The sequence below is a fragment of the Anopheles merus genome, chromosome X (genome assembly GCF_017562075.2).
Source record: "Anopheles merus strain MAF chromosome X, AmerM5.1, whole genome shotgun sequence".
NCBI lineage: Eukaryota > Metazoa > Arthropoda > Insecta > Diptera > Culicidae > Anopheles > Anopheles merus.
The window spans coordinates 11,116,263-11,180,778 of NC_054081.1; the positions used below are offsets into that span (position 1 = coordinate 11,116,263).

The window sequence follows — 64,516 nt, forward strand, 5'->3', positions numbered from 1 at the left end:
TACTTATCGAGCAGATGTGGTAAAACAAGTTGGAGCAAATCCCAAGTGCCACAAATCCACTAAACGATGACTAAACGGATTCTAAACGACTCAAGCTCTCAACAAATCAATAATTTCAGGCGTATCGAGTACTTATCGAGCAGATGTGGTAAAACAATTTGGAGCAAATCCCAAGTGCCACAAATCCACTAAACGATGACTAAACGGATTCTAAACGACTCAAGCTCTCAACAAATCAATAATTTCAGGCGTATCGAGTACTTATCGAGCAGATGTGGTAAAACAATTTGGAGCAAATCCCAAGTGCCACAAATCCACTAAACGACGACTAAACGGATTCTAAACGACTCAAGCTCTCAACAAATCAATAATTTCAGGCGTATCGAGTACTTATCGAGCAGATGTGGTAAAACAATTTGGAGCAAATCCCAAGTGCCACAAATCCACTAAACGATGACTAAACGGTTTCTAAACGACTCAAGCTCTCAACAAATCAATAATTTCAGGCGTATCGAGTACTTATCGAGCAGATGTGGTAAAACAATTTGGAGCAAATCCCAAATGCCACAAATCCACTAAACGACGACTAAACGGATTCTAAACGACTCAAGCTCTCAACAAATCAATAATTTCAGGCGTATCGAGTACTTATCGAGCAGATGTGGTAAACAATTTGGAGCAAATCCAAGTGCCACAAATCCACTAAACAACGACTAAACGGATTCTAAACGACTCAAGCTCTCAACAAATCAATTATCTCAGGCATATCGAGTACTTATCGAGCAGATGTGGAGCAAATCCCAAGTGCCACAAATCCACCAAAACAACGACTTAACGGATTCTAAACGACTCAAGCTCTCAACAAATCAATAATTTCAGGCGTATCGAGTACTTATCGAGCAGATGTGGTAAAACAAGTTGGAGCAAATCCCAAGTGCCACAAATCCACTAAATGACGACTAAACGGATTCTAAACGACTCAAGCTCTCATCAAATCAATAATTTCAGGCGTATCGAGTACTTATCGAGCAGATGTGGTAAAACAATTTGGAGGAAATCCCAAGAGCCACAAATCCACTAAACGACGACTTAACGGATTCTAAACCACTCAAGCTCTCAACCTAAACGGATATAAAAAAGACTTCGTTTAGCAGACGGCAAACGACTCATGCATTCTAAAAATAGCAAAAAGCTGGTGGCACCTTCTGTTGGTGTGATAACCTACCAGTGGAGGTTCCTCGCATTCTCATTTCCTCTGTACTGTTGTATGGTTTCGCATTGAAGTTATGCATCGCTAGAACTACAACGGCGATGCGATTGTTTCAATCCTAAACTCAAATGTAAACCATTTGTACAGAAGCAAGTGAGATTTGATTAATGGTCAATGGTGTTGATACCCATGTATCTGACCACACGACCATTCATATAGAGTTTTGCTCAGAAAGTTAGAAGGCTATATAGGTGATGATTAGATAAAGCTTTTTATATTTGAACTACAAGCTGCTATAATAAAACCAGCGCTTTCAGGCATTTCGAGTGCTAGTCGGGCAGATATGGAAAAATAGTTACGATCAACTATCACTTTTGATGGCACTTGGGGCGAGCTCGCAAACTGCTCAAATTTGTTTAGCGGGCAGACACACCATCTTTCGGTATTCACCTTGTGCAATATCGAGTGAATTGAGCCCATTGCCTGTAAACACAATCGTTCGAAAAAGATCACAAAGGTGGCCTGGCGGCATTCGGAAACGCATGCTATTGTTCGTATCATATTCGCAGTAAGTTTCGTGGTCAACGTATCGCAAAATAAAGCGGTCAGTATTGCACGGGTTAATACTCGTAATTGTTGAGTTTGTATTTAGTTATAGTTATATACAGTGCCTCAATCAGAAAACCGGATAAAATTTGTTTGAGTTCAATAAAGTTTTGTTCCAGTATTCCAATTGAGACGCTGTATGGAAATCTGATCCAAATTCTCAATATTTCAAAACCAAGAGTGAAATATTTTTACCGAGAATTCGTTCTTTGGACTGTACGCGTCCCTTTTATTGTGTTCTAAGAATATTCGTCCGCATCAATCAATCTATTGTTTGGTCCATACGCTGAAGCTGTATTTTTTTTCTTCAGAATTTAACCCCGCAGCGTTTCGCAACGGAAGTGATCAGCCACTGGGAAGCATATTGAAAATCGGAGACAACGCGGAACAATATCCCAGGTAAGGTAATGGTAGGTAATGGCGATTATGTTGACTAATTCGCAAGAATCGCGATTGCCCTTTTTTATTCTGGCAGTAAAAAGATTTGTTTTAAATGAAAAAAAAAATTGAATGAAATGAACGAAAAACTAAAATGAAATTTTTCACGATAAATTAATTGGACGTCTAGAAGCAGTTTAATATTTTTTTTTAATCTGCTCCTATGTAGTCCTATGTAGTCATGCCAATATGTAGTTTTATAAGAATGGATCCTTCAGTGTTGGATAAGGATCCGTCAAGTATCGAGTAAAAAGCCTTTTTATCGTTGTGATTCATACTATCTAAACCCAGCTCTTTTGCTATATATAAACTCAAGGCGTTGAAACAGACTCCCGAATCTATTAAAAATCTACCATTTTCTTATTTACATTTTGCGACAAAATTTTAACCATTAACCTACCGTCTAGTGATGCGCGTTGCGTTCCGAACCTGCCAGGTGCGATCCGTTCCAGCATGCAAGCATCCGGACCGCGATCCTTACGCACGACATTCTACTCTCTTTGTATTGATGAGCCGGTTTGCCGGTTCAATTTAAACCTGTGTTTCTCTCAGCGTTCTTTTCGATCCAGTTCCAGTTTCTCTCAGCGTTCTTTTCGATCCAGTCTGGAACGCACGATCATCTGCTCTCTTTCGTACGATGGGCCGATTTGGTACATACAAAGGAAGCAGGTAAAATCTGAACCTGTTTCTCTCAGCGTTCTTTTCGTTCCGGTAAAGAACGGCGTTCTCTTTTGCTTCTTTCTAGTATGGACACACACACTCACACATTCTGTCTATGTGAGTGATAACAGCACAAGCCATACTCTCTCAGTCAAAGAGATAACGGTACAACACCTGAGCCATGAAGCCAGAAAAGGATAGAGATTTGTGATTGGTGGGAAGTTAATCACCAAAATTTAAAGAGACATTCCTGCACTAGCGGTGAGCGCAATGAATGAAATGTTTCTCTTCTGCCATATGGATGTTATCAGTATAGGTGCGTTATTTTGACTGGATTGTGGTAGTCAATGAATTGCTATGTGTCTGGTGCTAAGCTGCTTCGTTGCGCATGCATCTCCAATGAACTCGTTTGAATTTTTACCTTAGATCTTCTTTGTGCAACTAAATATTGAGGGTGCATGACATGTTTATCCTTCCGCAATAATTTATTTAACGCCGTTTATCGCCCCGTGAAACAGAAACAGAAACAACTTAACAGTCTATGTATTTTAAATAAACCAATGTTATTCGATGCTATAATCTTCTATTAAGAAATATTAATTCAATCAGTGTAGTTTAATCCATACGAAATTTAAAAAGCCGATTAAACTTGTAAGCTTTATGATTTTGCATCAAACTTTCATACGCGTTGCAACAAATTTCTGATTTACTTCTTTATTTAGAAGTATAAAAAGGGAATAATGAATAATTTTAGTAAAAACAAACAAAATTCCTTAAGCTTTTAATGAAAAAGAAACTGTATAGCGGGCTACTTAAGTTAAGCGGGTATATTTTAGTAGAAGAATAGTTTTACACATTCAGTAAACTATTATTAAGCTTTGTTTCAATTGGAACTGTGTGATTACTGCACAAAAAATATAATACAAAATATTCAAAGAATACTTTGAAGTTAACCATATATAAAGTGAGCAACTGAAAAAAGCGTAACCATGGTAGGTCATCTTGAACCTGCGTTCCACGTTCCGTTCTTTTTCTCCAGATTGGCAGGTTCGTTCCGTTCCTCGATTTTCGGAACTATTCTCATCACTACTACCGTCCCTAGTGCATTAAATACTAAGCGATTCACATCAATCTATTGAAGTACTGTGTAGTATTTGCTTCGTTTCCTTTAACGTTTCTGTTTGTAAACCAACAGAAAACATGTTATTTCGTGTTAAGGGAACATTTTGGTGTTATTATAATCAACTAGTGCTCCTTGCATTAGTTATTTGTATGCATTTTTTATGCAAAATAGTTTTGTGACGTTGGTGGACAGTAGCTATTTTAATAATGGTGTTGTGCTGCTTGTTGTGGGTAATGATTTCTATTTTCATAATAGTGTTTTCGTGTATGTTGTGTATAATTATTTCTGTACTGTGCATCATGTCTGTTTCAGTATGGAACAAAAGTTAATAAATTAGTTATAGGGTAAGTGTACCAATTGTGGCTATAGCCCCAATTATGGCTAAAACGAAGAATATTTTCGCTGTAAAACAATCTTTTTGCATCCTTAAACCACGAATGGATCTTATACATCAAAATGAATATTTTAAAATATTTGTGCTTCATTAGTTCCATGCTGGTCACTTTCGTTTGTTAAATATCATCCTTTTAAAATATGTTGCCAAGATGTTTGGTACATCTTACTATTTTTCTAAGAGCAGCACTGTAGGCTTTTAGCGATTTTCATGCGCCTAGCCATAAAATTATCTTAAATAACTAATATTTTGCACTAAAATGATGATTTTGACGACTTCACATCAAAATTTGCCATCATTACATCGAAAAATATGCCTTATTTTCGTAAGTCCATAATTGCTACAACTTATCTTCGGTGCATCAAGCATCGCAGTATACCATGAACGCTTTGTTTATTTGTTTGTTTGGTCGTAGTGCGTAGTTTACAATTGGGTTTCTCGTTCTTATTTTCGCAATCTAAAGTGTTAATATGCTTTTGTAGCGGTCTAAGAGAACATAGATGATGAAGTGGGTAGTGGGAGGAAAAAAAATATCAGGCTAGCATTAGATTCCTTAACTATTTTTGTGACAGCAACAAATATTTAGATTCTTTTTAAAAATTATTGTTGAGGTTTTTCTGTCGCTTTTGTTCGAAAGGATCAGTGTTGAGCCGTTATACCCTGAATTGATAAGGTTCTCATTTAAAAACAATTTTTAAAAATATTTTTACATACTTTGGATTGCATTTTCAAAACAGTTCGAGCTCAAATAAACAATGTTGAGTTGCTTTTGAGCATTTTTCAACATTAAGTAAACATTTGACTGAAATACTGATGCATTGTATTCTGAACATTGTTCAATCACAATAGATGAATAGAAATTGAAACCAATGCATGAATTGTGATCACTATCTACATTTGTAATTATACACAACATTAGTCTACCAACACATTCATCACTCATAATTAATTTGCAACAAAAACATGGAAATTATTGATTCAAAAGAAGTGCTGAATCAGTTTGCTTATACTTACACCGTTTAGCGGTTGCGGCGATCAACTGTCAAGCACGCTGCAACAAGAACATAGAAGTAGACAAAGCGTTACATGCCTTACATTATTCCCAAGAAACGTTTCAATTTACGTTTCGGCCATTTAAGATAATAGTTACGTTTGGTGTGAGGGCGCTATAACATTGAATTAGGTTATTAAATACATTTATGTGTTATTTATGATTTAAATATCCCTGTTAAATAGGTCGACAAATAAATATGTTTATTACCTTTTTGTTAATTATGAATCTATAAAGTCATATTATTCCACACTACTTATAATTACAATTTATAGTCACATTTATTTACATTATTTTTATGATAATTTAATATTTTTGTTCTGTTTTTTTATAATTACACAATTCTAATACCCATCGAGTACAATTAAAACAAGCGTTCATCAAGAATGCTGCTTGGGTTTTGAGAACAGGCGTAACACGTAACGCTAACGTAACGCCGAGGGCTGATCTCCACTTTTATGTTTTCCACTAGTACCACTAGTATGTTTTCTTGTGTTGACGACGTTATGCATGCGTTTTTCTGTATCTTGAAACTGTAGTCGATAACGTACACCACCGCTTATGATCTTGGATATCCTATCCATTGCGGGGTTTGTTCCGTTTTGTTTTTATATTTCCAACATTGTTGAACTCACATCGATAGATAGGTGCATGCGAAAGGCGGCAAAGTTTGTAATTACCGCAACTTAACGATACCATTTGCTGATCGTAACCCAAACATCTGTGGTAGTGTTTGTGCTTCACATCCTGTTTTAGGAGATTTTTTTTTCTCCAGTACAATTTACAATTTTAGAAATGTACAATTAACCATATTAAATGATTGTTGGATGAACAATATTTTTTTCTGATTTCTCAAGATCATGACAGTTTAATTTTTACAGATTGATTTTATTCTAATTTTAAAACAAAAATCCTACTCCCCCCATTCGAACTTCCATCGTGAGGAGGAAACCCCCCTCATGATTGTAAACCGTTAGCCTAAATTAACGCACTGAGGCTGTAATCTTGTTTATATTTACAGATTTTTACCAACGTAAAATTCGTACAGGATCCTGCATTGGGTGTTTCGTGATGATGATGCAGAACGAGTCCACTCCGGTCATGACCTCGGATGCGGGATGCCAAACGACCGGCAGTCAATTTTATGTGGTAAATTTTAATGCTCCCGATGCTTCGGTTGAGAATGCCTTGCCAGATTCGGACTGTGCGATGGAACGCAGCTTGGCGATAAATGGTGACATGATAGCAGCGCATTTCCCCTACCTAATGGCGATTGAACCGTGGGTGGAAGGGTTCTTTGCAGATATTATAACTTATTGTACCGGTCATCCAGTACTCTACATCTGTCCCCTTGTGAATGAATTTGCCCAGCAGATGCGTTGGTTGCACCAGAAAGTGCAGGCCGTGGCAGCGTCCCAGATGCAGGCAGCAGGCGAGCAGGAGCAGGCGGGTATGCTCGTGGCGGGTGCACCATGCCTTGCTCCGTACAGTGAGGACGGCTTGTACTACCGGGCAATCATCGAGCAGGTGGACGATGTGCAAGATGCCGTGCGTGTGGTGCACGTGGACTATCTCAGTGAGGAAATTATACCGAAGAGGGATATCTGCGCGTGCCCGCTAGAATTGCGTATGGTACCATTGAATTATGCATGTGTGCGGCTGGCGGGCGTTCAGGCAAACGCCGAACTACCCAGTGTAGAGGTTTACGGACGGCTGCAAAAGCTTCTTGCAGAAGCATCGTTTTACGTGCGAGTTATTCAGCGCCCTGACGTGGAGCAGGGTAAGACGGGTTTGGTAGAGGTAGAGCTATACACAGCAATAGACTGCCAGACGCTCGTCTACCAAAAATTATTGGACGAAGAATATTTGGTTGCTGTTCCCAAGCAGTAAATAATTTCCAACACCCATGGACAACCAAGTCCATGGCTTTTCACTATTCCTTATTATTTTTTTTTTTCAAAAATATATAGGTCAAATATATATTTTTTATAGCTACACAGTTATGCTGCTGTAAGCAGTTCGATTAGTAATTCATCATTCGTATCTAATGTTTTTTCAAGCTAGACCGTTCAATTTACTTCCTCGCTTTGAGTTTAATCTGATGCCAGTTAGGTTTTTAATTCTTTATTACATTATTCTTTACACATGTTTTCGATGAAAGCGTTTTACTTTCTCAGTTTTTGCATTTATAACATTTAACCTCCCAGATGAGATATAAGTAAAAGAATTAGATGTTTTTGTATTTGAACTATGAGCAATTATAATAAAACCCAAGCAAAAAACAAAACAAAAATAACACCAGTGGTTGTCTCTCAGTTTATTTTAATCGCACTGTTTAAGAGAGGTGTAGCAAGGATAGCATTTTTGTGTGCGTGTGTTGTACCTGTATTGATATTGTCCGTTCGGTTACAAGGGTCATCTTAAAATAATCAACTTATGTTAAATATGTTTCTATTTTGTAGCATGCAATAATCCCAATTTCAACGTTTTGTATTTACCACTGTGTGTCCATCGCAACGACGTATGTTTAAGGTTCAGTGGCGAGGCTCCCAAGCTACTGTGTCATCACAAGAAAAAGAAGTGAAACGATGGAACAAGCACTAAATACTGCCTAACAATTTAATTTACTCTTGTCACACTCAAAATACCCATTAGATCGACTATTTTCATTCTCGTCCATCATGCCGGTACAAACTCCTCCGGCACTACCTCCCGGTACTGCGAGCAGTTTTGCAGGATGCGCTGTCAATGGTTCGGTGGCGCTTGTGCTGCCATCGCCGCCGCCCGTCGACTGCTTCGCGTGTCGGTTGTTGCTGAACAGTAGCTTCTTCACGTTGATGAACGGTGTCTCGAACAGAACCGTCAGCAGGAAGGATGAGAGAAACACGACCAGGTACTCGTTAGTGTTGAACTGCAATCGATAATGGCCGTCTGATTAGATCATCTGCAGCACCCGCGCGTGTGTCGTTGCTTCTACTTACGATAACGGCCGGCCAGAACTCGAAATACTGTGGCGACCGCGTTCTGCCAACGTTGTAGAAGAAGATGGGAAACTGCGTCAGGTAGATAGCGTACGATATTCTGGTGGTGATGCGGAACCCACGCCACGAGAAAAAGTCTATCACCCAGTCTGAAAAAATGATAGATATATTCTCTTATTCACGGTTTGACCTAAACCAAAGGCACACATCTCAGCGGCCACATACTTCGATAGCCCAGATGGGCGGTGAAGACGGTCCAGGCAAAAAAGAGACACCACGCTATCGGCGAGAACGCTGCGTAGCTCGCGGCATGCAGCGGGTTGTACACGTAGTGCATCGAGCCCATGGGTGCCGGTCCGAAGAACGCCACGGCAATGGATAGTGTGCTGATGTACCATCCGATTTTCATTTGTTTCTGTTTAGGAGGAGAGGCGCACATAGAAACAACAACAAAACATTTGATTTGATGAAAATAGTGACCGCACTGATAGTCGATTGCACTAGTGATCCGTGATAGGAGGCAAAAGTCTGGAGTCGACTCCGATCCTACTTCGATAATTTCGGAACCGACTCCGGAAGGTAGGTCCGCCCAGCATTATCCGGAGTCGTTCGGAATCGTCTGGAAACTGAACCGGAATTATCCGGAGTTGTTCGGAGTTGTCTGGAGTTGTCCAGAGTTGTTCGGAGTCATCCGGAATCGTCTGGAGTCGTCCGGAGTCACCCGAAGTTGCCCGGAGTCTCCAGACGATTTCGAATGACTCCGACTCCGGTCGACTTCGGAAGACTCCGGACGACTCCGACTCTAAACGAATCCGGGTCCTCCTTGATCGGAGTCAGAATCGTCCGGAGTCGTCTGGAGTCGTCCGGTGTCGTGTGGAGTCGTTCGGAGTCATTCGGAGTTGTAAAGAGCCGTTCAGAACCACCCGGAGAGCCGGTTTGGCAAAATCCGAACCACTAGTTCCGCCCGAAATTGAAGTTGTCCGGAGTCGTCCAGAGTCGTTAAGAGCCGTTCAGAACCACCCGGAGAGCCGGTTTGGCAAAATCTGAATCACTTGTTCCGCCTGGAATTGAAATTTTCGGAAGTCGTTCGGAGTCGTCTGGAGTCGTTCAGAGTTGCCCGGAGTTGCCCGGAGTCGGACTTTGGAAGATTCCAGATGACTTCGCCTCCAGACGACTTCGGACGACTCCAATTCTGAGCGGAACTAGTGGCTTAGAGAATCGTCGGAGAATGCCCGAGTTAGAATCGGACTAACAATAGCCGGAATCGGATCGGAGTCGTGGGTGCACTTCAACGAGCACATCACTCGATTGCATGGCGCTTACCTCGGTGAGTTGCATCGTTTTGTACTTAGAGCAAACGTAGCCTAGCATAACGCCCATGAGGTAGACGGTGACACGGTAGTACGGCAGTATGTACATGTAGTCGGCAGTTTCAAACAGTTGCTTCACGCTGCAACGAAATAAGAAGAAGAAGAAAAAACAACGCAAAAAAAAAGATGAGCTATCATCATAGGCTTCAGCGAGAATCGCCGACAACCGAAACCAAAACACCTACGACGTGCCGAAGTAGACGTAGTTGGCCAACCGCATACTGTAGGTGACGTAGAACCGGTGGACGGTGGTCAGTAGGGCGATCGCCGCCAGCCCCATCAGGCCGCGGCGGGGCCACTTCCACACGCAGTAAATGAACAGGGGCGCCACAAAGAACAGCTCCGTATCGATGCCGACGTGGTGCGTGTGCGTGAGGCACATGTTCTTGAAGCCGAAGTAGTTGTGTATGAACAGCATGTTGCGCCACCAGTACTGCTTGCAGATGTCGCCGTGGTTCGTCACCACCAGATTCCACAGCGGGCCGGTGCCGAGAAACGGCAGCACGAAGGTGCAGATCAGGATGAGCGCACCGAGCGGTGGGGCGATCCGCAGCAACCGGCCAATGTACTCCTGGTGCAGCCGAACCCGCTGGCCCTTCTGCAGCCGCTCAATGAAGGAGAACGTGGTCAGGAAGCCGCTGAACATGATGAACGGATCGGTGAAGATGGCTGCCGCCCGGCCGATCACGGTCCACGGTTGGCCAAGCACCTGAACCAGCAGAGGACACACAAACACACAATGTACTGATTAGAAGAAGAAGGAAAAACACAACATCTCGCCCTCTTTAGCGATGCGTTACGACTGTTATACCTCGCTCATTTCCGTCCGATTGATGTACGGGTTGAAGAACAGGGCCATGGACTTGTGCGCGATCAGCAGCAGCATCGCATTCAGGAAGCGTATCCCGTGCAGGCAAGCGATATCGTTCCGCTCCTCCTTGAAGCTCAGTATCGAACGGGTGTTTTTGATGAGCGAAAACACCGTGAACCATTCCGCTGCAAAACGTTTTCGCAAAGAGCGGGTCTAGTTTTAGCAAAGGGTGTGGTTTAAGATGAGAAGAACCCCCCACAATCAACAGCAGCAGCATCCCGTTCACGCTTGATACCTTTGGTCTGGAACTTCAGGTCGTACAGGGTGGAGGACAGCACCAGCAGCGCGTACAGCGCGAACGCGCACCACACCAGCAGCGTCCGATCGGTGAAGTACTCGTGCCAGATGTAGTGCTTGGTCTGGCACAGTGCCGGATGCACCTTTACCTCCGTCTGCAGGCCCGTGTCCGCTATGTATTGGTGCAGGAAGGCGCCGAGCGACTGTTGAACGTCAGCCGCGGTACAGCCGGCCGGTACGCACAGCGCCCAGTGGACGGTGGAAAACCGAGGCACGCGGTGACCGGGCTGTGTGTGTATAGACGAATTAAAAACGTGCTTCCCCGGTCAGTCAATCACTTTGTCAGGCGCCCTGCCCACACTACTTACATCATCCAAGTTGCTCTTCAGCATGCCGTGCGCCTGGACCAGCTCGAACAGATGCTTCAGGACGCGCGTGTTGGGCTTGATCGTCGGCTGCACCTCGGCCATGCAGTACCGTCCCCGGAGCGGTGCCGCCTGGGCCGACAAATCGCCCATGCTGCCGAAGGTTTGCTGGATGCTAAGACACTGGTCGAAATCACCGTACTGATTGATGTTCCCGTTCAGTATGCCGTGTCCCACCTTTGCACTAGCATCGTGCACTGGAATATGGCAGCGAGCAAAGCAAGCGGAGGTAAGTATTGGGGTGCGGTGTCCTGGCATTTGCAACACGGTTTTACTTACTTCTGAGCGCCCACAGCTCGGATGCAGCATACGCGCGGAAGAACAGGGCCGACTGACGTTTGCATTCGGCCGAGACGCGATCGCTGTAGGCAGGATCGAATGGCACATTGATGCTGAACACTTTCTTGTTCAGCGAGCTGATGTATCCTGCGAGCGGTTGAAATATTGTGGAGGAAAAATTGAGGTTCCTTTTATTTTTTATAAACGATTATAACTCAACGGGATGCATATTTCTATTGTACCGTTTTGTTTTAAAACAATTATCAAAAAATAATATTGTTGGGTCAACAGTTGGTTTGCTTCTTCAACCACTACAACACCACACGGTACGTTTGATCGGCGAAAATTGTTAAGGATTTATGCTTGGACGCTTAAGTATCTACAATCCAAAACTTTTGATGATGATAAGATTCACCTCTTACCCCAACTCTGGTTTGATAAGGACCGAATATACCTCAAATAGGTATTTACTCCATCGAATACAATGGAATTCCCTATCATATTTTACGTAGCTTGCCAAGGGCCTACTAATGGATCTGGCGCACCACTTCTCAGGACACAACTGCGACATACATATGACCAGTTTCACTAGTATCAACGTTTGGCTCCAGGGCAGGTGATCCTAATATATCTGGAATGGGCCACTTACAATCATCAATGATTGAATCCCGCTGTGATCTCACAGACCGTGTTCAGACAGTAAATTTTCCCCCAAAAGAATATGAATGTTCTCATGTACGCCCGCGTGTCTCAAACCTATGTTGTCTCTTATGTTTTTTTTTATAATTTCAATTCGAATCGTGATAACAACTGCAGTTACATGTTACATAGTGAACTAGGACATCTACACATTTTTCTCGCTATACAATTTGCTGAACATAGATGACGCACTTACGTTTGAAATCAGATAAGCTTCTCGCATTCTTAACATCTCCGAGTCATCTGTTGTATCTCTTTGAAGAACAAAGAGTTTCTGGCAATTTGAGTATGGAAATCGTGAACCCTCGGCTCACTAGCACTGCGTGTACAGTGCCGATGGACGTCGTACCTCCAAATTATGATCTCCCCCCGATACCCAGGTAACAGGCCTTTCTAGAGAATATCTAGCATTACAGTGGTCCGCGTACGTCGACCGCACTCCACAACTAACCTGATAATGCGGGTTTGCAACCTTTGAAGCCTTTTATCTTGACCCTCGTTGCCAAGAAACAGAATGGATGAGCAGAAATCAAACTTTGGCGAGATTAATAATTTGTAGACGGGAACTTTTCCCAAAAAAGTCGGGATCCTTCGTCAATCACTTCTTTGCAATGATCCAGTCAATGTAAGCGCGGAACTTCAACATGTCGCCTAAGATAACTCTCCGGTATTTAGCTTGTTAAACTCTTTTGATTCGTTCCGAATTTATTACGATAGATGGAGGTTCGTCTTTTCGTTACCTTCAACTAATATATTGTTAACAAAGTTCTTCATAGTGAATCTATGATTATTTACAGAACAGAAAACTTGGAAATAAAAACAAACCAAGCAAACCCGACCCTGAGCAGTTGCAGCGCCGGATAAGTAAGTAGGTAAGCTAGACAGCTCATTATTCATAATTATAGTGACGGTCGCCTGAACTCTAAAAATGCGTAATTATTATTCATTACTCCAAATATGTGCTAAATCTAAAGGGTTCCAGAATATTTCTTTAGATGTCATGTCAAAATATCATCTTCACATTCCGATGGAATACACTTCGTTTATGTTGGTGCAAAAAAATCATAAAATTATCGAAAAACACTCATAGAACACCTATCTGAGCTTTTAAATCAGGTTTCGGAACTAGTATTCTAAACATAGGTTATTTACAGGGTTTCTCATTGCTCTGGGACACTTTTGTGACTCTTCCTTACAGGAAATGAACTTAATGTGTTGCGAATTGGACCTGTAAAAAACCAACAGGAATTTATAAGGATCCTATCCAATGCGGTGCTACAGAGTCCAATTCCCAACGCTTGAAGTTCATTTCCCGTAAGAGTCATTAAAGTGTCCCACAGCTATGTGAACCACTGAAACCCCCAATAATAGGCACAATAATTACCAATGTAGCCTTTTTACAACTCTCTTAACTAATAACTATAACTGTTTAATTTCATCCGTACATCAGCCAATATTTGCTAGCTATGAGGCCATTTTGTTCAGGAAAAGATACTATCCGACTATCTCGCAATAGTTTCATTGACCCGGGCCAAAGCGGATCAAAATTCTCATCGGTTGAAATGTTTGTGTGTGATGTCTACGTATTAGTTTGCTTCGAGAATCGATTCCAGCTAGCGGTTCTCTACAAATACTTGTGTTCTGATACGATTTAAATTCTTGGTAAAATATCTAAAAGCCGATAAAACCCAATTTGACTTAACATAAATAAAAAAAGTTGGGGGATTAAAAACACATTTATTTCAATTAAAATGGTTTTTTATGTCCCCGTATTAATAAAATTCCCTATCGTTTTAGCTGTCTTGGAGACGTGTTTTGAAATCCTCTCCCTGATTTAGTATGGCGATTTGACGCCTACTCTAGCTTCAACCTACGGTCTCTATAATTTTTCCCTAAAACATATAACACAACTTTAAAAACGCAGTAGAGCTCATTTTTTCAGCTCCTTTCGCATAAGGTTTGAGCACAAAAATAAGTCTGATTCGTCAAAGCGTTCGAAAGCCGATAAATCAGTGCGCAACACTTCTACGCAAAATAGAATTTGTTCCATCCACGCACAATTCTAATGCCGAATGCTCTTGCAGCTTAAACGGAATGTAAACGATGCGCAGTATGAAGCGCTGCTACACGGCGACGGCAGTGGCCGATTTGGCCATCGTGCGCGCGCGCACAGAAACGGTTGCGCACATTCGATCGGTCCATCGCGCGGATTGCTTGCGCGCGGGCACAGCGCGACGGCAATCGTAACACGCGCATGGCATGCATTTTAATATCTTTATTGTCCTCGTGATCGTTTCGCTATCGCGACTATCGGATCAGAATGCGTGTGTGTGTGTACATGTATGCCCACACGTTTCGGGCATAGCATTGCACGGAAAATAAAGCGCTGGGCAACAGTGATAAAAAAGTAAAGAAAACGAAACAACAATAGCTGGAAGAGCTACAGATATCAAAACACACACACACACACACACACACACACACACACATACACTCGAAGGCATACAAATACTCACACACACACAATTATGTAAAACTCTGTACCCTCGGTAGTGTAATAGTCGCGATATAGTAGTAAGTACGCCTGCAGTTTTGTGCGTTACATCATCCGCCAAAAGTCGAACCGAATCCAAGGGTCGGCGCAACTTGCACAAAAAACCACCCCCCTCCCCCTCCCCCCCCACCGGCCTCTTCCGGTCTTCCGTCCGGGCGCGCTGCCAATCATTATGCTCCCGCCGGTACAGTGGGTGCAATTTTCGGCTTTAATATGTCCAGCGGCCATGGCAGCGATGGGTTACGGGTCTGCGTGTGAGGTACGGAGCGTCCATTAACTTTCTAGATTGCTAGTTAAATACATATACCCCCCCTCCCACTCTCCTTGGGTGCGCGTTGGGTAGGGGCAATGTCACGAACTTCGCAGCCCCCATGGGTTGAACTATGAGCGCAGAATTAGATACCGATCCGGAGACCGGAATCTCATCTCAGCTTCATTAAACGATGCATGTGTTCCGTACAGTTTGGCTTATTTTTTTCTTGCCGCAACCCCGCTACTTTAATTCGCTTTGCCCTCCAACCCGCGCCAGGGTCGAGATATCGGTCGAGATGTACGCACATGTACGCAACCCACCGGCCAAGTGTGGCCCCGTTCCAGGTGTTAGCGCGTTTTAATCGCAGTAGCCCGGCGGCGGCGGCAGCAGCTCGTTTACAGTGTCATGGTCTCGTTGGATGGCGTTAATAAGCCACTGTGCTGTACGAAATGTACAGTACGCGCGTACTTGATCTTTAGCGCCCGCGCACCTTTAGACGGAGACGGCCCCGCTGTGCGCTGGCCGTACCGAAGGTCAGTGCTGAAGGGTGCTGAAATTAGAAGCGTGGGAAGATTGGTACCAAGTAGGGGGACGGTTATGGGATGAGCGCTCGGGCCGGAGATGGCAGATTGGAAGGAAATTGGCGAAAGCAAATCCAAAGGCGCGTGGTGCTTTGCACTTTGTTCAGCATCGCGCATTGTATCTTGCGTCTGAACCCGTTTAGACGATCAGAATGGAAGAATGCTCATGGCAAAACACACATTGGCAGCGTTTGTAAGCCATCTACAAACGGGTACTGTGCCCAAGACCTCCGAGCGCAGTGGTGCGCAGACTGTTTAGCTCCCGGAGGACGTGTTTTGGGGAGAAAACCCCCTTGCGATGCTAACGCAAGTCACTGGAATTTTGCTGTTGTAGTGAGTCATTGGAAAACTTCAAACCAACACACGGACCATCAAAGCCTGAGCCAACAAAGCTGTTAGAAATGGGGAACATTTTGAATGGGAACGGTGTTAGCCGTTGCTTCTCCAATGCGGAACTCAGCTGCTGAGTGGCGGTGTTCGGAAGGTTTGCGAACGCATCTCCGAATTGCTCCGAGCTGTCAGAACTTGGAGCATGATGAGCAACATCGATATGCCTGCTTAGCTTTTCATAATTTTAGGAATACCTTCTTGACTTCTTGTTTGAAACAAACTGTTTCTGATGGGAATTGGACTATACGGTATCTTTTTTGGGAAAATCTAATAGGAATTATGACTGTCCTAACAGGGTACTCATTCTAATCATATAAAGTTCATTTCCCCAGCAGAAAGTGTCCCAAAATTATGAGAACCCCAGAAAATCTTTGCATGTATCATTACCTCCTTAATCAATATATGTAATAAGATAAATTCCAACATTGTGCTTCGATATGGTCCAAAGGATTTCTCATATATGTGGACCAAAGATATTACAATTGATAGATTGTGTTTTTAATTCTTTGATTTAACTTTGAATTAGCAGAATGTCTATTCTTTGAATTTCTCCGAACTGTCAGAACTTGGAGCATGATGAGCAACAGCGTATGCCTGCTTAGTTTCTCATCATTTTTGGGTTCCCTTAATTTTGGAACACCTTCTTGTCTTTTTCTTAGTTGAAATGAATTTTTTATGATAGGAATTGCACTCTACGATACGTAAAAATACAACAAAAATTTTAACTGTACCAACAGGAATTTAAAAAAGAATGCTAATTCCCATCTCATACATCTCATTTCAACATTGATGTTCTATATGGTCCGAAGGGTTCCAGAGATATGAACCAAAGAGTACACAGTTAACGGAATGTATTTTAAATCCTGTAATGTCTGCCTAAATGTTTTTGTGCAGGACAGGGTCCTCCAAACTTTTCAGCTCGCGTGCCGCATTGCTTCAAAAATAACTATGTTGAGGGCCATTTGACGCTACCTTTAAATGATGATTGAACGTTTAAATCCCGTTTTGATAACAAAATACTAACGTTACTTGTACAGCTTCGAGTTACCAAAGCTTGATTGTTGTCTAAGAAAAGTAAAAAATACAATTCTATTTGAAAAAGTCAAAATAACGTATTATTTATATTAACTCTGGCAAAGTCATCGTGGGCCGCATTATGAGCTCTTGAGGGCCGTAGTTTGGAGACCCCTGGTGCAGGAGTTTGGTCCTCGTGAATAAATGACAAAATAAAGCACAAGAAGTAAGGCAACAAGAAAAAAAAAAAACCAATCTCGTCCGCTTCTTGCTACAAATTCTATCCCCGGATCTCGGATTGGCTCGGTCGTTGCTGCGTCTGCTTTTAAAACCGGCCAAGTTTATCGTGCACTGGTAAAGGCCGAGTTACAACAACAAAAAAACGCACATGCGTGCCAGAAAAGCGGGGACACACCGAGTGTGAACGGTGGTGCACTTGAGCGTACCTCGAGCGCTCGGTCGGTCGGTCGGGGTGGGGTGCAGCATAGCTAAAGAGGTTAGCACATTTGCGCGCATGACGCACCGACTTCACTTTCAAAACTCAATCAAACGTTTTTTTTTTCGCTACAGAGGAAGAAGGAAGGAAGGGCGGAGAAAAACGCAACGCACGGTGCGCTATCATAATTCCAACCTCAACAGCGCCCGGGTGAAGCAATTCAACTCGGTGCAGTTTTTATGTCACTGTAGGGCGGGCGCGCCATTGCTTTCCCTCCACCCCTAGCAGGGGACGGCAGGAAAGCGAAACCCCCGTGTGGATGTTTGTTTCTTCTGCTTATTCTTCTGCTTGGAGCAGTTGGGGCTTTGTTATCATAACCGTTAAAAAGCGTGGCATTGTTTTGGTGCTGGCAACAAAAAAACAGCAATCGACAGCATAACCGCGCGGGCAAAAATGAAACCAAACGCGGGGTACCGTTTGTTTCTAGGCTCCAGTTACAGGTACTGCACAACACACGGTTTGCTTCCGGGGATGATGGTTCGCGAGTTTCCGGGCTGACCACGGGCAAAGTTTGAACGACGTTGATGGGGGAAGGCCTGGGACTGTTCCGGTTACGATTGATTGATGAGCGTAGTGAAAGTGAAAGAGTTCTCTCTAGCACGTGCGCACCACTCCGACCTGGTGTACTGGACGAGTCCTGGATGTTCTGGGATCATCACACACGCACATACACACACTTGATTGCTCACCTGTTTCGGTAGCGCTCAGCTCATCGCTGCCCGTTGGCGCAGTGTCCAGGCCGTCGCCGTCTGCCCCAAGCTCGAGCAAATAGTCCGCCATGTCGGTCAGGTTTGAGGGCGGCGGGAGCGCCGGAATCGTTTCGTTCGCCTGTACAATAAGACTGTCCCAGTCGAGCGGGAGGCGATCGTCGATCTTGGTCGGTTCTGCTGCCGGCTCCCGCAGCAGACAGCTACCGTCCGTCCAGGGCGGGTAGATGCTATCGAGCAGGGCGGACATCTTCAGCCGCTGGCTGACACTGCCCACACATTGTGCGTCGGTAGACGCAGCGCCCAGCAGCAGTAGTAGTAGTAGCATCACACATCGACCGACCACGGTGCTCACTTCCCGCGAGGATCTACCCGAACAGGACATGCTCCTCGGAACAGCTTAAACTGTCACACATACAACTCTCTCTCACACACACACGCGCGCACACATACACCTCTCACAAAGACACAACAGAATGCACACACTGTCCCTTTCGATGCTGCTAGTGAATTGTTCCACGAATATCGATCACAGCTCTACCCAGGATCGTTGTTGCCTGCCGGTGTCTATAGCATGCCAGGACCTCGCTCTGCTAGCCAACTAGAATGCCAACTAGCCCCAAAAGCGCCGCCCGGGTGTGCGAACGTTACTGGAGGAAGGTTAGTTTGCGACTGGCACCTCGCACATGGACACCATGTGACTACATAGTACTCTAGTGCACATGCTTCTTTTGTTGTTGTTGTTTTTGCACTACACTCGAACCAGGCGTTAGCGTTACCTTGCGGCTGCCCCCTTCCCCCCACCGAACCCGAACCCGAACCCGAAGCTCCGCCACCACATGGCGAATCATAGTCAGCTTCTCGTCTTTTTCACTCGCTCTTCTCTCGCTCTCTATTTCTTTCGTTTCAAGATTGGTGAAGGCTGTGTGAGCAGATACGGAAAGTAGCGATTGTAATTGCTTGTTGGAAGTTTCATTAGAAACAGGGTACACGTCCGACGTTACCTACACACCGGGTTAGGAGAAAAGATGCTCCCGTGAGTTACCTAGTATTAGGGAGATGAGATCATTGCTGAAATGACTTAAATGCTAGAACACATTGACATCTGCGCTTTGCAAATGTAAGCTTCTAATTAGAGTTTCTTCAAAGTTTGGGTGCGTTCTTAAGATCTCCACACCCTTGATAGTTCCCAATCCCAACTGGCCCAAGGGTCCCAAAGCGACACCCCTACCCCCATTAAGTGCAACTGACTGCTGCTGGCCGTTTGTTTGTACCTTCACTTAATACCTTTCACAGGTTCCAATGTTCTAAACCCAGTGAAGTGGCGCCATTTGCCGTGCAGAACTTTGCGAGACGTTTTGGGCCTTCGGCCGGGAAGGGCAGGCGCGCGCACAGGTGCGTAAGTAAACTATTTACAATTTTTTGGTACTGTCAATAAATTAACGAGAGTGTCGCCTTGGGGGTGGCTTATTTTTTTGTCTTCTTCTTTTCGCTAGCCACAACACGCCACATTAACAAAGGCGGGTATCGGGTCTGCAATCTATTGCTTAACAATCTGCTCACGTACCTGCGGGCATGCACAAGTGTGCTGGAGTGTTCATCAGCAATGTGCCTGTGTGTGTGTGTGCGAGTTTTAGGGAGTGTGAGTGTTTGCTAAACCCTTTCGGAATTAAATTGAACGTACAAACGGAGCGCGTCGTAGATCCCCGCATACAATTGTGGTAAACAAATCATCGCTCCTACTACTTATCCTCTTTATGCTTTAAAGTGTCTCGCTTCTGCCGTTCGATTAACGTCATTCGGGCAGCCTGTCCCCGCGGACCGGGGGGTTTGGTTTGCGAGATTGTAGCATTCTGGATAATTCGTATTCGCTCGGCATAGCGGCCAATGGTGCGGAGAAATATTCTTCCCCGTTGGCCGTAGTTCAGCACCCGAATACCCAAATACGTACGGGTCCCGAGCCAAAACCGAGCGCAACCGGCACAGCATTATTGGTTTGGCGTAGATCATATCGGAGCACTAACAGAGTTGGTGGGGAATTGTTTCTTTTCTTTATGTTTCGCAAGGTACATTTAGCTGCCGGAAACCTAGATGCGTAGATCGAATAGATACAATACTATGTAGGGCCGATGTTTGCCGCTAAACTTTACCCTAATTGTCTATCATTCAGCAGAGCCTGCGAAATGGAAACAGTCAACCTGAACTGAACCTATGGTGGAGCTGTCGTTATGTTGGCTCAAGAGCTAGCTATGAACTGAACTTGGTGACAAAAATCGCTGCATGAAGAGTGAATGCGGTGCAATCAGATCTAGACCGACTACGGTTGTTTCTCCAAACCACTTTAGTGGGCACTTGTGGGTATAAGGTGGGATAAAAGTATTCCAAATGTGTGTCTAAAAAAGGAAATATTGTTTTATGATTATGTAACAAAGATTACATCTAGTCAAACAATCCATACTTCTACTATCGGCACATCCGCTTCTTTGCAATAACGAACATTTGAGGTTTTACTTGGTATACCACGTAACCGGGACGACTTTCGGAATGGGATTCAAACTTACCCGGACTTGTGGAAGCCTTGTATGCAGTGCTTCAAAGTGTCATGAGCATCACGTGATGATCATCACCGAAAACGATGAGAATATCCGTGGTAGCTTGATGTTCATTGCTGATACTCAATGAAAGTGCGTCATGACATGCCGAATGCGACAAGCGAATAGTTGGGTCCAATGCGAGACTCTGACTGACAAGCTGAGCTTAATGCCTTCGCAAGTATAATCTTGACTTTTTCTAACTGTGAACAGTGCTGCCAAATGCCAATGTTTCAGTCGCCAACACTCATGACTGAAACGAAGTTCAAGTCAGGTCACATACACAACTATGATGATCAGAGGTGAGACTCAAACCGTTGGTGGACCAATCACATGCTTGGTGACATTTTTTGTAGCTCCCAACTCTTGTTCTCTCACTTTATCATGCCATTTCCCCCCTATGATAATCACGACCTTCTTGGTACATACTTGCCGAAATGGTCCCAAGCAACTAAATTAGCATGCTTTCACGCTTTGATGATCTGTTGATAAAGTCATGATGTTGATGTCATCATAAAGCATTTGAGCGAGAAAGCATGCTCATTTTGTTGCTTGGAACTACTCGCACGCACCGCATATCACCCATGAGTATCGTGATGATCACCGACAGAAAATGATTGAGTCTCACCGCTGATCATCACAGTAGAGGTCGTGACGCTGACATGATTTTGTTTCAGCCGGAATTTGTAATGACTTTGTCAGTGACATTTTTCACAGTCAGAACTGATCACAGTAAAAAAAGTCATGACAGACCAAGCGTTGGTTGCTAAAATGACACCAAGCATGTGTTGGTCACACCAACTGAGCATCGCATCTGATGATCGCAATAGAGTACATGACGTTGACATGGATTTTGATTCAGTCAGATTTTTTTAGGACATTTACTGTGACATTTTGCAGCACTGCTTGTATGTATAGGAGATTGTCAGGTCGCCGCTAAATATTACATTTTTTTTCCAGACCACCTGGTCTTTGTGAAAAAATATTCCCAAAACACATCCTTGGGATACTTGGCTATGATTAAAATTTCATTATATGATTGTACTTGGGTTCTTATCCTGCTACAAAGAATCCAAGTACACATTTTCATTAGCCATTCATTATCGTAAGATGCTTTTTTCTATTCAAAGCGTTATACTACTTTACAAAAATATCCCAATATCAATGATAAGTTCCAAAAAAAAAAAAAACATTATGCTCTTTAACTTATGAACTGTTTGATATATTTTCTTAAGCTGAACATTTAAGTTGAGAGCAGTTTAGGACCTTACGAAAACAATCTAAAAATTTGTTGAAAACTCTACACTCTGCAATGGTTTAAGGAAGACACAAATGTAGAGTTGTAAAGTCCATGTTCATGATGTGAGCTTTGGAAAGTTTGTGGCTCGCAGCACGGGCGGACGGAACGACGAAAATCCGTTCGCCGTGCCACTCATTCTCCCTCATTCTACTCGATTTTCGAGACGAATTTTACAAACAGGATAATTAAGGGGGAAACTGAACTGAGGCTACACGGTAAACGTTCGTTCCCATTTGTATGGTGCGGAATCAGCGATGTTTTGAGCTGCAGATTACTAGTGAAATTGGAGTTGAAGGAGAATATGACTTTGCAAAAAAAAACCTTGCAGTTTATCACGTTTAGCATGCCTCGTATTTTTCAAAATGAACAATGTCAATAATATTTTTTTAGATAGCAATGCTTCACTGACAATTTTTTTACTTTCATCCCGGCAGGCTGCTCACTGCGCATGTAGGAGAAGGAAAAAAACAGTACTTACTTCCGGCAGTGCATCGTTCGGCTGTGCCTCTGTGCCGCTCCTTTCTCAACTTCTCATCCAGTAACGCACTAGGTAGTCACACTAGGTAGTTCTTGGTGACAGGTGTACGCGTCGCCATATCTATATATATATATTTGATGCGCTAATTTTACACTTTTTTCCTTCCCGGTGTCTCGTTTTTGTTTTGTTTTGTTGCTTCATCTGTTTTGCTCTAGAAAGTTTGTATTGCTCTTGTGGTTCGCTAACGCGTATAGGTTGCTATCACACTGGCGGAACTACACTAGGATTCGGGGGAAACTGGTGGTGGGCGGGGGTGTAACTGCTGCACACGGCTGACACACTTCGTCTAACATGCTTCAACAATGTAAAATAGTAATATAGAGAGCGGGTGCTTGCTGTTGTGCCGCCATTCGTGATATATGTATGTATATTTATATGTGTAGTGTTAAAGCTTAAAGGGTCAACTTAAACGTAAGCGCAACGACTGATGCGACGTTGGGGTTCTTTCGATGCTTTCGATCGGCTGCACATGGCTTACATTGTGTGTCCGCTCTGTGGTATTTACAGCCGACCGAGGCGGCACGAACTCTGGCAGTACTCTTCTGCTACTTTCTACTTTCGTACATTGTATGTCTTTGTTATCACACTATCAGCGAATGTGTCCTGCTCGGACCGCGCGTACCAATCTTGCTAATATAAATATCTATAGATCTATAAATAACGATTTGTGCACAGGGAAAGCATCTCACAGTAGGAACCAAAACCCAGGGCGGACAACATTAACACAATAACGGTTTACAGCAATGCCACAGACAAAACACAGCAAACAGGCAAATCGACGGAACTGAAACACCTAGAAGCGAGACCCGCTCGTTACATCCTACCCGCAGGGGTTGTGGCATTTAAAGCTTACTTTTAACAGCACGCAATACCCATGTGTCGTGTTGGGGTCTATACATCTGTTGCTAATTATTGATTGAACTATGCTATGCTTGATACTCCATGTCCAGTGGATAACACTTCCTTCATCTATTGTTTCTCTCTCTCTCTCTCTCTCTCTCTCTCTCTGTTTCTGCTCTTCTCTGGTTTGACATTTGACAGCGAACCACATTGAATCCTCATCCTGGCTAGCGTTCGATCGTTGCGTTATAGTGGTTTGCGCCAAAGACTGTCCCATTTCCTAGACATCTGCTAGCCATCCGCGCTTGGCCTACTCCTGCCCCGCCCTGCTACCGCCAGCATCCGTCGACTGCTTCTGCAGCGAGCGGAACGGGAACGGTTTGGCGGCCGCCGCGCGCCCGGACGAGGACGGCTCGATGGCGGAGTACTGGCGCTGCAGCGGTTGCTGGTGGCCGGACGCACTGCACACCGAGTCGGAACGCTGCGACAGGCTGGTGCGGGGCGGTATGGCAGGCGGGGGGCCACGGTTCGACACCAGGACCGGTGCCTTGGTTGCCGGCGGACTGCTGGTCACGGAGCCGGCCGAGGCGACCTTCGGACGGGCCGGCACCGTGGGCGGTTTGACGCGGTCCAGGCTGGCCGGCTCGGGCTGCGGCGTGGGCGGTGTGCTCTTCGGAAGCGTTTGGGCCGGATGCGGCTGTGCTTGCATTGGGGCCGGCGGTGGAGCCGCAGCATGCGCTGCCGGTGGCTGGATCGTTGGTGCCGACTGCTTAGGGCTGATCGGTTTGCCGACGACCGTCTTGAGCTTGGGCGAGCTTTGCTGTGGAAGATGCGTCTGTTGAATTTTCTGCGACTGGTGCTGCTGCTGCTGCTGCTGTTGCGGCTGCGGCTGCGGCGGCTGTTGGTGTTGCGATTGCGACGGTTTGGAGGAGGGCGATAGCTGCATGGTCGGCACCGGTACGTGCTGTGGTCCCGCAGTCCCTTTCGCCGCTGCACCCTGCTGCTGCTTGGTCTGCTCCTGGCCCGCCGCAATGTACGAGAAAACACACAGCACGGCGTAGCATATCTGGTCGGCCTGCAATGAGCAGCGAGTGGAAAACCGAAATTATTAGTTCTTTCTTGGAGCTAACATAAACGTAAGCGGTGCACAAGCACAATACACAATTGGTCGCCTCGCTATTACATCACCAACAGATGAGTAGCGATTGACCTATCGGAGAAGTTGGCACTATTTTAGCACCGATGGTTTATGGCCCAATTGACCGGTCGAACCGGCTTACGGTGGGCAGGGTGTGACTGTGTTTTGCTGTTGCATTCAAACAGGTTCCACAATAGGAGCTGTCTTAAACAAACTAACTATTGCCTTTGTCGCATGGAACATCTTTAGATACATTTTTTTTTAAATTGTTATGCATCTGGTTACGCGTGCAGTGCGGGAAGAAGATTGCTATTTATTTCGATATTTAGTATCCTGTTTGTGCGATAATAACAGGTGGATGGCTTTAAAACCTTCCACCTGTAACAGTTCGAAATACTCTAATGTTTGGTGTTTGTTTGGATAAATGATCCAAATAAATGCACCAGTGGTGCAATTGGTAGTAATTCAGAAATTTTAACGAAATTTAAAGTACCAAGAAGATATGCATATTTTAACGTATAGCAATTGAAATATACTATATCGTTCCACGCACAACTATACCATACTATGAAAAAAGCATGAAACAATCCCTATTTTCTGACTGCTGCGTTGTACCCATAAAGATGGTATATTTCCTATAGTATATTAATTATTGTATTCCTATACTCTGTTGGTACCCAAATAATCTTAATAAATTATATGTTATTGGAATCGAACTGAGTTTTGAAGATGGTTTGATAAGAATAGCGAGGATTACTCTCATACTGTCCTATTTTGGCATATTCAGTTGTAATTCAGGTCTAATTGAACGACTCTAACAACTCTAGTGTACTCAGATGTGGAAGGGCGGGCTTGATTTGAAGTTTCTCACTCAGCTGGATATTTGCGAATGCCTTTGCCTTTGTTTGGTCAAGTATAGAAATGAAATGGATTTATTGAGAAAACAATACAATAGTGGTTAAACATGTTCTGAAAAAATCCGGAATGGAATGTTTTGTTTCGCTTTGTTTTTTTTTTGTTTTTTGTTTTTACTGTGCCCTATAGTAAATAACATCAATAATTGAGAAAATAGGGCAACAGTGCAATAAAGTTGAGCAAATGCTAAAAAAATCATTAAAGTTGTTGTAAATATGGTTTTGTTAGACATTTACATAATCCATAATGATATAAGTATCCTTAGGGAATCCAGGGAATTTCAGAAATTTTGCGGTCTCAACGTAACGGAATGGCTTTATGAAAGTCCAGCGAAAACTTAAACATACTAACATACACAACTTAATTGCTTCCAAATTATCGTGGCCAATGGCACAAACATCAGTTTACTACAAATACTATTGATACAACCACCTCTATAGGTACAGTTATACTAGTGGTGGGAGCTCGGAATCGAAACTAGTTCCGGAGCCGATTCCGATTCTGGAATCGATTCCGGAATCGATTTCGAATCAGAATCGAATCGAGTTCGATTCCCATTCCGATGGCAATTCCGGAGCCGATTTCGATTGCGAATCCGATTCCGAATCCGGAATCTATTCCAATTCCGTTTCCGGAGCCGATTACGATTCCGGAATCAATTTCGATTCCGGAATCAGATCCGATTCTGATTCTGGATTCAATTCCGATTCCGATTTCAGAATTAATTTCAATACCGATTCCGGAATCAATTCCGATTCCGGAATCAATTCTGATTCTGAAATCAATTCTGATCCCGAAATCAATTCCAATTCTGGAATCAATTACGATTCCGAAATCAATTCCAATTCTGGAATCAATTACGATTGCGTAGACGATTCCGATTCCGACTCCGGAGCCGATTCTGATGCTAATTTTCTGATTCCGGAGCCGATTCCAGTTCCGGAATCAATTCCTATTCCGAAGCCGATTCCGATTCCGGAGCAGATTCCGGAACTGATTCCGAAGCCGATACCGGAAACTGATTCCGGACCTATTATCCGGAATCGATGCTACAAAAATTCGGAGCTAGGCGGAATCGATTCCGACCAAAACTTCACTTTTCCCATTACTAATTTATACCTTTTTAATTAATACATTCAACTGACCCCCTTAAAGCGGAATGTGTCGAACTTACCATGGCGGATTTGTATTTTCGTTGAATAATTAGTCTTGTTTTGGGATCTGCAAACGAGATGGAGAGATATATGGGATATATGGAAGAATGTCAGAATGCAGAACAGAGAAAACCACAGTAATTGGCGGGCCGCAGGATACTTACTGTACTCCTCCAAAATGAACACGCCGCCTTTCTGTGTGAAGCACTTCCGTATATGATTAAGCCGGATGAAGAACTAACCATGTACAGTGGCGGAAATTTGGGAGCCATAACGAGGGACAGAATGGTCGGCGGATTCCGTCGAACGAGGCAAGAGAATAAAGAACGCATGTTAGTTGGCCATGCCTGTACTACTAGCTCTGGTACTTCTTGCGCGAGTTCTTGTTTCTGTGCGCGCGCGCGCATTTCTGTGTATGTGTGTGTTGGTGTATGTATATATAGTATGTATATATATGTGTGTGTGTGCTCTGTGTGCTGTGTGCACTATCTAACACTATTCAAAATTTCAATACAGTACGGTAGAGTCAGTCATCACTGGGTCAATAGGGTCGTTGCGATTGAAATGTTTCCGCCTTCACATGAATGCGATGGTGCACAGGTTTGATTTTAGGAAAGGTTGCCATACAAAAAAGCCGTACCATTCACACTGCGTTACATTTCAATCGCAAACCATTACGCGTCCTTTTAGTCGATGTAGATCGCTTTAAACGTGTGCGTGTATGTATATATGGTAAAGATGGTGTGTAATTCGCTTATGCAGGCATACAGGTTTGAACGTGGGAAAAAAAGAACGGCATCAACTAGCAAAGAAGGTCGCTCGGCGATGGTTTCTCCCGCCGTTTTGGTGGTACTGTACGATCTCTAAAGACTACTTGTTTGTTTGTTGTTGGAGAAATACAAAAAAAATAGTCTAATGATTGGCTCTGTTTATAATACGACACGGTTTGTTTTTGTTACCGAACAAAAAAATAAAATAAAATAAACAAAGCAAACTACTACTAAAACTGCTACCATCAGCATTCTATAGTTCTAGCTTCGAAGCAAAATAGTTAACCACGAGCACGAAAAAACATGGAAAAACTCAACATAGAAACTGAAAACAGAGAGAGAACAAAAATAAAACGTAACGCAACTTGCATCGTAACAAGATCGGAGAGGAAAAAAAAGAAACAACCCCGAATGACCTACGCAACTACCGGCAAAATGAGCGTTTTGTAGTACAATGGTTATGGAGCAGAGATGGTGTGGCCGCATAACTAGCTTATGCTACCCGTGTGCGTAATGGTACACAAAAAAAAACGAATAAAGCTACAAGGATGTACAACAAACCATATTGAGAAGAAAGAATAAACAATAGAACACAAAAGTGCATGAAACTAATGTACGAAACGTAACTTCCAATTGTTTTTTTTTTGTTTTTTTTGTTTGTTTGTTTGCTTGCGGTTGACTATGACACGCGTATTAGAGCGCGGCTAAGAGCAATGATGGTGGCAAAACTCTAGGTGGCTATGTATAACATCTATGTATATATATATATGCACGGTATCGAATATATTGATGAGCTAAAGAAGATGCGCATTAAAATTGGCCTACGAACATATAAAGATATCAATTAACACCACTTGATAAAACACATGTCCATTATGGCGAAATTGGGGGGAAAAGGTGGGGGGGGGGGCTGGTAGGGGGGAAGATTATCAAATACAAACAAATTTACTTGTGAGATGGTCTTCGAAAACGATCGGCACTAGAAACTAAACAGTAGTTTTGCTTCAGCTGTGTTGTTTTTGTTTTACTCGACATATACAAAAAAAAATAAAAAAGGAAAACAAAGTAATCAAAAGTCGAAACATACAGCATAAATTTCAAAACCAAATTGTTTCAAATGAAAACAGTAAAAACTTAAGCAGAAACGAAAAAAAAGAGAACCAAAAGGAATGCAAAACTTAAAAAAAACGGCATTGCTGTGAAAAGTTCAAATTGTAAAAAGGGAAAATGATAGCTGCATAGAGCTATGGTGTGACATCGATGAGCGATCTAAAAATGGTGGGTAAACAGAAAACGGGGTTCGGAAACATGATAAACACATTTGGTACAGCAAGTATATAAAAATCAAAATAAAATTAAAACACAACTAGCTTTTGATGTTACAATCGCAAACCCAATCAATGACACAGTTCGGTTAGCAGGGGAGCGCCCAAACACTCTAAAAATCAAGAGGTAAGAGTGGCAAGAAACGGAAGAAGCATGCAAAGGTGTACCAGTTGTGATACGATGTAACTGAGAAACGATTGAAAAAAAAAAGAATACACAAACCAAGAAAAATGGCTATATTTCAATCCAGGTTTTGTTTGCTAGGCTCACTAAGCGCGTTCAATCAAAATACACTAAGTAAGACAGGGAAATGGGTAATGAGGAATACGAAAGAGCGTACTAAGAAGAAGCTTACAGAGGAAATAATAGACGAGAGAGAACAGAAGGAAAAAACAAGAATAGCAAACATATTTGGCATTTTATCTTTTGCTTTCCAATGTTTTGAAAACAAACAAACAAACAAAAACATAAGTATACTAATGGCGAGAATTGGTAAATGTAACAATATAAAAAAAATAAATAAAAAAAATCGAAAACGTTACAATGAATGCGACGGCAACAATTGTCTAAGAGCTAACAACTAAAAAAGTAGTTACAAAATACTAAAACAGAGATAGCTGTTAGAAAATTGGGATGAATTTTTCACTTTTGCTGGTCTCGTGTAATGCGAGGCCCGGGTAACGAGTGCGAACAACTTAAACGCATTGGTTTATGTATGTCGCGCTCGTACTTCAATTTCTGTACTGCTGGTTCACTACCTTACTCTTTCTTTCTCTCTCTTTCATTTTTCCCTCAAAGTGTCTCTCGCTTTCTCTCTCCTTGCCTGTACGTGTTTTCTTTGTGGAATTGTTAATACTGGGGCGGGGGCGGTTTGTTTGTTTTTTTTTAGTTTATTATGATAAATGAACAGATGGCAATTGATGGCAATTTTGAGGAGCATATAAATGCGATACATAACATTACATCGATCGTTTGAAAAAAACGCGAGCAACATAAGATTCGTTTAAGGTAAAGCACAAAATGGCACAGCAACTCCCACTACTCGGCTAACTGGTTGGGGAAGGTGACTAAAAAAAAAAACAAAATAACCGACAACACAAAACTTGGCAAAACCAATCTAGATCCTGGGAAGGAGCTGGATAGCGGGGTTTGGGATGCACAGAACCGGTCAAGTTCTGGAAACTTGCCCTAGTAGCAATGGTTTGTGGTGGAGTAGCGCGCGTGTGTGTGTGTGTGTGCCATCCAGCAAGAGCAAGACGGGTGGTGACAGGCGTGTCGTGATGGAAAATCAAAACGCTGAGCTAATCTCGTGTTGCGGGAGAGAGCAAACAGGAGCAGGACAAATGTTGGGACTGAAACTTATCCATAATGAAGCAGTAACAGAAAAAGTATACAACGTACATATAAACAGCAACAATCCGATAATGGCCTACATTGTTGATGTTGTCGAGGTTTTTTTTTGGGGGGGTGGGGGGGGGGAGGGACAGGTAGTAATTTGTTTTAAACATAATTTTCCTGTTTGTTCTTTTTTTTTTTGGGGGGGGGGTAGGAGAGGGCTTTGCGTGTAAATTGTGAGTGAATAGTGTGGAGAAGTTTGGTTTTTTGTAGCAAATGTCTCGCTTATTACATAACAGTAAAGTAGAAAAAAGTAACTGTACCTCAAAATCCTTTCCAGCAAATGAGTATTGTTAATGTTTGAAAATGATCCAGATTTATGTTTTCGAGGTGTTTCATGTTTTTTTGGTCATTTTTTTTAAATATATATATACGATTGACATTTCAGTTCATTGGTACGGTGACACGGGCAAGTTATAAATGCAACGGTTTGGTTTTTGTTCATTTACAGTATCGAAATCGTCATGAGATGATATTCGACAGATCAAACGGGAGGAATAAAAGAGAAAGGTAAGAAAATAATGATTAGTGAAGTTCGTTAATTAATGGCTCCGTATTGTTTTGTTTATGTTGATGCAGTTTCAAATTAGTTTATACTCTACATTGGTTTGTCGAGGGGGAGTAGTATACATGAGCAGATGGGACTAGCTGAGAGGATGATCAAAACGATAAAACCCTCACTGGGGTGGGAACGGTTACTAAACAGCTGGCTAACAAGATTCATCGCTCTATCTACGGGTCCGTGGAATTGTTGTTTCTATTCTGATTAGTTTTTTTTTATTTCAAGCAAAATCGTTCTTCCAATAAGAGTAGGAGCGGGGCGAAAATGATATTCATGGAATGTAGTTGTTCAACGGAAAATACACGTTTTCAAGTAGGTTGACAGCGGTAAAAAGGTACATGTTGAATCGAAAGCAAATAGACCAAATCGAAACATTAACCGAAAATAAAAACAAACAAACAGACGAGCTAAAACAAAAACAAAACCAACAAAAAAAAAACCAGAGACGAACGGAAAGTAACGCAAACACAGTAGAGATCAGTGGACAGAAAATGAAACCGCGTACACCCAAGGACCATCTCAAAAGTCTTTTGAATTTGTATCGTTTTCCTCACTCAGCCGAAGCACCGAGTGCCTTAATTTGTTTGCTTATTTGTTGACGCGGAGTGGTGAAACAATTTTGAAACGATGGTGGTTAAACGTTAAACGAAAGAAAGAAAAGAAAACATTCAGTTTAGCGAAATAAATGGGGGACAGGTGGATGTTAGTGTACAAAGTCGCTCGTCAAAAGAGCATACACATACGAACAATTCTAGCGTCGATTGCGTCGAACAGTTGTTCGGTGAGATTGCTTGCGACTGCCACGATTGGTAAGAAATAAATAAAATGGTTTTAAATCTTTTTTCCTAGTTCTTTGAAAAACTTGCGCACAATATTCGCATGTTTAGGGAGAATAAATAAAAATGGGAAATTACTTTAGATGCAGTGAACAACATTAATAGAACAAAAGAACAAACAAAAATACAAAACCCTATCGATATCTCATTCCTAATACGTTTGTTTATTACTGAAGGCGCTAAAATACTAGCTAGCCAAAAAAGGGGGCAACATTTGTGTCCTTCCCTAGTATTCAAGTAGTAAAAAATATGTTGTGAAACCCATCGATACAGACGATCAATTATAAATAAACATACAAACAAAAATAATTCAATTTACGACGAAGTACGCATTACAATGCGTAAATGCATTAGCTAGTAAACGTTGGAACACAGAGAGTACGTTGCGTTTCGATGTACCATAATACAGGATTTTCCAGGAGTTCTCATAGCTGTGGGACACTTTGTTGCCTCCTTCTTACTTGAAATGAACTTAATGTAATGGGAATTCGACTCTAGAGCACCCTTGTTGGACAAATTCAATAGGCATGTTCAAGGAGTCTGTTCAAAAAGGGTGCCATGTAGTCCAATTTCCATCATATGAAGTTCATTTCCCGTAAGAAAGAGTCCAGGAAGTGTCCCACAATTATGAGAATTCATGGAAAACCCTGTATTGTACCCCTACTCCACTAGCAATGATTCGGTTAGGTTTTTGGATTATTTAAACATTCCGCACTCTTACTGTGCTCCCGAATACCTGGGTACCGGAAATTGATAATCAAATGATGAAAGCAAAGGCGTTGAATGGCATTGGCAGTAGAAAAAATGGTCTCTAACACGATTGGAAGAGATCGAATGGAAGAATGTAACGAAAAAACGAATACAATACATTTCATCAGTGTGCGTGCGCTTAGTAAAAATGGCTCAAAATGTACTAGCTGTCATAAACATATGCAGGTAAGCGACGATAGAAATGGTAATACGTAGAGAAAGTATATTTGAAAAAATAATACAACTATCTTTCGGTCACGCTCTCTATTTTTTGCTCTTTCTCATTCTTCCTGCTTTTCTTTCTATATCTCTTTATCTCTTTCGCTATTTTGTTCCTTAAATTAGTTCGATTTATGTTTCAATATCCTCCGACAGATAACAAACCATCCGAAACAATTAGCGTCTGATTAGTATTGAATTTGGGGGAAGTAACTACTACAGGTGGAATACAAATATATAGATACACACACACACTAATGGTGTGGAGAGCACGGCTAGCACTAGGGTATCAGGATTGCACCCTGAAGGTACAGGGCAATGTTTGGTAGATACGGAGATACAGCACATTGTGTGAAGGGCCTGCGTGGTAGTAGCCACTGTCGGTTCAACAATGGACGCACAATTGCAAGGATAACCTAGAGTAATGGATTAGAGACAGGAATACTCTATTGACCTTGCACACATTCGTATATCATTACTCTAGATTCGGTTTGGCTGCACAGTAACGGGGAGGATATCTCACAGCAGTAAGAGAGCTAGTTAGTGGAAAACGAACGAAAGACATGCGTAATAAGAGCTGGAATATATCAATGCTAAAGATATAGAAAGGAGAGGGAAACCAAAAGAAGGTCGGTTAAACATACAAAACGTTGACATCTACACGCAAGTTGTGCTTATATCGTTCGGGTTGTTTGGGCGGGCGGGGGGATAGATTCTGAATCGGTAATCAAACATTATACGTAACAGGTACACACGAGCAAGGGTTGAATAGGGGCCGCGTAGATATCCGGGGACAAAGCTCTTCATTGCTAGGCTTCCGAGCCGCCCACTGGAGAAGGTCCTTGATACGTTTGCAGTAACAGCTCATTCTGAGCAGTACCTTCGCCGGTCAAACGAAAACAAAAATTAAAACGAACAATAACAACAAAAAAAACAAATCAAGATCAAAACCGTGTCAGTACACAAGCAAACTCAACCGAAACTGATAACAGTTCAAATAAACGAAAGACTGTAAAACCGACCTATAATCGCACAGCGAGAACGGAATAAAGTATAACAGTGAACAATGTATGCTTATTCGGGACGCTTACTACACGCTTTCATATTTGCTCTATCTCCGGGTTTCAATCATGTCAGGTAGCAGTGAGTATTGCGTTTTAAGTCCCCCACCTCCATTGCCTTTGCAGGCGATCCCATCGAAATGGAATATTTAGCAAAACAAAAAATAGGCTGCTATACTATAGGTCGAACTCGAATGGCAAAACTCAACGACCGATTGGGTTGTACAACAGATTGCTAGCTGGATGACACGTCCCTTCCAGGTAAAGTGTAGCTAACTACATCGAAACAGCCGTTCCGCGAGCAACGGCCATACAGCGGGGCAGCAAAGGAAGGAAGATGTACAGAGCGAGCGAGCGCACGCGAGATGAACGAGTGTGCTAAGAGACGTGTTGCTATTCATACTGAACTGCGACAACGAGCGACACTAGCCTGCCGACACTATTCTCAGCGTTTACCACTCTGAACGATACGAAACGGTATAACAGATCGGAGGTTCGCAATTATTTCGGTAGGTACGAGTGTAGATGATGCATGTAAAGAGCATGGTATCCATTTATGAAGATAGGATGATGAACGGAAAACGAGGGTCAAACCAAAAGAGTACAAGCTAGGAAAGAACATTCAGTTCGGACGTGACTAACAGGTGGGTGAGGTAGGTAGGGGTGGATGATTGGCTGGGTTAGCAAACGAGTAACATCGGTCTTACCTTGCTGTTCGCAAACAACAGTCCGACGCCCTCAAGGCACACCTGGAGCAGACCGCCCTCGCCGGTCGTCATGTCCTGCACCGGGAACTCACCACCCAGCTCGGGGGCCTGGCCGGCGCAGCCGCTGCGTTCCATCGACTCCTTGATGCAGTTGTACAGCTCCTTGCACTGTGCGTCCCAGGATTGGGTAGTAGGCAGGTAGGTTAATGGCGGTGCCGTGTATCGGTGTGTCGGACCTGGGGCACAACTTACCTTGCGCGTGTAGTACTTGTGCAGCTGCGTTTGGCCCCCGTTACGCTGCCACAGGCACAGCACCTTCGTTTTCGGCGAGTAGGTCATGTTGACTAGCCGCTCGAACCACCATCGCTCGGTGATGCTACCGTTCACCGAACGCAGCACCAGTCCGTCGTCACGCACTTCAATGAAGCGGAGCGATCCGCTCGCATCGATGCCCTGGTGTACGGTGAAGCTTTGCCGGTGCAGCAAACGGGATCCCAGCGGCTTCAGATCGATGTCGTTACCATGCTGTGACGAAGGGAAGGCAGGGATAAGTACCACACCACATTGAGAGATAGTCATGGGCTTTCTCTACTGCTGGAGAGGCCTTCTTGTGGGGGTTTACATCCAGTACTTTACTTACCAGATTATTAATCTGATCGAGCAGCAGGTTCACCTCCTGCGAGTAAATGAACCCTATGTGGCTCTTGCCCAGCAGTCGGCGTACTTTCTTCTTGATTTCCAGCTTGTGCACATTCAGCATTACCAGAATTGCTGTCAGATTGTACAGCATCGTGGACAGCAGCCGGTCCTCATCGTGCTCGAGCCGCTTGCGCTCCGACTCCGAAAGCGCCTTGTAGCGCTCCATCATCTCGCCCGGACCCTGATCCATGCCGATCATGTCCCGCTCCTGGCTAACCGCGTCCAGGAACGCGTCTTCCCAGAACTGCATCTGGTCCCAGATGCTGGACCGATCCTTACCCAGCAGCCCCTCGAACAGATACACCCGGGGCGCATCCGGCGAAGGCGATCCAGACGACGGAATTAGGCTGCCGCCGGTGTAGCGAAAGCCCGCACTTAGTGATGACTTGCCGGAAAATATACCGCCCGCCATCTTTTTTGCGTCCTTCAATGTGGAGCTTTTCGGAAACTGGAAGTAGATCGAGCAAAACCGACCGTCGTAAAAACCCGTTAATGCCGTGTACCATTCCTGCTAAGCTACGGAGCTTTCCACGCCCTAGCAAAGTTACTCATGCGGCAAACCGATGAGTCAGTGAGGAAAGCTAAAAGAAACAGACACCATGACTGAAAAAGTTCACAGTTGACAGACATGCATACTCAGAGGTTCAACGTACACAAACACAGACACACACACGCACACATACGCACACACGCACATACACGAAAAACAGAAAATCTTGTAACGTGTAACGGAAAGTTAGTAACTGGCAAACAAAAAAAACTTCTTGGAGTTCGGATAGTCTCACCATCAGCGGGGCATTCCCTCCCAATACTTACTTTCTCATACTCGGTATCCGACACCGTCGAACGGCAAGAGATAGAGGTAGCCAAAAAGTCACCGGATTGCTGTTGCGGCAAAACGTCACTAGCGACAGATAATGTCCCAGATGAATCTTGCATCGCAATGCTACCCTGTGTTGTAAAAGGCGAGGAGACACAAATTTCAAGCGTACACATAGAGATGTAGAGAAGCGAATATACTGCTCGAAAGGGATCTGAGGATAAGTTAATGGATGGTGAGCGGCAAGGACAGATCGGACCGAAATGGTATCGCATTTTTTTTTCTGGTCGAAAACAAATCCAAACTAACATAGAGCCAAACAAAACACAAACATAACTATCGAACACACATAAAGGTACGTTTCAGGGCATTCCGATTAGGATCAGATTGTACTATAATACAACAAAACAAAAACAAAAAGTCGAACAACAGTGAATGTGGCTTGAGGATCAAATTTTCCTACTAGGTACGGTATTGGCGACTAAGGCGTCGAGCTACTTAAACCAAACTTTGTTAATGAGCTTCATGAGCTTACAAAAATGCTTTGTTCACTGCTCCGAAACATTGGACAGTTGACAAAGGATGTTAGTTTTCTAGTGATTCTGAGATATTTTGAAATTGGAAAGGAGTATAACTTAGGAATGGCCAATCGGCCAACGGCAAAGATTGAAATGATATATGCAGATATTGACAAGAAAGTTAATGTAACCACATCAGATCATTATTAGGAATTAGTGAATTGTTTGGAAGAAGTTTGAAGAAAATACCAAGAAATAAATAAACCAACTAGCGTTGCAAGTGATGCACCTACCTCCGACTCAAAGGATGTCAGCTTGTTGAACAACACATTCCGTTTCAGGGACAGCATGTCCTTGAACATTTCCGACGTAGATTGATTCTCCTGCTCGTTCTCCGATGGGTGACGCGAGAGGGCGATATGGTCGTTGTTGGCACTGGAGCTTTTGCGAGAGCCGCCCAGCATCCAATCCGACAGCTCCGTGGGGCTTTGGGGTGACCTTAGGTTCTCCCGACTGCCCATCGGACTTACGCTCTGGTAGTGGATGAGCAAGGTAAATAAAGTATAGTCAATGTTTAGATGGTCCTTGTTTTCAAAACACAGGCAAGATAGTATGACACCCCTTTCTCCTTCACATGGCCCGTACCTGGCTGGACAGCAAGCTGGCAGACATCTCGGAACCCGCACCTTCACTTAAATCCTTGCTCCAGTAGTGCGTGTGAGCGATTTCCATCATTTGAAACACGGACGCCATCCCGCCGAGACCAAAGTTACCTATCGTGTGCTCCAGCCCGTGCGTTATCGCCAACAAACACTTGAGCGTTCCTTTGTACACTGCTTTCGATATGCACTGATCCAAAAAAAAGGGGCCAAATGAAAAGCCGAAGTTCATGTTTCCGCCAAATGCATATGTCAGCGCACTCGAATACTTACCACGTCGTCGATATGGTCGTCTGGGCCAATCTTTCGCTCTAGCGTCCTGTTGAGCTTTCCCAGCACCAACATACGATACGATTCGTCCTCCATCAGTTTCTTGAGTCGGTTCAGCTTCAGCCATCCAACGCCCTCCCCGGCTAGGACCTGGTTAACCAGATCCTTTAGAAAGGTTTGATTCTCCGAGTTACTCGTCGATCGTTCGGCGTTCTGTATTCGCTGCATTTCCTCCTTCGTTTGCTTTGGGCCAGAGTGCTTGATCAGCGGGTTTCGCTCCACCAGACCCTTGCGGCCGGGAAATGGGTCGAACGATAGTTTTTCCTTCATCTTGAGCTGCTGTTGCTGTAGCATACTGGTCCCACGATGTGAGTCGCCTCCCTGCTGCTGGTGGTGCTGTTGGTGGTGCTGCTGGTGATGCTGCTGTTGCTGCTGGTGTTTCTGCTTGCCACCGAACAGATCGGAAAACATTGATGACGTTGACTGGGCGATACCGTTGAAGTCGCTGGTGATCGATGAAAATAGCGACTGGTTGGTGGTCGCCACCGTGTTTGTGGTCGGAGAATTCAGCGACTGCGGTCCAGTGTACGGACCGGTACCTTGCTGCAGCAGCCCTTTCTTGGCCGCTACCTCCTTGGCCGATTTAGTGAGATCACCGATGGTAGATTTGCCGACATAGGTCAGATCTTCGATGGTGTTCTTGCTAACGCCAGCCGCCTGCTTGGACGCTTCGAGCGCTTGCTTCGACGCCTCCTCTGCGGCCTTCTTAGCCTGCAACGTAAGCTGGAAGCAAATAGCGTTGCCGAAATAATAGCATTAAAATCATAGTGCGCAGCGATGAGCTAGTGATACATAGTGTGCTCGTTCGTTCAATGGCGCCCATAGGAAGGCAACGAAATGGTAATAATGAAAAGTGAAACAAAGAAAATAAACACACCTGCTCGAGAGGAGCTAGAATCTTGAGATCTTCTTCTATTTCCTTGGCCTGCACTTTGAACTTAACACATTCCATAAAGGTAGAATTTTGAAGATAACGTACAACAAATAGGGACAGCGTGCAACAGAATCAGGTTAAAGGAAAGAAAGATAGAAAGAAGGGAAAGTTAGAGAAGGGGAGTTAATCGTAAATTAAATTCGATTAAAATACTGCTATCCCGGATGAGGGTTAGATATCACAGACATATGCTTGTGGATGCAGCTCTACCTTATCCATCTGTGCCAGGAGCCCATCCTGGCTGCTCTGACGGGTCGTCTCCCTGACCAGTTCCTTCGCCTGCGTCGTCAGCACCTCGAACAGGGAGCCCTGCGAGCTCTGGCGCTGCGATCCGGCAGATCCAAGCGACGGCGGATGGCTGCCGGACCCGGTAGAGCCAGAGCTTGACGTGCGCGCCAGCAAGTTTGCGCCGCTCTGCTGGCGCGCAAAGTTCGGCGATATAGGTGGAGGAATCTTGGACAGCTTCCCGGTACGCTTCACGCCTGTGACGGCCTCGTGCGACCCACCACTGTCCTTCGATACGATCGTCTTTGGCGTTGTGGTGGAGTTGGAGTCCGACTCGTTCTCGAAGCTGCCGTGCTCGCGCTCCGGCTTCACCACCAGATGCACCTCGTTGCGGGTCTTCGGGTTGAACTCGAACTCCGAGTCACGGTTGAAGCTGGGCGAGCTGAGATCGGACTGGCTCGACGAGGTCGACCCGGCCGAGTCTACCTGCTCCGTGCCGCTCGGTTCTCTCGGCTGCGGCTGCATACCTTCCGGAAAGCGCAGCGAGCTCGGCGGCCGATACACCAGCCGCGGATCCAGGTTGGACGACAGGTTCTTCGGCGCGACATGATGGTGGTGCTGGTTGGCGTACACCTCGTGCAGGCTCGGCGACAGGTCCGATGATACGATCTCAGACACAAAGTCGCTCAGCGACGAGTAGGACGAGCTGGTACTGTCCGCACCGTCCGAATCGGAACCACTCTCATCGGTGGGCTGATTCTCCAGACGCAACATGCGCTTCAGTGCCACGCTCAGCGTGCTGCCCTCGTCCCACACCTGGAAGCGGATCGGGTTGAGCGTGTGGGCGTACCATTTCGGCTTATCGCCGACCTGCGCCGGGTCTAGCACGCCTGTCTGCACGCGCAGAAACGCCACATTCGAGGGCGTTAGCGACCACTCGGCCAGCCACTCAACGGCCTGGGTGCGAGCGAAGCGGTTGAGAAAGGCGGACGTGCGCGGCCGTGACCGCAGGAAGCTGTTGATCTGGAAGGCGACAACCGGTCGCGGGTACAGCCGCAGAATTCGCGTATGTTCGGTGAAGTTGGCGAGTGTGTTTTGCGAGTTGAAGAAGCGCACCATCGCAACGCGTGTCGCCACGTCTACCGAGTCAACGTCGGCACCGAAGATGAGCGGATTTACGGTCGACGGCTGTCCCACGGGGCTCGGTTGTTGCGAGGCGGCCATTGAGCTGGAGAGTCCAGTCATGGGCAAAGCGGCGTTCGACGAGGCACCACCGTGACTCGAACCGTGCGATGCAGACGCTTGGGGAGCCTGCAGCGCTAGCCCAGTGGTGGCGTTCGAGCTGCTGAAGCTATCGCGACCGTTGCCCGTGGCTTGCTGACGGACAGGCAGCGAGGACGTTTGACTACCCGATGTCATGGAGTTGAGGGCCTGTGGATGATCATCAAGTAAACACGCACTAATTATCAGACTGCAGAGCCAGAAATCACATCTCGGCGAGCATGTTGCATGCTTCTGAATTGGAAGAGATTTTAATTATTAAAGTAGATACATCCGCGCGGTTTGTTACCTGTTTCAAGTGATTTTTCAGTATACCACCTTCCGGCTCAGGTAACATTGGTATTGCTTCCATATCACCGGACGCCGGTGTTAGCTTATTGGAGTCCAAATCTACCAGCCAAATGTCGTCCGGCAATCTAGTGGAAATAAGCAAAATAAAAAAAAAGGTTCAATTATCACACCCAAACACCAACACAATCGTACTGTTCCGTCCAGCACTGTCCGTAGACTCGCGGGAACTCACCGAAAGTTCTTCTTGTACATCAGAAAGGTTGCTGGCAGGCCGATAATGTACGGTGTAGGCGCGAGCAGCAACTGCTCGGCACTGCCCATACAGGTCGGCAGCAGCGGAATGACCGGGAACATGTACTCCAGCGGATAGATCAAATGCACGAACGCCATCACAGACATCGAGAGCGCGTTGTAGTTGCGGGACTGTATGATTACTTTGTGCTCGAGCAGTATGAGCGTCAGCACCCGCAGGCACGTATCGACGCCGAGCAGCTCGAGCGGCAGATGCAGCGGAAAGTCCACCAGCGTGAAGCGGGTGTGATCCGGCAGGGCAAAGACCAGCGGCTGGTAGAGCGCAGCGGACAGTACGTCTACCTCGACGCGCGTCGACCCCGGCACAGGGACCGGCGCGGACAGCAGCCGCAGGATCCAGGTCTCAATCTCCTGCACATCGTGCAGTATCACCGAGCTGGTCGACTCGGAGGCCTGGTTGGTCAGCACGTTCCAGACGCTGTCGCGCACGGACGGTCGGGCGGCCCCGACCCGCTTCGGGCTGCAGGAATCGTTGCACGCGTCGATCAGCCGCTTGAGAATGAACAGACACTCGCGGAAGATCGTCAAAAATGGATGATGCGAGAGGATGCAGAGCGAGGTCAGCGAATGGTTGCGGATTTTCGACCGCTTGCGCGAGGCGCGCGGCGACGGCGAATGGCTACCGCCGGACTCCGAGTCGCCGGACGGTCCGACCACGCCCAGCAGCGACTGATGCGTGGCGGTGTAGTTGTTACCCGCGTTCGGCGGATCGGAATCCCGTCGGCTGGGACAGTCCCGGTCGGAAGAGTCGCTCGGCGCAATGTTGCTGCTGCGATAGTCACTGGGTGTGGCAGACAAAAAGGAACAAAAAAAAATCAATTAGCTGCTGCGTAAATCAAGGGCAGTAAAACCGCAGTCGGCAGTGTTCTTAGCATACCTCGAAAAAGCCGAGTCGGAGCTTTTCTCCATACTCTTGCGCCAGGACTCGCGGCGAAGGGAGGAGTTCGGGGGCTGCTTGCCAGTGGCCGTACCGGCCCCAACACTCACGCGCGGCAAAGACTTCTCGATCGGACGGTAGAAGTTCACGCAGATGCCGTACCGCGTCTTGCCCGAGTCTTTGTCGGTGAGCGTAAACACGAAGGAGGTCGTGTCCCGGATGGCGGACCCGGTACGCCGGGAGCCAACACTGACGCATCCTTCCGGCTGGCAGAAGTACACCATGTCCAGCGGCAAAGGGAAGTCATCGTGGTCCATCGGTGGGTAGCGTCGCAACAGCTCTGGTAGCTGTATTGACAAACAGTAGCAAGATCAAACATAGCACCACACTTGGTACATCCGCAATATCCTTCAACGGTTTGCCTGACTGCTTACCTGCACGGATGATTGGCTGCCCGAGCCGGGTGCTGGGGCAGCGTTGCTAGTTCCGGAACGTGCGACGACCGTCGTGCGCGCCCCAACGATTGCCAGGTAATCAATCAACCGTGGGCAGAGCGAGTCACGTTGCTGCTGTTCTGCCATCGTGACGCGCTGTTGCCGCTGCCGCTGACGTGTTGCAGAAAAAGGTAGCTACTCACCACCGGCTCCACCCGCTAATATACGGTAAAGCTAGACGCTTCCCGCTAGCGCCTGCAACGTCTGACGTCGGCTGTCCTGGCCAAATGCTAAATTTAGCAAGGGAAGCATGTATCCCGTGTGCGCAGAGTGGTTGACGTTACTTTTTCTTTCTGAAAAGAGAGATAAGAATGTACAACAAATTTATGTTGATGTACTATACTAACAAATCTAAATTAGTCTAGAATCAATTGATCTGATATAAGTATTTTGTTTATCTATGTACATAGGCGTACGGTTTTTTTTAATATAATCATCGTACAAAAACAAGCCAGAATAATCTTTAAAAAAAAATCCGTTTATTTCCGACACACTTATGCGATACGAGCACTTTTATTTCAGTGGATCCGCACCCATCCGCCATCAATGTATTTCTCCGTATTCGTAATCTTCTTGATGCAATACAACATAACATAAATTCTTCATGATGGCCGAAGAGCTTGGTTATTCTTTCTACAATCAATCAATGAAAAAAAAACACATTTTCCAGAACCTCTAAATACTTCAAAAATGTTTGATAGGTCCCGAGGATATTCATAGCACATCATCTCAACAATGAGTAGCGCTGCATCGTAAGAGCACAGAATATATGTGTTATATAAATCATAGAAACATCTAAGTTGCTCTTCTCTTATGCATACATAGATGGAAGGAAGTAAACCAAAACTGCCCATAATTCTCCAGGGTCGTTCTCTCTTGGATCTGGGCTGGTCAAGCAGTAACCTTGATCCAGACAATTTGAATGTCTGCAGGGAATTCAGCTCTCCGAATTCCACAACAGCGCGTACTGCCCAAGAGATCCAGCAGCAAACACGCTGGGAAAGCGTTTCACAAAACCCATTTGCGACGGGGAAAATTCCCAAGACCGATAGGCTTTGCGCGGCTCCATTAGCTGCGAATAATATGCAGAGCCTACAACTTGTTGAAGCAAACGCAGTGGCAAATGCGAACAGCACGCGAGATAACGTAGTGTTTCATGAAATGCGCAATTTTTTATCGTGCGCCCCATGGATAATTCTCGTTTATAAAGTACGCTAAGAACACAATTATCGATCACAAGGCCACCCAGGCAATGACGTCGGTCAGCTAAAGCGCTACACAAAAATCGATAATATGTAGAATAATATCATCCACGTGGTACACGACATCCCACACAAACAAGAGACAGCTACAGGCCGTAAAAGAAAATTGATGGACATCATTTGATGTCGTCAGTAATTGCTAGTATCGTTATCTTAACTTCCTTATACAAGCTTTTAATATAAGTATATTAGGCACACATTTTGCATCATAAGGTACGAGTAGACTACACGCAAAGCAGCGTCGCAGGCTTTATTATATACATATAAGTTACATTCAGTTTGGAGACGATGGTGACTTCAAGAAACTCATTCGTTAACAGGAATGAGCAGATATTTTATTAACTTTAACGAAAACTTTCATCAGTATAATATTAGACATTTCACTTTTTTGTGTATGCCAAATGAAACGAAAGATAAAAGAGGCTCTAATTCGCTTACCTTGGCAAGATGTGAACCACATGGGAAGATTCTGGTGTGTGTCTCTAAACGTTGCCAGAATGATTACTATTTAACTACACTACCATTATGGACCTACTGAAAGGGTTTTGCTAAATCTATTACCACTAACATTAATGTTACAATGCACACCTTCTACTGCTGATTGCGCTGCTGGGGCATGGTTTTTGACGCTCGACTAATTGCACCAGCCCTACTGCTGGAGCTGGAGCATATGAAACCGAACTGTTTTACATCATCTACAAACCCAGCAGAATTCTGTATTTCTCTTTCTCTCTACCCCACCACACACACGCACACTCTATCTCTTTTTCCCTTTGTAAATACGGGTCCGGACAGTGCGGTCCTGTTCGACTGCACTGCTCGAGTTTTCGTTGTTGACTGGTTGCTTATTTTTCACACAGCCGTGGAGGAAAATAGGCACGCCATATTTGTTTCCCCCCCGATAAGCAAGCGTAGCCTCTTTCACCCAATGTGTTTCATTCCATTTCTATCCCGCTTCTAAGCATGGACAAAGCAGTGCGAGCTGTGTGTGTGTGTCTCGCTCGCAGCCTGATATAAAAACCAGGCGCAGGCGCTGCGAATTTTCTGCCCCTTTTCAGATGTACAGGAACCTGAAATAGTACAGCGCAATCCACTGCAGATGGAGCTAGTACTTATAACTTCCTACAAAATAAAAGTCTACCGTACGGTCACACTGGCAAACATCAGGACAACGATGGCACCATGCTAACCAATAGCATGTTGCATGCTTTTTTTGCATGCTGACCAGTGTTGCTGTGCCAAGTAACTCTTTGCAAAGAGGAGATGAGCTCGATTGTTCAATATCAAGTGAATTGCCAACGCTCTATGTCGCTCTGTACGCTTCTTGAGTTCCTGGCTTCTTGAGCTCCGCACGATCCTTGCGCTCGGTCACGGCTCTACACACTCCACCCATTCAATGGCGTAGCTCATTACAACACAAACTTGTTTGAGACATAAAAATATAGGTTTTTGTTAATCATTATTTATATTTACATTTTTTCTACAATTATACTTTTTTTATGCTTGCTCTGATCGTATAGACCACACTTTCTTCATTTAAAAACAAACGCGCAAAATAACAAAATATAATATTCCGGATAACAATACTTAAAACAGATGATACCCATGACACGTCACGGAACAAGCTCAGAGCTCTCGCGTGGAAGAGGTCGCTCTTACGCTCCCTCCCATCAACACTGCGTGTTAACATAGACGACGGTGCCGACTTTCGATTTGCAATTGCGAACGCAAAAGCAATATTTAATTACAAGTTTTCTTGATTTCGCATACGCGAAAGTTGCACTGCTGTCTCAAAACGGTGCTACTAACCGTGTTGCCATAAAGTTGAAGCATGCTTCGCACGGTCAAAACGACCGTTAGCATTCTTCGCTCACCCCCATCGTAACGGCTGTTCTTTCTGCTATCTAGATCTATCTAGATTAATTAGCAATTTGTTTAGTTAAAAAAAAAAGAAGCCTCGTTATCGTAGATGTTGTAATTTTAGCTTATTGTTCTATTCTATTTTTTTTCTTTGCAATTTCTAGGTCTTTGATAGCGTACAGCGATCCAAAGAATGATACATAAAAGTACTGTTTAGGCTAACGCTACACTTAGTTAAAAGACGTATTAAAATCAGGGGGCATCAACCAAAAACAGAAAACTAATTACACAGTTTGTATATTGCTTCGTATATGACCTCGTTCTGCGGCACGGCAACACCTCCTTCGAGCTGGATAGCTCGCTCAGCAGGGCGTTCCCGCACGCACAGAACTAGCTAGCCGGCTGTATAGGATCGATTATTAAGTCACTGATAGCCAGCCAGTACAGAGATACCGTGAAGGGAGGTCCTAACCGATCCTAACTCTCCACATGCTGGAACCGGCTCGAGAGCGTACGTTCGGAGCTGGCCGGAGTGGTTCCGCGCCCAGCTCCGACTGTGACACACTCGGAATCGTAGCCGCTCCACAGCGCTCCCATCACCGTTAGAGATAAGACGGACCACCAAGCCCGATAACGGGGAGGGTTTGGAGTCATTTATAATACAGGGTTTCCCACGATTTACTGGATGGTTCCCATCAATTTTTGGTGGTTTCCTAAATTTTTTTTTGGAGCGTTCCCACGATTTTTTGGCCGTTTCCCAGAATTTGTTGGTCCAATTGTATTGATATCCAATCGGAAAATACCAATAAATTATGGGAACAAACCAAACATCTATGGGATACGATCAAAACATCGTGGGAACGCACCAAAAAATCATGGAAACTGACCAATAAATCGTGGAAACCCTGTAAAGGTGTGATTGCTTCAATGGCGTGGAGCACATGCACAATCAACAAGGAGAGACGGGGAAGAAAAAGAAACGAATAAAAAAAGCCCCTTTTACGGTGTACGCCTACAGAAACGCAAAAGATTAAAAGTAAAATTAAAGTAAAGCAACTCGCATACAATAAACCAAACATACTGAGCATTTATCCGTCTAGCGCAGTCATCCCTTGGCGCAGTAGGCCGGGGCGTTTCACAGACAAACCGCTCGGTGCAATGTGCCGAATCGCTGCAGCCGGTTGGCAATGCAGGAGCGCTGCCCCACCGCCACAGAATGATGGCAATAATATTGCACTGGATTGATTGGAACTATTGCACCAAGCGATTGCTGGCTTGCACCAAGCCGCCGCGTCAAGCCCTGCCCCAAAACCGGCTGCATTAGTTGATACTGGCGTTGGCTGTCGCAAACGAATGAAACTAAAGGGTGGTGCGCGGATGGGCCGCTCCACCTACGAGCTAGGAGAACGGTACGTGCACCGCTTCCGTAAAGTGATTGTTATGACTAAATTCAATGGTCCCGTACGGGCCGCCGATGCTGTTGTTCAGGTAGGCGGCCGCACCCGGCGGTGTCGTGCTGCGGTACGCCTCGCTGCTACTGCCGTACGCGGACGCGCCGGCATCGTGCGCAAAGTACAGATTGTCCGGCGTGAGGGCGTGCTCCTGCTCGTCCTCCAGCAGCCCGTCGCTGTTGCCGTACGCGTAGTACGTGTTGGTCGAGCCGCCGTCGCCCTCCTGCTGCTGCTGCTTGTGGCGCGACCGCTTCATGCCGGTTGCCGCGTGCGACCGGGCCCACCATTCCTGTATGCACTCCACCATCCGGTGGCGCCGGAACCGGCGCGCCTCCTGCACGCACGCGTCCACGAAGTGCTTGCGCGTCGCCCGGCTGCCCTGCACCAGCTCGAGATGCTTGAGCAGCTGGGCGTAGTCCCGGCCCGGCCGCCGGATGTCGCGGTACACGATCGAGCGCGTCCGCAGGTTCGTCTCCTCGATGCGCTCCAGCTCCTGCTCGTCCTCGACGCACGAGTAGAGCGCGTAGTTGTAGTCCCAGTTGAGCGTCGGCTGCACCGCACCGTCGCACCCGCCGTTCATCGCGGCGGAGACGAGCCCGTTCGCCAGCACCATCACCGGGTCGGCATCGGGGGCTGTGCCGCCGCCCGCCTGGTGCGCACCGCCACTGCTCGTACTGCTGATGACGGTGGGCCGGTCGGCAGGGGGACTGTCGCCGTAATGGCCGTCCTTGTCGCGGTCGCTGTCGCTACCGTTGTGGCAGGTTTTGAGGATGTTGGAAATTTTCAGCACGTCCGTCAGGTCGTTGCCGGCCTCGAGGCTCCATTGCGACACCGCCGGATGGCGGACCGGCGCCGCTGCCCGTTGCTCGTGCCCTTGTTGCTGCTGCTGCTGCTGCTGCTGCTGCTCCTCCTGCTGCTCCTCCTGCTGCTGCTCTTGCTGTTGCTCCTGCTGCTGCTCCTGCTGCTCCGGCTGCTCCTGCTCCTGCATCCTCAGTACGTCCGCTGCGTCCGCCGCACTCGCCTCCATCCCCCACTGCACTACCGACGCATGGCGTGACGTTGGCCGCTGCTCTGGCGGCTGTGCTTGCTGCTGGGGCGCGGGCTCCAAAGCTGCAGGCTCGGAGTGCTGCTCCGTCAGCGACTTTGTAGGCTCAGCCAGCGGGTCCACCGCTTGCTTCGGCTCCTCCGCCCGGAGTGCCGGCTCCACCGCAGCGCCCACCCGTTCAGGCTCCGCGTCCACCTCCATAGCGTCGCTGTGCGCTGGCTCCTCCGCGGCCGCACTCAGCGCCGGCTGCACCGTCTGGTCCGCTTGTAACCGTGCCGCCGAGCTTTGCTCCGCTTCCGCTCGTACCCGCTCGTGGCTCGTGTCGATATGATCGTCCGCCTGGACGCTTTCCGGGCGTGGCGGTGCAGCCCCATCCGCCATCGCCTGCTCCTCCCCCAGCGCTCCCAGTGGTACATTCGCTTCTTCCGCCGCTAGGTCGGCCTGCTCCACCACCATGCGCTCCCTTTGTTCCGTAAGCTCGATGTGCGGTTTCACCCCACCGTCCGTGCTGCCGTCCGGTCTAGGTGCAATTGCCTGCTCCGCGGCCTGCTCCGCTTGCCGCACGTTTGTCTCGGCCGTCTCCTCGCCCTGCTCCTCCATCTCCTCCTCCACGTCGGCCTCCTCCCTCTCAACCAGCAGGCTCTCCCTCTTCCCGTCGTCTCGCTCTCCCGCACCGTCCGCACTCACCGGCTCGGTTGCGTCCCTGTCTACCTTCTTTGCCGGCTCCGCTTCGGCCACGTGCGCACCAACCTTATTGTCGGGCTGCTGCTCGTGCGTCTGCTTTTTGGGCGAGTAAGCGACGCTTTCGTCCGCTCGGGGCTGCTCCTTCTCGCCGACGATGCCAGGCGAGCCCGCACGGCGTATTACCACCTTCACCTCGGCCACCGCCACCTCCGCCATGCTTTGGTGCGCTCCAGTTCCGCTCGGTGCTGCCGCCGTCGTCGTTGTCGTCGCCGTGGCTTCCGTTAGCGCCGCCGCTCCCCCAGCCACACTGGCCCCCTCGGGCAGGGGCTCGCGGTGGTGGTTCGGCACTCCCAGCTCCCCGACCGGGTCGTCGAGCGGGTCGAGCGCCATCACCAGGCAGCCCTCGGTATCGTCCTCGGTGTCGCTGCCGGACCCGCTAAGCTCGGACCCGCTCTCGTCGTCGGTCGTCAGCGGGTCGCCCATGCTCGACTCGTCCCCCGACAGCGAGCCGGACGCGCTGCTGCCGCCGCTGCTGCTGCTGGCCAGCTCCATCGCGGACCGCTTGAACACGTAGTCCTTCCGGATCGGGCCCGCCTTGCGCTTCCGGGTCAGCCGCGTCACCGTGCCCTGCTCGAGGCTTTTCTTCATGTGGCTGCTGCCCGGGTGCGGGCCCGGCAGCCCGCTCGCCTTCATCGGGGCGAGATCGTTCAGGTCCGCCTCGTCCACCATCACCATGTTCTTGTCCTTCTTGTACGGGTTGCCAAACATGTGCTGCCGCACGTTCGTCGGCTCGAGCTCGCGGAGCGGCGTCTCCTTGTTCTTCAGATACTCCTGGTAGTTGCCCATGTCCGAGATCGGCAAACAGTGGCCCGAATCCTTGGTGAACACGTGGATCCCGCTCGTCGGCAGGTGGAAGAAGTTCTCCCGCATCCGGGCAATCTCGTCGATCAGGTCGCGGCGCGGAATGTCGTACGGGTTGCGGTAGTTTTTCGTCGCCGCCGTCTGTATGATCGACGGTATCACGATCGTGTAGCTGTCGAAGCTGGCAATCTCCATGTGCATCTTGGTGAACGTGTCCTTCAGCATCGGGTGCGTCACGATGTCGCGCTTGAGCTGCTGGCCGCCGGTCAGCTTCGCCGTCTCGAGCTGATGGTAGGCCGGTTTCGGCTGCTTCAGCTGCTTGAGTACGCGCAGGCACAGGTTCTCCTGGTCCTGCTTGGCCGTGTTCTTCATCTGCTTCAGATAGTTGGCCACCGCCGGGCACAGGTAGCTGTCGAGATTCTCCGGCAGTATGTACTGCACCAGCTGGTACGGCACGTTCGGGGTGGTCGCGAGCGCCCGCCGCAGGAACGGACAGTAGTACTGCGGGATCGTCTTGACGTAGTTGGTGAACTTGTACACCCAGTCGTTCGGCGGGTTCAGGTTGAACTTGTGAAACAGATCGTTGATGAGCGGCAGCAGCATCTGGTAGTTGTACGGCAGCACGTACAGGTGCACGATCGGCAGCGTGCTGTTCGGCTTGAGGTAGCCGAACGGCATCTCGCCCTGCATCCCGGTCGACACGATCAGCGGCCACACCTTGTTCGACTCCTTCTTCGACAGGATCTGCAGCGTGAGCGGGCTCGCCTCGAGCTCGTACTTGTCGATCGGGAAGTTGCGCAGCACCTGCGGCTCGTCGCAGCACGGCGAGATGATCTTGATCTTCGGGTGGGCGTCGCGCGGCGGCAGACTGGTCAGCTTCGGGTCCGGCCAGTACGGCTCCGGTATCGGCCAGTAGCCGACCGGGAACGTCTTCTGCGACGGGTGCTGCTTCGGCACGTAGATCATGCGCTTGGTCGACTGGAACTGCAGCTCGGCCGCGCCGCCCCCGTCGCCCCCGTTCGCGATCAGCTGGTCGAAGTGGATCACCACGCCCGGCTGCACCTTCTGCACCAGGCTCTCGATGCACTGGTTCAGCACGTAGTGCGACTTGATCTTGTACGACCGGCCCCCGGTCACCTCGCACATCTTCTCGATCATCGAGTCGTCGTGCGGCACCTTCCCGTCCGCCCGCTCCTCCACCCGGTTGCCCGGCATGCGCAGCACCAGCGAGAACAGCCGCTGGTCCCACCGGAACGGCTCCTTCGTCAGCTTCGTGCCCGGCATCTGGGCGTGCAGCGGCAGTATGATCTCCTGGTGCACCCCGTTCCGGAACGCGTACTTACCGCCGTCGGTCAGCACGATGATCACGGACGGCTCGAGGTAGAACGGGCACCGGCCCTGCCCGTACGTGTCGATGCCGGACTGCATCCGGTTCAGGTTGAGCAGATCGAACGCGTTCTTCAGCGCCTCGCCCATCGACGTCAGCCCGTTGCTCTGCAGGTTCTTCAGCTCGTTCATGAAGGTGGCGTGGTTCTCCTTCCAGCCCGCCTTCACGTTGTTCGGCGGATCCTCGAACGTGAGCAGCATGTACCGGTCGCCCATGCAGTCCTGCGATCGCTGCCGGAACTTGAGGAACGTTTCCACCGCACCCTTGGCGATGTCGAGATACGTCTTCTGCACACCGTTCACCAGCGCCCGCTGGCACATCGAGGCGGACGTGTCCACCAGGAACACGATGATCGTCATCTTTTAGCTGGTGCCGGTTGCGAACCTGCTGCCGAGTGCGAACCTGCTGCCCGGTGCGCCGCACGACATGCCGGATTTGCCCTGCTCGTGCTGGGGCGCAGCGCCGCTCTGGAACGGCCGGGGGAGAAGTTGAAGAATTGGCAATTAGTTTGTGTGTGTGTGTGTGTGTGTGTGTATGGGGACAGACGACTGGAAAAATAAAGTTTTCGTCGGAATCGATTCCGGCTAGCTCCGAAGTTTTCTGGAATCGATTTCTGACAGCAGGTCCGGAATTGGAATCGGAATCAGCTCTAGAATCGGTTCCGGAATTGGAATCTGAATCGGTTCCGGACACAGATTCGGTTTTGGAATCGGTTCCGGACACAGATTCGGTTTTGGAATCGGTTCCGGAAACGGATTCGGTTTTGGAATCTCTTTCGGAAGCAAAACCGGGTTTGGAATCGGTTCCGGAAACGGATTCGGTTTTGGAATCTCTTCCGGAAGCAAAATCTGGTTTGGAATCGGTTCCAGAATTGGTTTCGGAATCAGAATCGGATCCGAAATTTGAATCGGCTCCGGAGTCGGAATCAGTTCCGGAATCGGAATTGGCTCCAAAATCAGAATCGGCTTGTTCTTCTGAAACTTGTTATTTCAATTCAAGAAGTGATTCTCATTCCAGAGCTAATTCCAATTCTGGTGTTAATTCTAAATAGTAGGTCCAGAATCGGAATTGGAATTAGCTCTGGAATCGGTTTCGGCGTCAGAATCAGGTCCGGAATTGGCTTCGAAATCGGAGGCGGTTTAGGCATGTCCATAGGAATGGTGTTTGCAGCTATCAATTCGTAGTATCATTGAGCCCAAAGAATCCCAATTAACTTGTAAACGATCAATTCGCATGGAGATTCCTGGACTGATTTCGTTTTTACTGAGACTTGTTATTTCAATTCAATAACTGAATATTATTTCGGAGCTAGTTCCAATTCTGCAGGCAATTCTGCATACTTTTCCAGAGCAAATTGCGATTCCCAGGCCGATTCCGAATTTGATTCCGGATGCGGAAGCGATTCGAGCATCGGAATCGGCTCCGAAATTGATTCCGAACACGAAATCGGGTAGGTCCGATTTCGAGCTCCCATCGCAAGATTAGGCGGAGGAAAGCCAGAAACAAAAAGTGTATCCGTACCAGATAGCAGCCGCTTGCTTCGGGTTTCACTGCACGGCGAGGATATCCGCTACCGGTCACACGCTCGCACAGGGGTGCTCACGCTCCAGAGGAACTCCCTCTCCTAGGAGGCGTTTTTTTCGGTTGGCGGGCTGAACGACGAAGTTGATTGCGGTTGATGGCGTATTCTTTCAAATGCGTCAGTTACCGGACAGCATCTACGGGAGAGGGAGAGACAAGGAGAGACCAAACGGAACCATGAACACGATACGAATGGCAGTTAAACCGTTACGACTTACACGCTGTTGTGTATTTTCTTTTCTTTTTTCAAATAGTTAGCTAACAGTCTTCAGTACTAAGTGTTCTATTCGCGCAAGGAGCGTTCCGTTTACGCAAGACAACGTTCCAGAGTTGACCCCTCTGCCGCCGCCGGTTCTAGGCAGTCATAATTCATTCAACACGTTACACAAGACTCGTTCTATTCAAAAAGTTCGAAAGAATGGCAACACGGGCACATAATTATTAATTCATCTTTCCAGCGCGCTCTCGGCACACTTGTTGAAGGCTTGATACCGTCTCCCCGGGAAGGGATGTCCCCAAAAAACCCCAAAGAAAAACAAAACGCTTAAAGATCACTGTGTCCCAACCACCCGAATAAGCGCAACCACCACACGCTCACACACACACACGCACGCACGCACCAGTCATTCACGATACCATGCGCTTTCGATCCACGTACATACACGCGCGAACGCACTCATTCACGGAACAAACACCAGCTTCATTCGTCAATGGGGATAACGACGAACCACGGAACAGATGGGGAGGGGTGGGGGGAGTTTCACACAAAACCGCAACGGGATCCTGCCGTAGACCCAAGCCGTGAATGCAAATCCATCCTCAGCACCCACCTTACCATTCGGCTACATTCACTTTCCGCCGTACACGGCGCTAGGAAAACTGCGGAGCAGTACGTAACTGTATGAGTGTGTGAAAGTGTCAGACGGTTGTGTGAGTTTCAGTGTGTGTATATGCTTGAATGAAGCAAGGTACGTGTGCGTGTATGTGTGTGTGTTTGAAGTAGAGCTTTGAAGGTGAGCGCAAGCCTGGTGGCTCCTGCGGTCGTGCACACTGTGCTCTGGAGGGTTTTGATCGAACGTTTTTGCAGCAAAATATCTGCCACCGTGCCGTTTCGGATGTGTCGCCCTCTGCCGTCCCTAGAATTACTGGCAGGCAGTGTGCTCCTTTCGATACTGTCGATCGGTGAACTTTGCATATTTCAGCAGCTTACCTCTCGTCCAAATCGGCCGTATTATTGTGTGCGTTGTGCCCGACTCATTGCCCCTATCGGCCAGCGCTGGCACACACGGGCAGGCGTTACGCGTTTCACTGTACGTGTCAAAATCAGGCCCGCACGGTGCCCAAGCTCGCTAGACGGTGTTACCCAAGGTGTGTATGCGTATGAGGAAGGTGCGTCACTGAGCAATGTGACATTTCACGTCTTGACACAACAACACTCGGAAGGGGGGCTTCGGCATTAGAATCGGTAGGAGGGTATAGATTTTTCTTTGCGTTTTGACATAACAATTTCCAATGATGACGCATGCAAAATGCGAATTTTTATCGCGCTTTTTAAAAACACTTACCTTGGGTGTTACCATCGTGGGGATTACAGTTGACAGTCACCGTTCAAAAAGACATAGAGTGACAACGTCTCGTACGACAAAAAGTAGCTCAAATTTTCCCACATTTCTCAAGTAGGATGTGATTTTACCGGAAGGCCTGTCAAAATTTTATACGGGATTTGACAGATAACCCAAGTGCCACAAATCCACTAAACGACCACTCAACGGCTTCTAAACGACTCAAGTTCTCTACCTAAACGGAATATAGAAAGACTTCGTTTAGCAGACGGCAAACGACTCATTCATTCTAAAAATAGCAAAAAAGCTGGTGGCGCTCTCTGTTGGTGGGATATCCCAACCAGTTGAGCTTCATCGCTTGGAGGAGAGCTTTCTCATTTCCTCTGTACTGTTGTATGGTTTCGCATTGAAGTTATGCATCGCTAGAACTAGAACGGCGATACAATAGTTTAATTACTAAACTCCAATGGAAACCACCAGTACTGAAGCAAGTGGGAATTGAGTTATGGTCGTTGGTGTTGATACCCACGTATCTGACCACACGACCATTAACATAGATTTTTACTCAGAAAGTTATAAGGCTATATAGGTCATGATAAGATGAAACTTGTCGAAGCACATTGCAAGAACAGGATAGCAATATAATGATGAGTTGTAATACGCCATCTATTGATCAAACCAATGAAGCTGTGGAGCTTTCATTTTTTTATATGGATATTCAATTTTCCAGTCGTTTAAGCTTAATCTGTGGCGCTTGGGAACGTTGGACGTGCGATTTCGTCGTACAGTCTGTTCCCGAGTTCGCTGTTCTCGACTTACGCTGAATCGGAGATACGCTGTTTTCAAATTTTAACAGATCAAATCTACAGTACAATTTGCTTCAAGAATCGTCCAATACAGTTTGTATTGCATTTTTGCTAATAAATTTAATTCACTTACAAGCGATAAATACAAGAATATTCGGCACGAATCGTATCAAATAAATGATGAAGTGTATAAAAGTAAATTGTAAAAACGTGTAAATAAGTAAAAACGTGAAATTCAACGTATGCAGATATTCGACACGGATGCCTCGGAAATGCATAAACCACGTATGTCGAGAGTAGACTGTACAATAAAATTTAAAAAAGTCACTCCATTTGTCTGTAAAATTTATAGGATGACTCCTCCAATACAAACTACTCTTAGTTGAATATTATTTCGATTTTTACAGTGGTCAATTTTAGTTTTTTAAATTTTGTCTCGATAATCGTTACAAACGCATTCACAAAAATACCCTGAAATGCGTACTAGAATGTTTGTATCGCGTAATCGATTTTTTACATTAAATTAAAACTTCCTCGATTTTTTTATTTAATACATTCTATGCTCTACGCCTTGTTCTAGTTGAAACTAACAGTCTAGTTAAAATATTCTATTTTGACTTACACCTTGCTTCATAGCCTTTTTTATGCGTCGAGGATATCTTGTATTTGATATTTCATTACACACTAACTTCAACGGGCCATGTGTGGGCCAGGCACACCGAAAAACTACCGTAACGAAAAAATGTGATAGAGTAAATATAACGCATTGTAACGCTTTTATTTCCGCCCGACCGATTTCGGTTCACTCGTCGGCGCAGCGAAATTGCTGTTAGCGTGCTTCTGCAGTGCCAAACATCAATTTAACACAAATTAAATTTTAACATTCCTGTTATTCTCATCAAAATTGAGAAAAATAAAACTCACCAAATCGGCGATCGGCCAAACCTATGTGATAGTTGTGTTAATTTGTTGGTATGCAATGCAGAAGAAAACACACAGCAATTTTGTTGGGCTGCTGCTAGAAACACCGAAAAACCACCGTAACGAAAAAGTTTTAAAAGCGAAAAATAACGCTTGTTATTGTAAACAAACAAAAAGTGAATTTTGTTTTCTTCACTTTGGGTGAGAATAACAAGAAAATTTGAAATTAAGTTTTTGTTAAATTGCTGTTTTGCACTGCAAAACCACATTCACAGCAATTTCGTTCGGATATCGCTCGCCGGCAGGTGGACCGAAATCGATCTGCCGAAAAAATGAGCGTTACAATGCGTTACGTTTCGTCTGTCATTTTCTCCGTTACGGTGGGTTTTCGATGTGTCTGGGAGCGGCCTCACAGAACAATTGTTGTCAAAACAGTTTCATAAGCCCGGACCTTAATTTCTCTATAAAAATTTAATTTATAGAGAAATTTTATTTAAAAATAAAATTTTATGTATCGGCTGCCAGGCTCCTGCCGGACACACCGATAAATCCAACGTAACGAACCAATTTATAGCTGAAATATAACGCATTGTAACGCTCCTTTTTTGGTCCACTCGTCAGTGCAGCGAAAACCTAACTAAATTGCCGTTCGTCTTCTTCTACCGACATCAATTTAAAGCAAAACTTTACTTGAGTTTTTCATTTATTTTCATCAACAAGTGTTTTTTTAATGCCACTTCGTTTCGTAACGGTGTGGTTTTCGGTGCGTCTGGCTGCGCCCATAGACGTCAAACGTCACGTTGAATTGTTTGAGAACGACCCTCCCCCACCACTCGAAAACTCTATTCCTATATAAAGAGACGACAAAAACTTCGCAAGTGTTAGTTTCAAACAATCAGCAACGCCCGAAGGACGGTCGTGCTCGTGCGTGTGTGTATTAGTGGAATTTGCAGTGTGTAGCAGGTGAGAAAGCCAATTACGGAAAAGAGGAAGTCTTTGTTGGTCAACATCAGCTGCGAGAGACATACGCGTTAGCCAGTAGTGCGTCGTACTACATTGAAAAGTGTGACCCAATACTAGCCCCAGTTTCTATTTTCGCTGCCAAAACTACGAAAGCTCTCTCTCTCTCTCGGGTCCCGGGAGGGGAGACAACTACGCTAATAGGTGGTTCATGTTTTCTGTAAGGGTGCAATTGCCCTTCGAAACATGTTTTTTCTTTCTTTCGTTCATTTCTCTCTGTTTTGTCCCTTTGTTTGTGTTGCGCAGCTAAATACGCATTATTAGAAAATCAACATGTTGTGACGGGCGTGAAGTGTCCAGCTGGGGACGGGTTGTGTTTTAAAACTTTTGCAGGAAGTGGTAAACATTACGCGCTCCGTATTTCCAGTCGCTACAATCAATATGCAATCGTTCGATGATTCCCACTGCTGATGTTTGCTGCTCCAAAAGCGCAAGAGTGCAGAACCAAACTCAATGTCTCTGGTATATTTGCCTTTTATGGGGTTGTACGGGCAAGAAAAAGTATGAAGAGCTTTGTGCTCCATTTTGTCGTACCCGTATCCATGGCAACGCAAATCAATCAGCCCCAGACTGAGCAGGAAAACATGCAACTTCGATTTGTTAGTGCTCTTTGTTTAATTGAATTTCTAGTACAAACAGTAAGGCAAGATATGTATCGCCAAAAAAATAAAATAAAATAAAATAAAACAGCATACAACACTCTCTCCTCTCCTGGTCGCCCAAACAGTAAAGTTGGAGTAAAATATTTAAAAATAAAACACTTTCAGTTGTGTTGTAATCCCCGCGCACGGTTCATAATTGCAACATCGCCACGGAAAAACAAAGCAACCGGGGAGTGGGAGGGTGCGCTTACTTGCCTGTAACGGATGGTTGCAGCACAATAAAGCTCAGCTGGTCGCATTCGAATCGGGAGCCGTACGTTATGTAACGTAAAATAAAATGCAGTTTTAGTTTTTCTTTGCGAAACCCTTGCGCATCTTCGTAAAAAATGTAGTTTACTTAAACATGTCTCAACATGCCGCCACATAAAGCAAACGGCCTGCTTCCAAATCAAGCGATAGAGAACGGATGAACGCCGTAACGCATACTGCTCATCTGTTGCTGGTACAGTGCATAGTTTTGTAATATATAAAAAAAAACTGTTTCTCATTCTTTGCGCATCTAGCTATTTCCGTCATCATTTCTGAGCAAATTGGTGGTTCTCGTCGCGACACGATGCCTGATAATACAGGGTAAGAGCTTCATTATACGCACCAACAAAGTTACAATAAGGCTAATATATCTGTGGCGTGGTGTGGTGCCCCCTCTTTCCTTGCAGACGCGACGCTCGCATGAAAAAGGAGGAACTCGCCACCGAAGATGACAAGAAGAAATTGCTCCTCGACATGGTGACGAAGCTGATGGAAGACGCGAGCCTGAACAGCGAGAACGCGCAGGACATTGGCTTCGTCATGCCGGCGACGGACGACGAGCCGGAAAAGTTCGTCCGCCTGTCCGACCTGGAGCGGTCGCTGGAAGACATGGCGCTCGTGCACGAGATAGCGATCAACGAGAAGTTCCAGCTGAAGCCGACCACCCCGGCTCGGTGGGCTACGTCGTGCAGAAGACGGTGAAGGACGCGTACTGGAATCTGATGCGCGAGCTGCTGGCCCAGCAGCCGCCCTGCTACACGATGGTGATACAGCTGCTGCTGGACATCAAGGAGACGTTCAAGTCGCTGCTCCGGGGCAACAACGACCGGGCGCTGGACGCCATCCTGGTGGTGTTGGACGAGCACAACATCCGCCAGCTGGCGGACGAGCACGGCGCCGCGGTGCTCGAGCACAACGCGCAGTTCATCATCAAGATCATGGGCATGGCGTGCTGTCCGGCGCGGGACGCCGAGATCGCGGCGCTCAAGCGCGAGCAGGACCCGATCGCGCAGCTGCGCGGCATCATGGAGGTGCTGGACAAGATGAAGCTCGACATGGCCAACTTTGTGCTCGCGTCGACGCGCGCCCAGTTCGTGCGCTACTCGGTCGACTACGAGCGCAAAAAGTTCGCCGAGCTGCAGACCCTGTGCGGCAACCAGTTCCCCGCCACGATGGAGTGGCTGAAGCGCAACAATCCCGCCGGCCGGGAGCGGCCGTCCGAGGAGGGCGCTGCCGGCGGCCACAATGGCGTGTCCGCCACGACGGGGCGCACCGTGCGGCTGACGGACGTGCTCATGCCGGACTACTACATCGATGCGTACCAGGAGCTGATCCAGCCGGGCGCGGACCACCCGTTCCCGGAGCTGCTCAAGCTGGATCTGGAGCGCGTGGTGCAGCTGAAGGAGCAGACGATGCGGCTGAGCGTGTGCGCCACCGTGATGCAGCTGACCTGCGCCACCGTACCGACGCTGGCCAACCATCCGAGGCGGTGCGATCTGGCGGCGAAGCTGGCCATCCTCAGCGCCGACTATCCGGGCAAGGTGGAGCTGCAGGAGCTGCTGGAAAGCCTCTGCGTGCAGGTGCTCGACTGCGTGTCGGCGCACGCCGACGAGCCGAGCGGACCGGCCGTGCCGGATGCGGCGAAGCAGGCACTGAAGACCCAGATACTGCGCATCGACCGCACCATGACCGTGTACAGCGTCGTCTGGCGCAAGATGATGCAGTACATGCGCGAGCTGCTGCTGACCGAGCGGGAGGAGCACGTGCCCTTTCCCGTCTGCTTCCGGGACTACCGCGACGAGACGGTCCAGCTGGCCGGCCAGTTCAAGCGGATTGTCTCGCACAACTTTGAAGTGTATGGCAATTTCTATTTACAATCGATGCAGGAGGCGGTCTAGGCACGCCCCGCCTAGGTTAGTTACTTTACTATAATTTGTGCGAACCCCCGTTTTGTACTAATGATTAATAGGACCTACCTTAATACTACATCTCCAGTTTATCTATCATCGATGTCAATAAACGTATCTATTGGCAGTGAATTTAGTCATACTGCTGTTTCGTTAACACCATTTCCCCTTGTAAGTATTATTTTTGTTCTGTTTCATTTGAAATGAGCTTTCGTTAGTTGTGATACGATGTATTTAATGCGGATGCATCCACTGTAACCATACATACATATATATAATGTAAATAAAAAAAAACCTTTTGTGAATTGTAACTGTACGGTTTCCTTTTTTTATGTTTTTCTTTTTCTTTTTTTGCGGAGTTGGTTGAAGGGAAGTATTGCTGATTCGTTCTTTGTTACAACGCACTTTGTGAGCAGCTTGCGATCTTTGCGCTAAGTATCGACGGTCATTCTGTGGCCCATCAACGACCAAATTTACTTACTTACTTATCCGGCACTACAACCGCTTTGCGGTCTTGGCCTGCCTCAGGAGTGTCCGAAACCGCTCACGGTCTCGCGCCTTCGTCTGTCAGTCCGTTATCCCGGCCTTAATGGCGGACGCCTCCACGCCATCTTGCCACCTCAATTTGGGCCTACCACGCCTCCTCTGTCCTTGTGGACGGCCTAAAAAGACTTTACGGGCTGGGTCGTCCGTTTCCATGCGTATAACATGGCCAGCCCACCGGAGCCTGGCGAGCTTTATACGCTGTACGACAGTGAGGTCGCCGTACATCTCGTATAGCTCGTCATTATAGCGGCTCCTCCATTGTCCTTCCACACATACGGGGCCAAGTATCCTTCTGAGCATCTTCCTCTCGAACGCGGCTAAGAGGGTTTCGTCAGATTTGGACAGTGTCCATGTCTCAGAGGCGTATGTGAGTACTGGTACTATATAGGTACTATATAGTCCCAGCTTCGTCCGTCGCGACAGGTTCTTTGAGGTAAACTGCTTTTTCAGGCTGTAGAATGACCGGTTGGCAGCCAGCATCCTTGCGCGCAACTCAGCTTCCATGCTGTTGTCGTTGCTGACCTTTGACCCAAGATAGGTGAATTGTGGGACGACTTCAAAAGTGCGTTCACCTATCTGTACGTCACACCTACGTAGATTCGGATTATTTATTGGTAGGTCCGCTGATGTTGCCACCATCAGTTTGGTCTTTGCCTCGTTTATCTGCAATCCGAGGCTCTCTGCCGCCTGCTCAATCCCTTGGTAGGCTTCTGCTACATAGGAGAGCCGCAGACCAATGATGTCTATATCATCAGCGTATGCCAGGATCTGGGTTGACTTATAGAAGATGGTTCCCGTAGTCTCCACCCTCGAGTCGCGGATGGCCCTCTCTAGCGCCAAGTTGAATAGGAGACAGGCAAGCCCGTCCCCCTGGCGCAGACCTTTGGTGGTAGCAAAAGGTCCTGAGAGTTTTCCATCCACCCTCACCTGGCATGTGACGTTGGTCATAGTCATTCTAACTAGCCTTATCAGTTTGGCCGGGATTCCAAATGAGCTCATAGCATCGTACAGTTTTACCCTGGCTATGCTATCGTATGCGGCTTTGAAGTCTATGAAGAGATGGTATGTGTCGTTTTTGTATTCAGCCATCTTCTCCAAGATCTGCCGCATGGTGAAGATCTGATCAGTGGTTGATTTTCCGTTTCGGAATCCTCTTTGATAGTTTCCTACTATCTCTTCGACGTGCGGGACAAGGCGATCCTGAAGGATCAGGGAGAATATTTTATAGGCGGTATTCAACACCGTAATACCCCTGTAGTTGTTGCAGTCCAACCTGTCTCCCTTCTTGTATACGGGGTAGATGATGCCGAGATTCCAATCACAAGGCATCGATTCGCTATCCCACACCTCAGTAACAATTTGATGAATCTCGTTTTCTAGTCGTGCACCTCCATTCTTGACCAGTTCAGCTGCAATTCCGCAAATTAGTGATGGGAAAAATGAAGATTTCGTCGGAATCGATTACGGATACTAATTTTCGGAATCGGTTCCGGAATTGATTTCGGAATCAAAACCAGCTCCGGAATCGGCTCCAGAATCGGTTCCGCAAGCGAATTGGCAACATGAATCAATATTTACTTGTAAACGATCCAGGATGCTCTGTCCCTCCCATCCATGTAGACACCCGATCTCCGGCAGGTCTCGCTTCATCTGATCCAGCCATCGAGTCTCCGCCTTATGCCGAACTGGGGATTGCTTCTTGGGGCATGATTCCGGCATCCTCATGACATGACAAGACTCGTGTCCATGGAGGACCACCGAGCGAATCAATATGCGATATATCTCACATTTCGTGCGGGCTCGAAGTCTGCTGGATCTCAGCAGTCGGTAAAGCCCATAGTATGAACGATATTCCTGCACAGTGCGTCTCTGGATTTCGCTGCTGATGTCGTTGTCCGAAGTAATGACCGTCCCAAGATAGCACAACCGGACCTCCTTCATTCCGGATCATCCCAGACCTAATTCCATGTCTGGAGTTAATCCTGATTCCGTTACTGGAGCAAATTGCGAATCTCAGCTCGATTCTGATTACGGAGCCGAGTCAACTCCATCATCCAGCTTCGGAATCGGCTCCGGATTTTTTTCCGAACATGGAATCGGAATCGGGTAGGTCCAATTCCGAGCTCCCACCACTAGACCAAACAGACGGCGGCAGATTATTTTCCTGCAATTCCTGCAATGGATGTCTCAATGTCAAGCTCAATATTGCCATGGAAACAAACGACCACGCATTTAAAACCGGTTCCGACGTTTCCATAGAAATAAAACAGTTTTTTTTACATTAAATCGTCTACACGATCTTTCGATTCCAGAATCAATTCAAGCCAGTCGTTCTCGGTATCAAAATCATAGTGGGAAATGGATCGCAAACGATGGTTTGGCTGCTTTGAAGAAAAATATTTCCGTTTTCTGCAAGTATTGACATCTTTGGGAATGAAATCATTGAAACACTGTCAAAATCAAAATTCGATGGACTAACAAGTAGAAAGAGATATCTATATAATAAAATTCTAGTAAAGGCTTATCAGAGTTACTTTGCAGCGGTAGCTTGGATGCTTTTTGCTTAGTTTACCAGTCATACAATGGCAACCGCTTTTGGTAATAGAACACGCTACGCCGACTTAGTTTTGAGTTTTCGAGAAGAAAGGAAGATACAAGTTACAGTCAGAATTCTACAGTCGATCGCTGCTGGCGTTGCGTTTCGAGATTTTTTTCATACATTTGCTTAATATTTGGCATAGCATAGCTTAATAATTTTATCAACGACTTGTGGGAAAGTTTTCCAGTAAGAGGTCCGAGAAACTGTCTAGGAAGCCCCAAAGTCATAAAATAGGTGTCCTACTTTAGGTGGCCGCCATTGCAGATCCAAATGTATGAAAATGCCACGGCAAAATGTCTACAAATAAGTAACTGAAACAACCTGGAGTAACGGGTCCTGCCGGCCTATACATGCCTTCGATTCTTATTAAGTATCACGCAGCCGGATTGTCAAACTTTGCTTAGGGTGACCGTATGGGTTTGGGATTAGTTCCATTAGGTATATGTTACAGGGTCTGCATGGGGTCAGGATCAGTTCCAGGACCGTTTTGGTTTCAGTGTATGTTCTGGTATGGGTTCGGGATCAATGCTAGGACCGGTATGCTTTTTGGAGCAGTTTCAGTACAGGGTAAGGGGCAAAATATATTCCAGACCCGGTATGGCATTGGTCTCCAACCTGTTGTCCGTATCGTTACCAGAAGAATTCTGCGAAAGAATTTGTTTTAATGAAAAAGCTTATTACACTACATATCGTGCAATTTTGTTACCCAAAATCAAGAAAAAAATCAACAGATATGTCTACAATAAGATTTAAACATATTTATGATCAAAAAGCATTGGATCAAGTCCACAAAATATATGCCCTCAATATATGCTCCGTGATCTTGAAAATAGGTAGGAGAGCACTGCGGTATGGTGTCAGGATCAATTTCACGACCGGTATGGTGTTAGGATCAGTTAAAAGACCGGTAAGGGCCTAGGATCAGTTCCAGGGCCAGGTTCATGTCTAATTTAAACACCTATATGGGATTTGAATCAGTTCCAGCACAAAATGTGTTCTGTAAAAATTCAAATATAGACATGGATATACATGGGTTTGGGATTAGTCCCAGGATCCCAGGTATGCATTCTGAAACAGTTTCTCTTAATGCATCCCTTGGAATTAACTGTCATCTGGAATTCGTTGCCTTGCCTTTTCAAAAAATTATCGCATCTTAAAGTTATGAAATTCCATCGAAACTATCTTACATAACCCTGTAATCGGGCCAAATGTAGCTCTTATTAAATTATGATTTAATAATTGAGCAAATCAACCTTTTTTGCTTTCTCTTTTTTATGTTCCTTATTATGATTTCTCACAGTTTCTGAGATTTATTTAACCATACGCTATCGTTTTTATTGCCAAAAATCTCGCACTCTTTCTGTGGATCGCACGATCTTACGGTCAAGATAATGATTCACAGGGCTCAGGTTTACGTTCAAATTTGTTGTTGAGTTTAAATTTAAAATTCTTTACTGTACTTCCGAGCTGCGTTACGAGCTGCTTCGGTGGCTAAATCCTCTATTTTAGCCAAACAAATTCACTATAATTTCGCAAATCGTTTCCATAGAATAAAGATAAAGCCGTTTCTATTTGAATAAAAACCGTTACAACACAACTGCCATAATAATTTTGCAAAATGTTTTAATGCGACAAATGCAAAACTTCATAAATTGGTCTCTGTTTATTTATAAGTTACATTGAATGTATATTGTAAAAAGACTGAATTTAAACATTGTGTTTGAATTTTACATTTGATGCTGGTTTCTTTTTACCAGGAAGGGTCAGGAAGGAATGTAACGGTTTTTATTCAAATGGAAACTTTTTTATCTTTTTAGATACTCGAAGAAAAACTTTGGAATGTTTATGGTAGACGCGTAATATACAATTCTCTAAACTATTAGAGTCTTTTTGCTGTAAAAATTTTGTAAAGTATTACAAAAAATGTTATTTCCATTTAAAAAACAATCTTTTCATCTTTGAACAGCTTTAAAATAAAAACGGTATTGAGTTGAACCAATCTATGTACAGTTATAGAAACATTATTAGTTTCTTCAATTTTCATCAGAATATTGCATCGATAATAGATAACGGATTCAAAAGTTATAAGCCTCCAAAATCGCTGGCTTTTGGGTAGCCCGGTTTTCTGGAATAGGGGTATTGTCTAAAATATTCTAAAAACAGGTTCTTTTTAGAAAATGTCAGAGAAACATGGCTGTGGTTTACACACACATTCCAAATTTCAAGTCAATC

At 46.2% G+C, this 64,516-nt stretch overlaps 5 protein-coding genes across 16 annotated transcripts; 2 read left to right on the forward strand and 3 right to left on the reverse strand.

The window, feature by feature from the left end:
• The first annotated feature begins 1,700 nt into the window (after positions 1 to 1,700).
• On the forward strand, positions 1,701 to 7,772 carry LOC121594598. Of its 2 annotated transcripts, none has more exons than XM_041918045.1 (3): positions 1,701 to 1,778; positions 2,128 to 2,215; positions 6,504 to 7,772. In XM_041918045.1, the coding sequence occupies exon 3, from the start codon at positions 6,554 to 6,556 to the stop codon at positions 7,370 to 7,372; it is 819 nt and encodes a 272-aa protein (XP_041773979.1). In that variant the 5' UTR covers positions 1,701 to 1,778; positions 2,128 to 2,215; positions 6,504 to 6,553; the 3' UTR covers positions 7,373 to 7,772. The 2 variants fall into 2 exon arrangements, with proteins under 2 accessions (XP_041773979.1, XP_041773970.1); XM_041918036.1 differs by having other exon boundaries at positions 1,707 to 1,814.
• Positions 7,773 to 7,806: 34 nt separating this feature from the next.
• LOC121594609 (nose resistant to fluoxetine protein 6-like) lies at positions 7,807 to 19,044 on the reverse strand. The gene is made up of 10 exons (XM_041918060.1): positions 18,322 to 19,044; positions 11,646 to 11,792; positions 11,310 to 11,563; positions 10,940 to 11,228; positions 10,645 to 10,829; positions 10,019 to 10,542; positions 9,787 to 9,913; positions 8,689 to 8,878; positions 8,464 to 8,612; positions 7,807 to 8,393 (listed from the first exon to the last, which is right to left on the reverse strand). Exons 1-10 carry the CDS (start codon positions 18,722 to 18,724, stop codon positions 8,094 to 8,096), a joined length of 2,568 nt encoding a protein of 855 aa, XP_041773994.1. The 5' UTR covers positions 18,725 to 19,044; the 3' UTR covers positions 7,807 to 8,093.
• A 3,753-nt stretch (positions 19,045 to 22,797) lies between these two features.
• On the reverse strand, positions 22,798 to 42,059 carry LOC121598825 (MAP kinase-activating death domain protein). Of its 4 annotated transcripts, XM_041926137.1 has the most exons (17): positions 41,822 to 42,059; positions 41,388 to 41,734; positions 40,431 to 41,291; positions 40,197 to 40,323; positions 38,612 to 40,057; positions 38,345 to 38,404; positions 37,411 to 38,190; positions 37,124 to 37,327; positions 36,772 to 37,011; positions 35,957 to 36,091; positions 35,082 to 35,588; positions 34,694 to 34,966; positions 34,442 to 34,609; positions 30,570 to 30,578; positions 26,980 to 27,052; positions 26,836 to 26,882; positions 22,798 to 24,683 (listed from the first exon to the last, which is right to left on the reverse strand). In XM_041926137.1, the coding sequence occupies exons 1-17, from the start codon at positions 41,966 to 41,968 to the stop codon at positions 23,919 to 23,921; spliced, it is 6,189 nt and encodes a 2,062-aa protein (XP_041782071.1). In that variant the 5' UTR covers positions 41,969 to 42,059; the 3' UTR covers positions 22,798 to 23,918. The 4 variants fall into 4 exon arrangements, with proteins under 4 accessions (XP_041782071.1, XP_041782089.1, XP_041782097.1 ...); XM_041926155.1 differs by lacking the exon at positions 35,957 to 36,091; XM_041926163.1 differs by lacking the exons at positions 35,957 to 36,091; positions 38,345 to 38,404.
• Positions 42,060 to 46,070: 4,011 nt separating this feature from the next.
• On the reverse strand, positions 46,071 to 53,364 carry LOC121598842 (integrator complex subunit 6-like). 3 transcript variants are annotated; one of them, XM_041926185.1, is made up of 4 exons: positions 53,223 to 53,364; positions 52,231 to 52,409; positions 51,953 to 52,149; positions 46,071 to 50,898 (listed from the first exon to the last, which is right to left on the reverse strand). In XM_041926185.1, exon 4 carries the CDS (start codon positions 50,788 to 50,790, stop codon positions 46,402 to 46,404), a length of 4,389 nt encoding a protein of 1,462 aa, XP_041782119.1. In that variant the 5' UTR covers positions 50,791 to 50,898; positions 51,953 to 52,149; positions 52,231 to 52,409; positions 53,223 to 53,364; the 3' UTR covers positions 46,071 to 46,401. The 3 variants fall into 3 exon arrangements, with proteins under 3 accessions (XP_041782119.1, XP_041782130.1, XP_041782111.1); XM_041926196.1 differs by lacking the exon at positions 53,223 to 53,364 and adding an exon at positions 52,848 to 53,160; XM_041926177.1 differs by lacking the exon at positions 52,231 to 52,409.
• Positions 53,365 to 56,156: 2,792 nt separating this feature from the next.
• On the forward strand, positions 56,157 to 59,450 carry LOC121595176 (T-complex protein 11-like protein 1). Of its 6 annotated transcripts, XM_041918889.1 has the most exons (4): positions 56,157 to 56,264; positions 57,487 to 57,553; positions 57,640 to 59,145; positions 59,228 to 59,450. In XM_041918889.1, exon 3 carries the CDS (start codon positions 57,955 to 57,957, stop codon positions 59,128 to 59,130), a length of 1,176 nt encoding a protein of 391 aa, XP_041774823.1. In that variant the 5' UTR covers positions 56,157 to 56,264; positions 57,487 to 57,553; positions 57,640 to 57,954; the 3' UTR covers positions 59,131 to 59,145; positions 59,228 to 59,450. The 6 variants fall into 6 exon arrangements, with proteins under 6 accessions (XP_041774823.1, XP_041774811.1, XP_041774860.1 ...); XM_041918877.1 differs by having other exon boundaries at positions 57,640 to 59,450; XM_041918926.1 differs by lacking the exon at positions 56,157 to 56,264 and adding an exon at positions 56,427 to 56,465 and having other exon boundaries at positions 57,640 to 59,450.
• Positions 59,451 to 64,516: the final 5,066 nt, after the last annotated feature.

Coding starts and splice junctions, on each gene's coding strand:
- LOC121594598 (XM_041918045.1), top strand. CDS start 6,554: ATGATGATGCAGAACGAGTCCACTCCGGTCATGACCTCGGATGCGGGA.
- LOC121598842 (XM_041926177.1), bottom strand. CDS start 50,790: ATGACGATCATCGTGTTCCTGGTGGACACGTCCGCCTCGATGTGCCAG.
- LOC121598825 (XM_041926137.1), bottom strand. CDS start 41,968: ATGGCAGAACAGCAGCAACGTGACTCGCTCTGCCCACGGTTGATTGAT. Junction 41,292..41,387: donor TCCGACTCGGCTTTTTCGAG/GTATGCTAAGAA, acceptor TGCCACACCCAG/TGACTATCGCAGCAGCAACA. Junction 37,328..37,410: donor ACGACCATATCGACGACGTG/GTAAGTATTCGA, acceptor TTTTTGGATCAG/TGCATATCGAAAGCAGTGTA.
- LOC121594609 (XM_041918060.1), bottom strand. CDS start 18,724: ATGTCCTGTTCGGGTAGATCCTCGCGGGAAGTGAGCACCGTGGTCGGT. Junction 11,793..18,321: donor GCTGAGCGCTACCGAAACAG/GTGAGCAATCAA, acceptor AACCGCTCGCAG/GATACATCAGCTCGCTGAAC. Junction 10,830..10,939: donor CCTGAAGTTCCAGACCAAAG/GTATCAAGCGTG, acceptor AACGTTTTGCAG/CGGAATGGTTCACGGTGTTT.
- LOC121595176 (XM_041918877.1), top strand. CDS start 57,955: ATGCGCGAGCTGCTGGCCCAGCAGCCGCCCTGCTACACGATGGTGATA.